Here is a 71,619-nt window from a genome sequence, read left to right as displayed (position 1 = left end):
TGACGCGATAGAATGTGACGTAATAGAATGTTTGTGACGCGACAGAATGTGAGGCGATAGAATTGTGAGGCGATAGAATGTGACCTGATAGAATGTGACGCGATAGACTGTTTGTGACAGCATAGAATGTGACGCGATAGAATGTTTGTCACGCTATAGAATGTCATGCAATAGAATGCTTGTGATGCGATAGAATGTGACGCCAGAGAATGTGACGCGACAGAATGTTTTTGACGTGTTAGAATGTGACGTGATAGAATGTTTGTGACGCAATAGAATGTTACACCATAGAATGTGACACGATAGAATGTTTGTGAGGAAACAGATTGTCACGCGACAGAATGGTTGTGATGCAATAGGATGTGACACGATAGAATGTGACGCGATACAATATGACGTGATAGAATGTTTGTGATGCGATAGAATGTGACGCGATAGAATGTTTGTGACGCGATAGAATGTGATGCGATAGAATGTTTGTGATCGCATACAATGTGACGCCATAGAATGTTACGCGATAGAATGATTCTGACGACAGGGAATGTGACGCGATTGAATCTTTGTGACTCGATAAAATGTGACACGATAGAATGTGTCGCGACAGAATGTGTGTGACGCGATAGAATGTTACGCGCGAGAATGTTCGTGACGCGATAGAATGTGACGCGATAGAATGTTTCTGCTGCATAGATTGTGACGCGATAGAATGTTTGTGGCGCGATAGAATGTGACGCGATGGAATGTGACGCGATAGAATGTTTGTGATGCTCTAAAATGTGATGCGATAGAATGTGAGGGAATAGAATGTGACACGATAGAATATTTATTGACGTGATAGAACGTTTGTGATGCGGTAGAATGTTTGTGATGAGATAGAATGTGACAGGATAGAATGTTCGTGACGCGATAGAATGTGACGCGATAAAATGTTTCTGAGGCAATAGATTGTGACGCGACAGAATGTTTGTGACGCGATAGAATGTGACACGACAGAATGTAAAGCAATAGAATGTGACGCGAGAGAATGTTTGTGACACGATAGAATGTTTGTGACGCGATAGAATGTGACGCGATAGAATGTGACGTGATAGATTTTTGTGACGCGATAGAATGTGACGCGATAGAATGTTTGTGATGCATAGATTATAACGCAATAGAATGTTTGTGACGCGATAGAATGTGACGTGATAGAATGTGATGCGATAGAGTGTTTGTGACGGCATAGATTGTGACGCGATAGAATGTTTGTGACGCGATAGATTGTGATGCATTAGAATGTTTGCGATGCGATAGAATGTAACGTGATAGAATGTTTGTGACACTATAGGATGTGACGCGATAGGATGTGATACGATAGAATATTTATTGACGTAATACAATGTTTGTGACGCGATAGACTGTTTGTGATGCGATGGAATGTGACGGGACAGAATGTTCATGACGCGATAGAATGTGACGCGTTAAAATGTTTGTGAGGCAATACATTGTGACGCGACAGAATGATTGTGACGCGATAGGATGTGACACGATAGAATGTAATGCAATATAATGTGACGTGATAGAATGTGACGCGATAGAGTGTTTGTGGCGGCATAGAATGTGACGCGATAGAATGTTTGTGACGCGATAGAATGTAACACAATAGAATGCTTGGGATGCAATAGAATGTGACGCCAGAGAATGTGACGCGATAGAATGCTTTTGACGTGTTAGAATGAGACATGATAGAATGTTTGTGACGCGATAGAATGTGACGCAATAAAATGTTTTTGAGGCAATAGATGTTGACACGACAGAATGTTTGTGACGCGATAGAATGTGATACGATAGAATGTAACGCAATAGAATGTGACGCGATTCAATGTGACGTAATAGAATGTTTGTGACGCGATAGAATGTGACGTGATAGAATGTTTGTCACGCGATGGAATGTCATGCAATAGAATGCTTGTGATGTGATAGAATGTGACGCCAAAGAATGTGACGCGATAGAATGTTTTTGACGTGTTAGAATGTGACGTGATAGAATGTTTGTGACGCAATAGAATGTTACACCATAGAATGTGACGCGATAGAATATTTATTGACATAATAGAATGTTTGTGACACGATAGAATGTTTGTGATGCGATAGAATGTGATGTGATAGAATGTTTGTGAGGCAATATATTATAACGCAATACAATGTTTGTGACGTGATAGGATGTGACACGATAGAATGTGACGCGATAGAATGTGACGTGATAGAATGTGATGCGATAGAGTGTTTGTGACAGCATAGATTGTGACGCGATAGAATGTTTGTGATGCATAGATTGTGACGTGATAGAATGTTTGTGACGCAATAGAATATGACGCAATAGAACGCTTGTGATGCGAAAGAATGTGACGTCAGAGAATGTGACACGATAGAATGTTTTTGACGTGTTAGAATGTGACACGATAGAATGTTTCTGATGCGATAGAATGTGACACGATACAATGTTTGTGATGCGATAGATTGTGATGCATTAGAATGTTTGCGATGCGATAGAATGTAACGTGATATAATGTTTGTGACGTTATAGAATGTGACACAATAGAATGCTTCTGATGCGATAGAATGTGATGCGATCGATTGTGTCGCGATAGGATGTGACGCCAGAGAATGTGACGCGAAAGAATGTTTTTGACCTGTTAGAATGTTACACGATAGAATGTTTGTGACGCGATACAATGTGTCGCGATAGAATGTTTGTGACGCGATAGAATGTGACGCGATAGAATGTGACGTCATAGAGTGTTTGTGATGCCATAGAATGTGATGCGATAGAATGTTTGTGATGCACAGATTGTGACGCGATAGAATGTTTGTGACGCGATAGAATGTGACGCGGTAGAATGCTTGTGATGCGATAGAATGTGACGCCAGAGAATGTGACGTGATAGAACGTTTGAGACGCAATAGAATGTGACGCCATAGGATGTGACACGATAGAATATTTCTTGACGTAATAGAATGTTTGTGACGTGATAGAATGTTTGTGATGTGATAGAATGTGACGGGATAGAATATTCGTGACGCGATAGAATGTGATGCGATAAAATGTTTGTGAGGCAATAGATTGTGACGCGACAGAATGGTTGTGACGTGATAGGATGTGACACGATAGAATGTAACGCAATAGAATGTGACGCGATAGAATGTGGCGCGATAGAATGTTTGTGACGCCATAGAATGTGACGCGATAGAATGTTTGTGATGCGATAGAATGTGACGCGATAGAATGTTTGTGATGGCATAGAATGTGACGAGATAGAATGTGTCATGATAGAATGTCTGTGACGCCAGAGAATATAACACGATAGAATTTTATGCGATACAATGTTACGCGATAGAATGTTTCTGACGCAATAGAATGTGACGTGATAGAATCTTTGCTATGCATAGATTGTGACGCGATACAATGTTTGTGACGTGATAGAATGTGACGCGATAGAATTTTTGTGATGAAACAGAATGTGACACGATAGAATGTGACACGATAAAATGTTTGTGACGCAATAGAATGTGATTCATCAGAATATTTGTGATGCGATAGAATGTGGTGTGATAGAATGTTTGTGACGCTATAGAATGTGACGCAATAGAATGCTTCTGATGCTATAGAATGTGATGCGATAGAATGTTTCTGACGCAATAGAATGTGACGCGACAGAATGTTTTTTATGCATAGATTGTGACGCGATAGAATGTTTGTGGCGTGATACAATGTGACTCGATGCAATGTAACACGATAGAATGTTTGTGATGCTATTAAATGTGATGCGATAGAATGTGAGGGGATAAAATGTGACGCGATAAAATCTTTGTGATGCAATAGAATGTGATGCAACAGAATGTTTGTGATGCGATAGAATGTGATGTGATAGAATGTTTGTGACGCTATAGAATGTGACGCAATAGAATGCTTGCGATGCGATAAAAGTGACGCCAGAGAATGTGACGCGATAGAATTTTTGTGACGCCATAGAATGTGACGCGATAGAACGTTTGTGACATGATGGAATGTTTCTGTCGCGATAGAATCTGATGCGATAGAATGTGATGCAATAGAATGTTTGTAACGCCATAGAATGTGACGCGAGAGAATATTTGTGACGCAATAGAATGTGACGTGATAGAATGTGACGCGATAGAGTGTTTCTGACGGCATAGATTGTGACGCGATAGAATGTTTGGGACGCAATAGAATGTGACGCAATAGAATGCTTGTGATGCGATAGAATGTGACGCCAGAGAATGTGACGCGATAGAATGTTTTTGACGTGTTAGAATGTGACATGATAGAATATTTGTGAGGCAATAGATTGTGACGCAATAGAATGCTTTTGACGCGATAGAATGTGACACAATAGAATGTAACGCAATAGAATATGACGCTATAGAATGTGACGCGATAGAATGTTTGTGACGCGATAGAATGTGATGCGATAGAATGTGACGTAATAGAATGTTTGTGATGCGATAGAATGTGACGCGATAGAATGTGACGTGATAGAATGTTTTTGACGCAATATAATGCTTGTGATGGCATGGAATGTGACGCCAGAGAATGTGACGCGATAGAATGTTTTTGACCTGTTAGAATGTGACGTGATAGAATGTTTGTGACGCAATAGAATGTGATGCCATAGAATGTGAGGCGATAGAATATTTATTGATGTGATAAAATGTTTGTGACGCGATAGAATGTTTGTGATGCGATAGAATGTGACGGGATAGAATGCTCGTGACGCAATAGAATGTGACGCGATAAAATGTTTGTGAGTCAATAGATTATGACGCGACAGAATGGTTGTGACGCGATACGATGTGACACGATAGAATGTAACGCAATAGAATGTGACGCGATAGAATGTGACGCGATAGAATGTTTGTGACGCCATAGAATGTTACGCGATAGAATGTGATGCGATAGAATGTTTGTGACGCCATAGAATGTGACGCGATAGAATGTTTGTGATGGCATAGAATGTGACGCGATAGAATGTGTCACGATAGAATGTCTGTGACGCCAGAGAATGTGACGCGATAGAATTTTACGTGATAGAATGTTACGCGATAGAATGTTTCTGATGCAATAGAATGTGACGTGATAGAATGTTTGTGATGCGTAGATTGTGACGCGATAGAATGTGACGTAATAGAATGTTTGTGATGCGATAGAATGTGATGCGATAGAATGTGACGCGATAGAATGTTTGTGACGCGATAGAATGTGACGTGATAGAATGTGACGCGATAGAGTGATTGTGACGGCATAGATTGTGACGCAATAGAATGCTTGTGACGCAACAGAATGTGACGCAATAGAGTGTTTGTGATGCGATAGAATGTAACGCTAGAGAATGTGACGCGATAGAATGTTTTTGACGTGTTAGAATGTTACGTGATAGAATGTTTGTGACGCAATAGAATGTGATGCCATAGAATGTGACGCGATAGAATATTATTGACATGATAGAATATTTGCGACGCGATAGAATGTTTGTGATGAGATAGAATGTGACGCCAGAGAATGTTACGCGATAGAATGTTTTTGACGTGTTAGAATGTGACGTGATATAATGTTTGTTATGCGATAAAATGTTATGCGATAGAATGTGAGGCGATAGAATATTGACGTGATAGAATGTTTGTGACGCAGTAGAATATTTGTGATAAGATAGAATGTGACGGGATAGAATGTTTGTGAGGCAATAGATTGTGACGCGACAGAATGGTTGTGACGCGATAGAATTTGACACAATAGAATGTAATGCAATAGAATGTGACGCGATAGAATATGACGCGATAGAATGTTTGTGACGCCACAGAATGTGATGCAATAGAATGTTTGTGACGCGATAGAACGTAATGCGATAGAATGTTTTTGATGGCATAGAATGTGACGTGATAGAATGTGACGAGATAGAATGATTGTGACGCCAGAGAATGTGACGCGATTGAATCTTTGTGACTCGATAGAATGTGACGCGATAGAATGTGTCGCGATAGAATGTCTGTGACGCGATGGAATGTGACCTCCTAGATCTTTTACTCTTGGAGGATCAGGCTTCCCTCCCCAGCCCTCGTTCCTATTGCAAAGCTTTTACCAGTCCTCCAGAGCCCAGGATGGGAGTGGGCTTGGGGGCCACATTCCGCACGCATCTCAATTCCTTTATCTCCCTGTGCTATGGGACCTTGGGAGTTACATCCTACCTGATGGTGTTTGCCACCAGGGAACATTCCTGAATCCTCTTCAGCTTTCTCACCAAGAGCCTCAGGTCCTCTTCTCAAAAGACGATCTCTCATCAGTCAGGCCTGTGCTTACCTTTTGCATAGGGCTACTGGGGTTATTCCACCCCAGGTTCAAGACTCCTTTCCTTGCCTGAATTTCAGGAGGCTCCTGCCAGCCCAAATCTGCAGTGCGTTGAGGTTCCTATGAATAGCAACGAGCCCTCTAGAGTACTGAGCAGCAGACAACAGAGACCAGAGCTCTCAGGTCACTGATGGATGGCAACTGAACAAACCTTCCCAGGACAGACCCGCAGAGGATCAAGCAGTTCATTGATCACAAGGGCACGAAATTATCCAGGGTCTCCTGGAGATATTGCAGGGGGGTTGCGGGATGGTGTAATTTTGGTCTGGCATGTTTTATGGGGATTATGGGAGTGTAGAAAGCTTATGCTGGGATGTTCAAACAGAGAGCCAAAAGCAGGGAAAGGAGGAGGTCCAGGGGAATCAAGAAGAGCAAAAATGGGAAAATGGAGGAGAGGGTAAAAGAAAGAGAGCAGTTCCATGTTGACAAGCTGCTGGTCAGTACGCTTGTCTGGCTGACATTAGGGTTTGATGAATGTGAGAGCATCTGCTTCATGAAGATTATCTGGTCTCAGACCATTTCAGTGCAAAAGGGATAGTAAGTAAAGAGAGAGCACTTAAAAAACCCACATAGACATAAACATGATAGACAAGGAGTAACAGAGATGATGCCGAGACCAACATTCCCCAGTCATTAATTGATGTGCCGTGACGAAAGTACAAGCATAGCTTTGGAGAGGGCTAACCTAGACTTTGTAATAGATAAGAAGTGGGAAACAAGACACTAAGACTTTGGATATTCAAGAGGTGCTTGGGGGGCTGTGCAAAACTGACTAAGGAATGTTTAGGGAAGAGGATCAGGGTGGAACAAGGATCTGAGGTAACATCTTTTCAAAACTGACTTGCTGACCACTGGCAGAAAAAGGAGCCAGACTGATTCACTGGGCTTATTTCTGTGTCTCCCTCAGAAGAAGATGAATCATCTTCCAGATTCTCCCGCTGTCTCTCTGATGACGACAAAGTGAGCCTCGACCACAATCTGAGATGTCCAGTTTATAGCATGATGTGACACTCACCTCCTCCTCTGGAGGATCACTGTACTGTGATGGCAGCACACTGGAGAGTATCCAAAACGCCTTCCAGATGCCTGGATGCACCTGAAGAGTCCTTAGGCATCCTTCAGATGATGTACAATAAAATCCTCCAGAATGTCTTTAATCTCAGTGTACAACTACTGCTTGATAAGTTTGTTGTTGTTTGAAACAGTTCTATTGTCTGCCTGGCTTGCAGTTCCATCACTTTAATTGCTTTTAGCTCTTGGCTCTTAAATGTGTAACGCATCCTTTTGCAGGGGCGAGGGGAGGCACACAGAGGCTGAAAAGGTCTTAATAGGTCATCAAGTTAGATCTATGGATATTAAGGTCCCTATCAGGTATGATCAATGCAAAGAAATGCAATACGGAGTTGATGTTCTCAGCATATTTGTCATGGTCAGGTGGGATGCCCATGGCCTGCTCAATTACACACATAACCTACATAGCATCTGACCTAACTCCTCACACTTCCCTAAGAAAGAAAGAGGAAGAACCAACATTCCTAGGACATGAATCACCCTGCTTTCAGAGAAATGATTAAAAATTACTAGGGAGAAACATTCATTCAGCTCCAGCTCCATACACCCAGTGGGCGTATTGGGAGCCTCCCAAGATAGCCATTGCAGACTGAGGAGGGCAGTTACTGCCTATGGGTGTATGAGAGTCATTCTGGGATGCTGGGATTGTGCAAGACTTACTATGGAGTGTTTGGGGAAGGATCAAAGGTAGGAAAGGGGCAGGATTAAGGTGGTTTGAGGAGCGACAAATACGAGAAAATAGAGGGAAAAGGAGAGAAAAGGAACGGATGTCATGTAAACAGACTGCTGGCCAGTACAACGGTCTGGTCATGCCCTGTTCCTTATCCCCCCAGCCTCTCCCGTCTTCTTAATAAACTCCATTTTCTGGGGTGAGGGGGCTCTCTACTCCGTACTCATGTGTGTGTGAGGAGGTCTCGGGGCCAGACACCGGAGGGGGAACTACACATCCTAGGGGCCCACATGCCCGGGATGCCAGCAGCTGGAGGGACTGGAGTGTGTGCGTTTGCGTGGGCATGTCAGTGCATGTAACTGCCAGCGCACATCAAGCCACACTAGCTAGCAAGTAGGAAAAGAGGTTTGGGAGCAGGTTACCAGAGAGGCCTTAAGTCTGGGCGGAATAATGGAGAGCCCAGAGGGTCTGTGAGTTTGCTGCTGGAGGGACAAGGTGGTCCAAACCGGCTACTGGAGAAACTGTAGATCCTGGGGGTCTGCTACTGAAAGGGCCATAGGTCTGGAACAGGAAGGGAAGTTGCCCTTTATGTGACAGAGCTGTGGGAATGCATGGAGCTCTGCCTTGGGATGCATGATGAGAGTTGATGGGTCAGGATTTAGGGGGCAGACCCACATGGGCGATGTGGTGGGTGTGATAGGTGCCGCAGAGGCAAGCATGGAACTCAGGATGGTGCAGCGCATAGAAGAGGGCTTTGCTCTGGGACACTCCCCAAGAGTTTAGGAGCCTCAGGTGCACCATGACCAGAGCCACCACGCTGTGGGGTTGCTGCAGCCTAGTGGCACATCCTCAAATGACCCCATGACTGTTGAACAAATCTAGTCAGCAGAGGGGAAGTGACACCACAGACTCACAGGGTAGTCACCTAGATGCCATGGATTTCTCCACTGAATGACCTGTTCATGTGCGTACTGTTGTCATCAACTGCGTACTGATGTCTGTTGAACACACGTACTGTAGTCAACTGATCACCGGATTATCTCTTCCTGTGCCTGTTGTTATTGACTGCGGCCATACAGCTGTAGCATAAAGGTGGTCTGGTGTTGTTTGACTGAGTAACGAATTAAGCCCGAAAAGGATAAAAGAGTAAGCCATGTACTGCTGCGTGGACTCAGACTCGCTGCCAGCTAGCCTGCTGACCTGACAACCCGTCCATCAGTGGGGACAACCCTGAGGCCAGCTGTCAGGGAGGACATGAATCATCTCAGCACAGCTTGAGCGTGATGAGAACATGGGGAAAACTGTTACTGGAGCGTAACATCTGTCATATGCATAGGACCACTTAACTCTAATAAACTCCTGTACTTGACACACAATTTCTCTCAAGCTCAGTGTGACTAATCCTGGAATCTGAAAGACTCCCGAATGCCCCTCCATTGGTGCGTCACAGCCATGTGCCTCCTGCTGGCCTAGCAGGTACTGAGGTTGAAGTGATCTCACAAGCACAAACAGCAGCCATGGGCCTGGCACTGACCTACCAGGGCCACAGGCACAAGTGACCTCACCACCTGCATCAAAGCCATGTGACCGCTCCCGGTCCATCAGGGACCGAGGCAGAAATGGCTTTACAAGCGTTAACCGCACCAATATGCCTGTGCTGGCCAGTGAGGGGCTGAGGCAGAAAGGACCCCACAAGAACAAACAGCAGCAAGGTGCCAGCTCCTGGTCTAGCACGTCTTGAGACTCAATGATCTCAGCATCATCACCAAAGCCACGTGCATGCGGCTGCTCTCTCAGGTTCTCAGGCACAACATCCTCACCAAGACAGCCAGCAGTGATGTGCCTGATGCTGGCCTAGCAGGTATGGATTGAAAAGGGGCCTCACATTAAGCCCTGAAGCCGTGTCCTTGCAGCTGCCCTATCAGCTACTGAGTCACCATTGACCTAACAAAATGTCAGCAGCAGCAGTGTGCCTGCTACTGGCCTATCCCACACCGAGGCACCACTGAGCTCACACTAAGCCTCGAAGTCATGTGCCTGCTGCTGGCCAATCATGGACTGAGGCAGAAGCACCTCCCAATCTGCACAAGCAGCAGGTAGGTGCCTCCTCCTGGCCCATGAGGTGCTGAGGCAGAAGTCACCTCACAGTCAGCACCCAAGCCAGGTGCCAGCAGCTCACCTATCAGGTACTGAGGATAAAGGGACCACACAAGCACCCATCCTCCCCATGAGCCTGCTGCTGACCTATCAGGTACTCAGGCAGGAAGGACCTCAAAGTCCACACTGAAGCTATTGATCAGTTTCTTGCTTATTTGGAGAACACAAAGAGGTGAAATCACAGGAACCTGCACCAACCAAGAGCCTGCTGATGGTCGATCAACCCCAGAGAACAAAGTGACCTCACAAGCAGAATCCAAGGAACTTCTGCTGACCTGTTGTTAACATAGTCCCAAGTGACTTTACAGGCACACATATCATACATGGGCCTTTAACTGACCTATCAGGCACACCAGGGGAAAAAAGTCACTCTCAGCATCCAAGCCATGTTCGGCCTGGCAGCTTTCATGGCCTGCCACCTTCTGCTGGTGTATGAAGTACTCAGGGAAGTCAGACATGCTAGAATGGCCAGATGTGACTGTATGTCTTAAACTCTTTATTTGTACTTCAGAGATAACAGTGGGACATCTGTGCTCCCAGCTCTCCTGGGAACCGACTGCTTACAGCTGTGTGTCTTGGGTGGCATGTCTCTCACCACTTCTCCCCAGGTGCAGAAGGTGAGTAGCCCACTGATTGCTCCCATGCGAGACAAGTGAGGCTTTCCCCCACCTGCAGCCATATGGCTGTTGCTGTCTCTCTTCAGAGAGAGCAGGAGAGGGGGGACAGAGAAGCTCCCACAAGCTGCCAGTAACAAACTCTCTCCAGACACAAGAGCCATGGGACAGGTCTATGCAGCAGGAGGGGACTAGCAGTTTCCCAGGGTGTGTCCTCAAGGCAGGAAAAATCAACAGGAACTTAAAGACAACTGGTCATCTGTCAGAAACAGCCACGAGTCTGCCTGTCTGCACAGCTCTTTGGATTACTACGCCAAAGCCACAGGCAGGACAGTTCCCAGAGCCATTCCCTTCAGGATGCAGGACATTCGCCACTTGCACACCCCCCAGGCACTGCTCTGCTCCTGCCTTCCCCTGGCTCCTCAGCCCAGACACACACGGAAGCTCTTGTGGTGACACCAGAAGGTGGCCAAAGCACTCTGGGCTCACAAGGCATGTGGAAAAACCTAAGCACAATACCAGGGCCACAGCTGGCTCCTTGGGCAATGCTGCTGCTTTCAGAGGGAAGGAGGCTGCTCCCTGCAGGCACAGCAGGCTGCTGCCTCATCCCTGGACCCCATCATGCCATGAACAGATGAGGGGCATGCGTGAACACCGGGACAACGGTTAGGGGATTTGTTTTGTAATGCTGAAGTTACAGACACAACTCAGAAATGCTTGGAGGTCCTGCAGGTCTCCTGAGCCCAAAGCAACCTCTGTCCCTTTCCTTTCATCAGTTGGGCAGGGAGGCTCTGTGAAGGGAGAAAGGGTGCAGAGGCTCTGAAACGAGGCTCCAGCAAGGAGACCACCCCAGACTGGAGCTCTGCTGAAATGCCAGCTGCCCTGGGGGCACAGGCTCTGGAGCAGGAGACCTGGCTCTGCACTTGGGTTCATGGGGCACTGGCTGATGCCTTAGTGCCATGTGCTGCCTGGCACTGGGCACATCTTCATCCCTTGCAGGGTGAAAAGCCCAAGCACTGTGAGACTTCCTCAGCTCACACACAGGAGGCTTTCAGGCACTTAGACATGGGCCTTCAAGACATGCTGCACTTCATGAGAAGAGTCTTTAATTCCTCTTAATGGCCATTTTATAGGCCCCAAAGGAAAGAGGGGGCACAACAGCATTCGCTGAGCAGGCCAATAGTAATAGCATTTCTGATGTGAGGAAGCGGAAGTAGAGCAGAGGTACCAGGAGGTGAACTCACACCCTGTCACCCATGGAAGCCAGGTGCATTGAGGGGAGCCTTCGCATCCATATGTAGCCTCACCTCCCTCACTTGCAGCTGCTTTCAGAGGGTCGTGATGTTTGCAAAGATGTTGACAGCTACAGGGATGTACCCTGGCATCCTCCCTCCATCCATGCGGGCACTAGAACTGAACCTGGAGCCTACATGAGTGGAGGAACCTAGAAAGAAAGAATTGGAGGGTTATCATCAGTTCTGCTGACCTAACATAGTCACAGCAGCCCGGGGCAAAAGTCTCCCCTCTGTACTTAACCGAACAATCATCAGAGCACAGACAGTCAGACCCTTGGAGAGACTCAACGCCTGGTTTGGGCAAAACTAAGACTCTTTTATTTTTGCCTGATTTCCTGTGAGGTGGCACCCCGCTATCTGTAAGGGTCTGGGCAGGCCCAAAGAGGAGAAATGGCTCTGACTCATTTGAGTAACTCCCCATCTCTCTGAAGGACTCGAATGGCTTAGTGCCTCCAATGGGAAGATGCAACAAGTGTCCAGATTCAACAGAAAGTCATTAAGGTATCAGCAAACAGTGAGCATCTCTGGGTCATATGGGGATGCTCCAAGGAGGGAACACGGTCACCAACAATCCCCACACCACATCCCCAGGAAGGACACCGTGATGGCACACTGGTCCCTGGGAGTGCAGTCAGGTCCTCACCTTGCAGTGCTCCCTTCTCCCAGCCTGGCAGGGCTCCCATAGCACTGCTCCCTCCAGACACCTCCTCCTGCACGCAGCACCAACACACTGAGGTCTCCATCCCCACCACAGGGCACCCACCACACTGTGACATACTTCCTCCCGACATGCCTCACAGAAGGTGTGGGAGAGCCAAGCTTGTTTTTACCCATTTTTGGTGCAAGACACTGTCCTCTAAACCGGCACGAGGGGGAAGGCTGGAGGAAGGACCATTTCTCTTTCCTCTCTTACAAAGTATTTGACCCTCAGGGCTCCCCTCATGGGCACCCTGACTTCTCAGCACTGCAGGGAGACTATCCCCTCAGGCCTCAGCATGGACGAGACCGAAAACAAGAGTGCTTACACTGCAAAAGCTCTGGGATTCTCCCCTCAAAAAAGGAGGGGCAACTCTAAAAGTACTCAGGCAGAAAACACCAACGGTCAAGGGCTTCAAGCACACAAGGTCCTCAGTGCCTGCCCAAAAGATGGCAGCCTCCTTGGACGATGGCTGTGCTCACCACCACTCCCTTGGCTCCAGCTACTTGCAGCAATGCATCTAGAGCTAAGTGGGGCTCCTCACACCCATCCAAGGCTCAGGAGAAAACACAGCGCCTTGCCCATGTCAGCACTGTCAGCACCTAACAACACTACACCTAGCACACTCCTGCCTGCACGTGGGCTGCTCTCTTGTGTCCCTGCCGCAGCACAGACAGCAGATGATGGGAGAATTCAGAGACTGCAGCTGGGAGGAGGAGAGGTGCAGTCCTCGCAGGGCACTCTTGCTTGGCTCGCCTACTCAAAGGGACTCCTTGCCTAGGGAGATCTGGCACAGCAAGGGAGCAGCACCTTCCAATTCATCTCCTAGGAACATACTTACCCGTATACAAAGACCCTCTCTCTGCAAAGCTTTCACTCCTCCAAGGAGCTTCCAGCACACTAACGCCCAGCCAGCAATGAACAGCACACATAGCCCTCTCCTCCCTCAGCAAGCACTGCTGCAGGGGAAAGCTCTCATGAAGAAAAGCAAGCGAGCAGAAAGGGAAAAAGCAGTCTTGGTTCACACTTCAGAGCAAGCAGAAACACTCCCTGCCCTTTAGGCAGCATCCTGCCTGCACATCCTGGCAAGAGCTGAGGAAACACAAGGCCTGAACCTCATCACACACAAGGCAGCAGGCTGCCACCATCCCTGCCTCACACCACCTGGGCAGCCTGGGCCTTGCAAGCCAAGCCACCTCCTCACCACACAGTGATCCTCACCCCCTCAGCCTACGGCAGTCCTCACAAAGAGCACTGCTCTCTCCAGACACCTCCTCCTGTGATGAGCACCAGGACACCGGGGTATCATCTGTCCCCACCACAAGGTACCCCACCACTCTGACACACCACATGCCTGCTCCTCACCTCACAGAGGGCTGCCAGCCCAACTGCAGCTATACATCAGGGACACAGAGCTCACAACCACCCATGTCAGCAGCTAGGGGACCCTCAGGACACAACCCTCAGAGATATCATCCACATCTTGGAGAAAAAGCTCAGCAGCCCCCTGGGGTTTTGATGGGGCAGAATTTTCTGCAGCACACAGGCACTGGAAATCAGACATTACCAATGTCACTGCTCGCACCTTCTCTTAATCCATTTAGCAGCATAAAAATTCTACCTGTACTCCCTCAGAGACTGGTGCAGGGGTGCAAGCCTATCCTGAGAAAGAAGCCCCAAGTCAGACTCCAGGTCTGTGCTTACAGCCGTGAGGCTGACTCTGGCCCATCAGGGACTCAGGAAGAGATCACAGTCACCACCACAGCCGCGTGCCTGACACAGGAGCTGGGGAAAGGCCTGCAAGTGATTCTGGGGAGCATTTCCTGACAGGAACATCACACGGGAGCAGCGACCACGGGGCTGAAGGCAGCAGGGCCTCACGGCCCAGGCAGAGGGAGAAGCCGCCCCACAGCGCAGGCACCTGGCTCCTTCCGCAGGGCTGAGCCACAGGCTGCGCTCCGATTGGCTGGCAGAGCCGTCAGTCAGGCCCAGCCCTACCCCCTGCCCAGGCAGCCCCAGGGCACTGCCATGGCAACACTGCGCCCCACCCCCCATGTGACCCCCGTGGCAGCCCCGCCCCGCCCCTCCCCTCCCCTCCCCTTCCCTCCCGCCATGGGACGGCGCAATCTTGTGGGCGGCAGCGCGGGGCACGGCGGGGCCTCAGGGCAGCCCGGCACCAGGTGCCCGGGCAGTGTGGGGCCCTGGGGCCCGGCCGCTGCCCCGCAGGGCTGGGCTCTGCCGCAGGGGCCCCATGGGGCTCCTTGCTGCCCTGCGCCCGGGGGCCGTGCCAGGTGTGGGGGGCAGCCCTGGGGCCTGTGCTGGTGCCAGCCCTGGTGCCAGCGTGGGGGGCCTGGTCATGGCCGGGGTGCTGGAGGCCACGGGCAGCATGCTGCTGCCCCCAGGGCAGGGCAGGGCCGTGTCCTCTCGCCCCTTCTGCCCCGGCCCCCTCCCCACAGCAGCCCTGGGGCTTGACAGCGCTTGTGCTGGGCCCATCAGGGCTGGGCCATGGCCAGGCAGGGGCTGCTCTCTGCAGGGCTGGGCTGGGCCCCAGGAGGTCACTCCGAAGGGCTGAGGAGCCCCAGGAGCTCAGGAGCCTTGGAGCTCAGGGCAGCCCCATTCCCAGGACCCAGCAGTCCTGGCTGCCACATTCTGTCCTAAACCAGGCAGCACCCTCAGGCAGGGCTCTTGTGGCAGCCCCCACACTGCGCAGTCACCCCACAGATCAGGGCCCACAGCCATTTTTGCAGTTAACTGTCTCTGTGAGACATGTCAGGAAGGAGCCCCTGCAGCCCTTACTCTTGGTGCAGAGCATAGGAGACTTGGGAATAAACAGCTGGAGTCCAAGCTGATAGTGTCAGTGCAGGAGGTCTCCATCTGCCTTGCTCACTTGCCCTCAGCTCACCTCTCTCTGCAGGGAGGAAGGATGCTCTTCCTGTCTGGTCACCCAAAACTCCCCTCCAACATGTCCCTGCTCTTCTACCTGTTAGCGAGCAGTCCCAACATGCTCCCGCTGCTTCCTGTCCCTCCTGCTTGCCATGAAGCAGCTCTGAAGGACAGCAGTGGGGAGGGTGAGAGCAGTGCCCAGCAGTGCCTGGGCCTTGCAGGGAAGTGAGGACATCACCATGTCACCAGGGAGACCTTCCTGTGATGTGTCACATCTCACTGTGACCTCAGCTCGTATCACTTGGGGGCTCAGTAGGTCATTCCCATGGAGGTGGCACAACCAGGGAGAGAGCAGAGAGATTTCCCATCATGTCCTGGAAAGTAGTCGCCTCCCCTCACCCCAGTTAAGTTCCAAATATTTCTAATAACCCCCTCAGAAACATCTCCAGATGGTTCCAAAGGCTGTGAAACATTTAAAATGAGGCACTAGAGAGGTCATGTCTGTGCCCCTGCACCGACAGGTCTCTGCACGGGGCAGACCTCTGCAGGAAGCTGTGGTTTTGGGGTTGATTTGGAGGTTGACATCCTTCAAAGACAGGATCAGAGTCATATGGCATCCACATGACAGCACAAAGTGTGACCAGGCACTGAGTTGCTTTTAGTGAGCTTCATAACTGCTTTCCCCTGTGGGTTGCTTTGGTGAGCTTCAAAACTGATAGCTACTGTGGGTCACTCTCTTTGTAGAAGTAGGATGTAGAACAGTACAGGACAGGATGTAGTCTTCCTCCCTGAAGCACCAAAACAGATTTTTTAAAAACTGTTCAGCAAGCTTTCTTGGTCTGCAGCGCTTGAGATGGAGATGATACGCCACAAAAGAGCAAATGTGCCCTTAATACACACCATCCAGAGGGCTTTGCCTGGGATGCTGGTCCTTGCCAGTCTCCAAGGCCATGGGGCAGACCAGGTAGTAAATATGAAGAAGTGTTCCCCTTTTTTCATGAATTTTGCCCAGCTTTCCTTCTGTCCGAGCCTGGGGAAAGCAGTTCTCATCTCTGGAGCTCTGTTGGTCCTTAGGCTTTTCCACGTCACCTTGGGGCAGTGCTTCTCCCCGGGTACAGCCCCTGACACCCTGCATAACCCCAGCACCCTGCCTATCTTGGGAAGGCTGTACAGCCCTGGCTCCCTGAATCCCCCACATTTTTGACCCTGGTCTTCGGAGGACATGCCCATGCAGTGCAGTGCTGCTTTCCAGGCTCTGGTGCAGAGCCCGAAAGGCAGTGCTGTGCCTCCAGACCTGCCTTTTGGCTCATTCAGCTGTTTGTGCAGTGACAAGCTCCCAGCTCTGCAGCTGCTGGAGTTTGAGAATGTCCCTGCACCCAGCCTTCCTGATTGTCCTAGCTTTGCACTGTCCTTGGCCGACTCCTGCGGAAGGGAGGCTCCATCCCCCTTGAATACTGTCAGAGATGGGGCTTTCCAAGTCACTGCAAAAGGAAGGACTCCTTTACTTCCTTGGGTTGCTTATTGAGCCCTTGGCACTGCCTAGCTGATGCTGTGAGCCCCAGCCCTGCACCCTTAGCTCTTTACCTTGTCTATTGTATGTCTGCTCAAAGACTCCTCTAGGCACCTGGGGCATGGGAAGTGTTGCTTTAGAGAGCTCACTTGAAGATGTTTCACGTTGTGGAGCTGGAGGCCTGGTGGAGGCTAGTCTAGGACATGGCCATGCCCCTGTATCCTCTCCTGCTGCTGCTGTGAGGGTCCAGGAAGGTCTGTGGGGAGAGCAGTGGGTTTTGTGTGGGTGGGGTGGGTTTCCCTCCACATGCCTGAGTTCTGCAGGAGTGGCTCAGAGTAACCAGGAAAAATCTCTTTTCTCTAGGGCCTCACATCAAGGCTTTTCCAGATGTTTGTACAGAAACACAGCCTGGTCCTAGAGACCCAAGAGCAGCACAGCCCACATGGCCTGGGTCCTGTAGGAGCTGTGTTACTCTCTCTTCTTTTTCCACATGCTCCAATTAAATTGACGTTTTCTATCATCACCTTTACAGCACCCTAGCTGGACATTTTAAGTTTCCCTTTTCTCCATTTTTCCTCCTCTTACTCTTGATTCATAAAGATACTGAGCTGCTGATTTGCCCTTCAGGGAGTTTAAGGCTTATTCCATCTTCCGTAATCTGTCCCTTTAGCCAAGTCTTTAATTCTGTTTCTATCTACAGTTTCCTATCCGTCCTCTAGCGAGGCTGTCTCTTGTGGAAAGTGAACCTCATTGAAGGTAACTTAGTATAGTGTTGAGGAGTGTAATTATTTTAATGAAACTATGTCATATTTTGTTTTTATCTTTTTATCCTCTGTTTATGATTTTGGAAAAAAAAAAAAAAAAAAAAGTCCTTGTCCATTTGCAGCTAGTTTTCTAGGTGAAGCAGGAGGGAATTGGGACCTATGAGCTGTAACACTCAGTTGCAGACTTGAGTGGAATAAGGTTAGCTTTTACCAAGAGTGATGTCAGTCCCAGGTGGCTGAGGAGAGCACTGGCTGTGTTGGGGACATGGGCAGGAAGATTGTCCTCCCAGGGTCTGACCTCCAGGACACTGCTTTTCCTAGATGTCCTGACTTCCCTAGGAGACACTCTGGATGGATCTCAACAGGAGACTGTTGCTGTCACTTCTTCTGAAAGCTCCAAAATAATAATCCTAAAAGAAACCCTCAAAAGTAGGAATTCTTGTATATTATTGAAGTCCCCATCTTTCAGCTACACTCTTGACACCTCTCCAATTAGACTACAGGACCTGAAGAAAATTATAGGGATATGCTTTATCAGGGCATTATGCATCTTAATGAGCACCACAGTACATGTGGTGCTAAGTCCACCAGCCTCAGCTCATGAGAGGAGCCTGAAGAAAGTATTCCAGCAGTAGAAGTCAGAAGCAAAGCCCAAGTTTTATCAAGTGTTATTGGGTCCCACTGAGCACCATTATCCACAAAGACTCCCCAGGGGCTAATTAGAGCAGAAAATTGTACTCACAGATTACAGGCAGGCAAAGGAAATGTGCAGACAGCTCTGATTGACAACCCTTGATATGTTTTATCAATCAAAATGCCTGAGCACAGGCACCGGACACTGAATCCCTAGGAAGGGAGATCCTTTCCCTCTCACGTTGCCCATGCCTGTTTCTGGGGCAGCGTGCAGGTGGGGGTGTGCAGTACCAAGTGCAGGACAACCACATGACTCCTCCCGGGCTCCCTGAGGTGCCAGGAGACGAGGCCCCAGTGTCTCCTGGTGGGGCTCAGTGTCAGAGAGAACAACCATAGCCAAGGAGACACAGACGTCAGTTCTGTCAGGGCCCTTCAGCCTTGCCAGGGCCTTGGCCATTTCCAACTCACGCCGTTCTGTGCTGTCTCATACCTGTGCCTGTGTCCCTGGAGACTGTAGACACACAGTCTGCTTCCCCACCTTGCTCTCACTCCGGGTTCTCCCCTCCCTTGCTGATGTTTTTCTGTCCTCGCTGGCTGTTCCTTGAAACACAGAGCCATGGGCTGATCACAGACTGTTTCTGGTGACCTTTTGCACCACAGCACTACCCTTGGAGTGATATTTCTTCAGCCTACTGTCCAGTCTGGATTTTCCAGGCTGTAGTGTATGGCTCTTTCCACTTCCATGCTGCTTTCCACTACCAAGACCAGCTCCTGAAAACCCCCAAATGGGTCACACTCGAGGTGAGTTGAGGAGGATAATAACTCCCCTTGTCTGGGTAGCCATCGTCGTCCTAATGCAGCCCCGTAGGCTTTTGGCCTTATTCTGAGGGAGGGAGCATGCACCAATGTCTCCTAGGGCATCCCTCATAACACTCAGGCCTTCTCCTGGATGAAACCACTCCTCAGCTGGTCAGGTCCCAAACTATCCTGATGCACAGGTTTTTTGTTTTTTCCTAGGTGCAGCACTTGCCACTTCTCTTTGTAAGACTTGATGAGGTTTCTGCTGGCTGAATCCTTCCGTTCCTAATGTTCCCCCCCCAGACTGAGGCTGTCCTGTGGCAGTGTTAATATGTGTATGTCGATGGCTCCCCCTGACCTATGGTGCCTCCAACAAGACAACAAGATGTGCAATGCATTCCAGTGCATGGACATCCTCTCAGCAGAGAGGTTTTCTGCTTCTCTTCAGCCTGTTTCTCTCTGGCTTCAACCTATAGCTGTTATGTCTCTTTATCCTGCCGCACACCATTATGCAGAACCTATCTTTACCTTCTTGATGACCTCCTTGTACAGGGAGGTCCTTGTTCTGGGGGGCCCAAAATTGGATGCAATATTGCACATTCTGTCTAGAAGGTTCCAAGGAGAAGTAAATAATCACTTCCCTTGACCTCCTGGCCATGCTCCTATTTATACAGCCCAGGCTGCTGTTGGCCTTCTCTGCTGCCTGGGCACACACCTGTCTCATACTTTGCCTTCAGTCTGCCCAAATCCTCAGGTCCTTTTCTGCAGAGCTGCTGCATGGACACTCAGTCCCCAGCCTGTATCTCTGCAGGATTTTCTTCTGTCCCAAGTGCAGAGACATGGCCCTTGTCCTTACTGGATTTCATGAGATTCCTGACCTGGCTTTCCTCCTGCCAATCTAGGGCCCTCTCAGTGGCAGCCCTCAAGCATAAGACTGCTCCCCACTCAGGCTGGGGTCATCTACAAGTGTGGTGAAAGTTACCCTCTCCGGGTCATTCATGAAGGTTTAAAACAGGACAGGTTCCAGGAAGGAGCCTGTGTTACTCCATTACTCTTGAACTCTTCAGGAAGAGTACCGTCCTTTCACCAGTATCTTCTGAGCCTCATCATCCAATTATGTGGCCATTTGGTTGTCTACCCATTCAGACCATGAAATCCTATTTGGTGTGCTAGTCTGCTGTGGGAGAAAGTGTCAGAAGCCTTCCTAAGCTCGAGTTAACTCACATTCACTGCTCTCTGATGGTTCACCAATACAGTTCGTTCAACATAGAAGGCCATGCAGTTGGTGAGGCATTATTTATCCTTGTAAAACTATATGGACTGTTCCCAGTCACCTTCTTCTCCTTCACGGATCCAGAACTGTGATCAGAGAAGACTCACTCCATGACACTCGCCTGATCAGAGTGAATCTGAACAGCCTACACTTCCCCAGGTTGTCCCTGTGGCCTTTTTGGAAGATGGATAACACTGCATTTCTGCAATTTTTGGGACCTCCCTGAGTCTCCACACCTTTCCAAGATGATAGAAAGTGGCCTTGCAAGATAGCAGCCAGCTCTCTCAGCATTCTCAGCTGCAGCCTGTCCAATGCCATAGACTTGTGTTCTTGCAAAGAATTCCTGACTCAACTATCGAACACTCCTGGTCCTTCAGAGGTGCCTCCATTGGGAGCCCTCTACCAGTCTCCCCAGTAGGCCCAAGTCTGCTCTTCTGACCGCCAGAGTCTGGAGTCTGCTTCTCCTCTTTACAAGCCTGACACTGAATATCGCATCCATGATCAGTTCTTCCCTGCTGGAGGTTCCAAAGCAAGGAAAATGGCACCTTTGTTGGTATATCTGGCTTAGCTGTGGTAGAAGGTGGTCCTCCACACCCTCCAGAATCCCCCTGGATAGTTTGAACTCTGCTGCATTGTATTCCCAGTGAGAGTCAGTGAGATTAATATCTCCCCATGAGAATCAGGCTCTGAGATCCATAGGCTTCCTCAGGGTGCTTCAAAATGTGGCAGTTCTGTCACAGGTTGTGCATCTCTACGTCCAGCTCTTTATGTGCCAGTTTGTATGTATTTATGTATATTCGGAATGTGGAACCTCAGCTGTGGCACTAGGGCTGAGCGCAGACTTGTCGCTGTGAAATGTGGTCCCAGAGCCAAGGACACTGTGTATGCAAAGGCCCCACTTTAGAGCAGAAGCATGCTGGTGTAGATGGCAACTGAGGATGTAATGCTGACATGAGGCTTCCGCTAAGAGAGTAAATACTACAGTACCCAAGGCCAGAGAGAGACAGAGCTGGGCCATGCAGTAATGGCAGAACAGTTGTTTTGTAGCCAAGGTGACTGCAGTATCTTGGGGCCTGTGACAGAAGTGACCAGATCTCCAGGAAGGAGAAGGTGCCACTGAGAAAGTCCCTTGACCTGAACAGCCTGCAATGCAGTCACACTGTGGCTGTATCATTAGCACAGTCCCTGTTCTTATCAGTGGGAATCAGAAAAAGTTTGGAGACAGGAGAACAACTGGGTTCTGAGAGTGTAGGCCTAATAGTGGAGAGCTTTTTGTGATATGCTGTCCATCTTTGCAGCACGCTTGGCTGTAAATGGGATAGACTTTGTGTGAAGACAGTGATGGGAACCCACTCTCTGGGGATACGCAGGAAATCCAAGATGCCCTGGAGTGTTTGACAGCAACCACTCCAGAAAGGCATGGAGTTCCTGGAGGTCCTGTGCTGGACCTGCTGGAAACGTGGTGGTTGTGCTGCACACCCCATGCATCTGACATGGCCCTGAAGGTCTCTTGTCATTGCATTAAATCAAGTGTGAGCACTGAATCACAGGAGCTGTTTGCAGTGTTGGATCTGTATGTGTCCTGGCTTTGGAGTGAGTGGAGCTCTTGCAGTTGTCGGTAGCAAGTGTCATTGCAGATGGCCAAGGAGATTCTCCCCTTGGCCCCCAGCTCGTGCTCTAGAAGGATTTGTGTCTCATAGTTAGTCAGAGCAGGCAGGCAGACCCCGGCACATGTCTTAGATGACCTTTGTCTCTTCCAGTGCCGCCAGGTGTTTGTGTGTGAACAGCTTTCTCCCATCCAGTTTCACCTTTGATTCCAATGGGAGCTTCGAGAAGGAGATCCCATGCAGACACTTATTTTGTTTACCCCAAAATGTGGGCAAAGGGAATCCCACATCCTATGAGTTTGTGGGTGCATGGGATGGAACGGAATGTCACTCCACCGCTGGGGCTTCTCAATGGGCGTTAGATGTATTGATGAACTCCATTAAACAGGTCCCTGAAGCACAGGTAAATGAACTCCCGTCTTCTCCCTGTGTCTAGGTGTCCTGTCTTCCTATGAGATGGGAGCAGGGCCTTCTAGAGTGGGACGTTTCCACCTCTCTTAGATAACCATCCTCTGATGAGACCAACTGCAAGGCTGGACTCAGTCTCTCTCCACTCTTTCAGGAAGGACCATTGCTGATTATTTTAGTCTTTTTCAGTGGACTTCATGTGACCCTGCTGCCTTTCAGGAGCTGTCAATCCTGGAGTTCTGAGGACATCTTGAGTGTGCACAGGGGACAGAGACAGTCATGCTTTCAGCTGGGACTCTGCCTCTGAGCTGCACTTGGCTCCTGTAACCATGGTAGCCCTTGGCAACCTGTCAGGTGCTGCAGAAAGACAGCTCTGTCCAGGAGCAGCTCCTCTTAAAAGAGCAGCAAGGCTCAGAGCCAGGTTCTTTCCCTCTCTCTTTAACTGAGAAGTTAAAGACAATTGGGAGTGGGAGGATGGCTGAGACTCCTGCAGGGATAAACCTTCACAGCCCCTGGCACAGTAAGTCTCTGGCTGCAGGGCAATGCTGCTGTGGTTCTTGGCAGGTTCTTCTGCAGCTGGCACCTTCCACAGCTGAAAGGGTCTGTCAGGGTGGCTCTCCCAGCTTCTCCTGTTTGTAGCAGGTGCTGCTTTAGAGCAGGGATTCATGCTATGTGGTCAGAGGGACAGGGCATCATAGAATGTTGCAGGCATATGAAGCCAGGGAGTGCACCCATGTCTGCCCAGGGCTGTAATTCCGAGCAGTGTCCCTGCACCCCGTGGTGCTGTGTGCCTGGGGCAGTGACTGTGCTGTCTGTGAGGGTCAGCACTCGGCCTGCCCAGGGAGGTCTCCACAGCACTGTGGGGGGAATTTCTTGCTGGAAGGAGTGATCCCCGGCAGGGCAAATTCATTCTCAAATTCAAATTTGGTTTAGATGGTGTGGGTAAGAGCTGCTCTCAACTCCAGCTCTCCCCCAGGATAGTTCCAAGAGACCTTTCTTAGAGGACAGTCAGTGCAGGGACAGAGGTCACCTTAAAGATCGGGGGCTCTCCTGAGTCTATGCTTTCATTTTCCTGCTGTTTGCAGAGTGCTGACAGGGAAAAGACATGACAGAGAGAAACAGCTCCCAGGAGGAAAAACTCCGAGCACTGAAGAGATGATCAGTGAAGGAGAGGAAACTAGAACGATAAATGCTGTGGGAGGGGGAATTTGGAGACCTCCCTGTCATCCCCTTCAATGCAGATATCAATCTCTAAGCAAGCGCTGCTGGGTCTCCCCTCCCACCCAGCAGACCCTCCTTACTCAAGGCCAGGGGGTCCAGGGGATGAGCCTCCTCCTTGGCAGCCTGAGCTCCAGCAGAGGAGAGAGGCATCTCTTATTGCAGCATGCCTGTTTCCCAATGTGTGGCAAAGGGGTTGAGAGTGACTGTCCTGCGAAGTTGCCATCTGGGAGGTGGTGTGCACAGGTGGGTGAGGGGAAGGCTTTCCTGAGCACCTCTCTATCTCACACTACTCACTTTCCCTTTGGCAGGAAGATAACAGTATTGTTCCTTGTTTCCTCACCTCTCCTTGCTGCTCTGTTTCTTGCTCTTGTGTTTTGTGGTTTTAAGGAGGGGGTTCAGCTACAGTTAGGTATTGACCCTGTGGGTCCTGTGTCATGTTTGCTTCGTAGCAGTGACATGTCTGATTCTCCTTCCAACCTTCTAGGCAATAGATTTCATCCAGTGGTGGAATGATCTTACTCTCCCTTAAGGAGATGCCCCATCCTTAGCACTCCCGACTGTCTCTCTGGGCTGTCCTGACAGACTGCAAGCTGCCCTCCAGAAGACCACAGCTCTCCTGTAACACACCTGTGGTAGCTGAGAGTCCTTGTGCAGGTCATATGAGTCAGGGAGGTCCTGAAATGCTCTAAAGAGCTCTTCATAGTATACTCTCTGCATATCTGGGCTGAGAGAGATGAATTTGGAAATGTTCTCTTTGAAACTGAACTCTTCCACTCTCAGCTCCACGCCATTTCTTTCTTTGAGCAATATGTGAGTGTGATTGTCCTTTAGCTGGGAGAGGTGAGAACACAGGGCAGCTGGGAGCAAGATTCATGACAGACCAGATCCCCTGACTCCGTACAAAGTTGCTGTGAGCCTTTTTTCCTCTTGGGACGTGCAGGTGCTCATGCTGAGGGCAACTGAATTGCCAGAGATTTCTGCCTCATCAAAAAATACTCCCATGGTATGATATAGGCATCTAAAACCTCAGAAATATTTTAAAAAGCCCCTCCAGTGCAGCCCAATTTCTGGAGAAAACCAGTGTTTAAATGTTCCACAAAGCAGATGGATGTAACCTGCTGCAGGATGTGTACCTCAGAGCTAGACATTTCCCACTGCCAATACGGTGTCTGCAGGAAGAGTGAAGATGGTAAACTGAAATGAGGACAGGGTCTGTCTCACTGGGACAGAGACATCTGGAAAGGATGGGGTCACCCCTGTCTTCACTGCACTGTTTCTCCCCCTTGGCAAAGTCAAAGCTGGTGTGGTTGATTCAGATACAGACCCCACTGTTGAAGAGGGCAAGGCTGTGGGAGGTGAATCCCTCACAAGGATTTTCCCTTTTGGAGTCAGCTGCCGTGAGTGCTGTATTCATCTTGCACCATGACAAAAAGAGAATATTCCCCTGGGTCACCAGACCAAATCCCTTTTCCTAAGGTCAGGGTGCCCATTCCCAAATATCCACAACAAATACACAGGACAGTCTGATACTTCTGTTTGCACTCTCATGCCCCAATTGAGGAAAGGCAAAGGAGAGAGGAACTATGACTGGTACTCTGAGGAGTGGAATGGGTTTTGGTCAGAGGAGCATGTTCTAACTTGCCAATGCCTTTTCCTTCTTGCACAGTGCCCTGAACCAAGGCAGAGCAAATGTCCAATGGCAGCTCCCCCAGTGAGTTCCTCCTCCTGGCATTCGCAGACACCCGGGAGCTGCAGCTTCTGCACTTCTCACTCTTCCTGGGCATCTACCTGGCTGCCCTCCGGGGCAACAGCCTCGTCATCACAGCTGTAGCCTGTGACCAACACCTCTGCACCCCCATGTACTTCTTCCTCCTCAACCTCTCTGTTCTCGACCTTGCCACAGTCTCCACTACTATCCCCAAATCCGTGGCCAATTCCCTGTGGGACACCAGGGCCATTTCCTACTCAGGATGTGCTGCCCAATTATTTTTATTTGCCTTTTTCTTGTCAGCTGAACACTCTCTCCTCACAGTCATGGCCTATGACTGCTACGTTGCCATCTGCAGACCTCTACACTATAGCACACTCATGGACAGCAGAGCCTGTGTCAAAATGGCAGCAGCTGCCTGGGCCAGTGGTTTTCTCCATGCTCTCCTGCACACTGCCAACACATTCTCCATACCCCTCTGACAGGGCAACACAGTGGACCATTTCTTCTGTGAGATCCCTCAGATCCTCAAGCTCTCCTGCTCTGACTCCTACCTCAGGGAAGTTGGGTTTACTGTGGTTAGTGCTTGTTTATTCTTTGGGTGTGTTGTTTGCATTGTGGTGTCCTACGTGCAGATCTTCACTGCTGTGCTGAGGATCCCCTCTGTGCAGGGCCAGCACAAAGCCTTTTCCATGTGCCTCCCGTGCCTGGCTGTGGTCTCCCTGATCATCAGCACTGGCCTGTTTGCCTACCTGAAGCCCCCCACCCTCACTTCCCCAGCTCTGGATCTGGTAGTGGCTGTTCTGTACTCGGTGATGCCTCCAACCGTGAACCCCCTCATCTACAGCATGAGGAACAAGGAGCTCAAGGATGCACTGAGGAAAATGGTTCAGCTAGTACTAGTTCAGCAGCAATAAGCTGCCCATCTCTCCTCACAAGTAGTTCCCAGTTTACCTCTGGCAACTCTTGTCCTTTGGGAGTTCTGTCTATGATAGTCATGTTTCTACACAAATGTTTGACTTCTTCCCTCGTTTCTAGAGGTGCACACCCCATCCATCGGACCCAGAATCATTCTATAAATCTGCTGATCACTGTGTGGGAGCTGACCTCCCAATCAACATCTCTGTAATAAAAGGGGATCTCCTCAGCACAGTGCCTGAATGTTAGGCTCTTCTTCCCAAGCTGGAGCCAGGAATACACTCAGGGAACTGCACCTGAAAAGGCCCTGTTGCCTTGACTGAGTTTTCCATTAGTCATGGAACATCACCTCATTGAATGATGTGTGAGGGAGTGAGGAGTAGATTCAGCTTTCTCTTGTGGGTGCCCAGTGTCCCTGGAAAAGGTGAGTGGTCATGAGGTGTCCGCACCTCCAGGGGCACCATTTCCTTGGACGAGTAGTGAGTGGAGACTCCCAAAACCAAGCAGAGTCAACCAAAGGGAAAGGGCCAAACCAAGGAATGCAGCAAATGAGGGCTCTGCAATCTCAGGAGAGGGAGTGGGCTGTGACACATCTGAGCCACTGGAAATACCCTGTGATTGCTCCAGGCATCTTCCACGAGCCTGGGTAGGGGGTTGTCAGGTGCAATGATGCTGATCCAGCTGTGTCTGTGCTGTCCATCATAGCCAGTACAGACTCACCCCATGGCCACATAGCTTGCTCGCTCTGCAGAGCAGCTCTGCCAGCCTGGGGCCCTGTGGGAAGCACAGGGTGGAGGTGTAGGAACAGATGGTGAGGCCAGCATGGGCATACTGCTGGCCAGCGGGGCTGCAGGCAGCCAGGGTAAAGGATCTCCTGGTCATGAGAGCAGTGCAGACATGGAGTGACTGGCCTCCATTTCCTTGTGCTATTGCTGGCCCCCAGCCATGAGGCTGATGGGGAGGCTGACACTCCTCTCTGCCCCCATCCCCTTGGAGCTGCTGTCTGCTTTAGAGGGACTGGGGCTATGGAGTGAGTGCCCAAAGCTCTGCAGTCCTCTGCAGCAGGCACTGCTGCAAGGCCACCACTAGCCTGGACTGCACTGCTGGGTGGGCTGGGCAGTGGGCAGGGGAGGTGGGGAGAGCCAGAGAGGGGCTGGGCTGGGCTGGAAAGGGCCATGGGAAAGGAAAAATGCCAGGAGGTAGCTACTGCATGTGAACGGGTAGTGTGGGAGCACAGAGCCATGTGCTTGCAGGGCAAATGCAGGTCTCCTGGGGAAGGCACCAGGACGTGGAGGGTACAGGAGAACAGAGTCTGACTGGTCCCTGTGTTGCATGCTGTGACCGCAGTGTGGGAAAGGGAGGGTTAGCAGCATATAGAGACACTCAAGGTGCATAAGGGGTCAGTCAGGATAGATTTAGTAGAAGACTTGCTCTCCAAACTGCACCGGGAGCTCTGGGAACTGCCCAGGAGGGTCGCTGATGGGATGCCGGTGGATGCACAGGTCAGACGCCCAGGCAGGACTCCTATCGTATCCTAAAGGCCCCTTAAATCTCCTACCACTATTTCCTTATCTCAGCTGTGCTGACCTGGAGTAGCTGCTGGCTGCCAAGCAGCTAGGCGTTGTTGACAAAATGGAATACGCACGTCTGATCTTTACAGGAATTGGGTCAGTGTGTAGAGAGCACACGCTGGGGCTGCTCTCATGTATTCTGCCCATCACTGACTCTTCACCAGACCTCCTGCAGATGTTCTCACTGCACAGGCATGCACTGGGAAAGCTGCCCCAGGGCCATCGTCCCAGAGCAGCCCCTCCTACCACCCCTTTCCAGTGCTGGCTGCTCCCCTCAGCTGAGGGCTGGTCCCAGCCACCTCTGTCTTCCTGCAGGTCTCCTTGCAGGCAAACCTCAGAGGATGGCTGTCTGCTGACCCCCATGTGGATTACGGACAGAGTTGAGCAGGGGCCGGGTGCTCAGATCCCCCAGACTCTGCTGAGAGGCTTGGTGAACTTGGGGGTCTCTGGCAGAGCTTACCCAGGAAAGCGGAGGCAGAAAAGCCCTTTCCATATCCTGCACTGGAGAGCAGCTCATAGCCTGGCAACAAAACACAGAGAACATCTCTGTTGCCTGGAGCTGTCCCTGCTGGGAGCTCTTTCTCTCTCCTCTCATCTTTTCCCTCTCAGGGCTCACAGACCTTCCCTCCCTCTGAGTGCTCAGTTCTGCCTTACAGAAGCCTCGACGGACCAGGCATTGTCCAGGGCGATCTCTGTGCATGCAGGTCCGAAGGAGCAGGTCACAGAAACCCTGCTAAGCACATAAAGGTCATGCTAGTGCTGCTGTTGGTGGAGGTGGTGGTGAAGCCCAAATATATGCAAACCTAGGCAGCCTGAGGTGCAGCCAGGAGCAAAAGCAGATGCATAAGCTGTCACAGGAGTGCCACATAGTTAGAATAACTGAGATGTGTTTGAACCACTCACATGACTGGAGTCCTTCAAAGGCAGGGTACAAGTTCCTCAGAAGAGACCACCAGGGAGGATGAAGTGGGGGGATGCCCTATGTGTGAAGTGGTAGCTTGGATGTATGGAACTCTTCCATAGGATGGACCACGTTAGGCAGCTCTGAAGTGCAGAGAAGCTCAGGAAAGCCGACAGGTAATTAAGCACTTGTCAAGCACGAGAACGCTCCATATGAATAGTTTGTAAAGTTAGGAGACTTCTCTGGACCCCAGCTTGGCTAATCAGGGAGCTCCTTCGTGAGCTCCAAGGCAATAAGGCAGCATAGGGAAAGGGGAAGAAGGCAGAGGCTACAAAGGAGACATTTAGAGATATCATCCGGCAAAGTAGGGATGATGTTAGGAAGCCAAAGCTCCGCTGTGACAGAGACACTTGCAGGTGATGTGAAGGACAGGAAGAAGAGCTGCTACTGCTTCAGTAACAGTAGAAAAATAGAAAAGGAAATGCGGCTTGCTTCTGAAAGAGCAAGGGATTTTAGCAAAAAGCAGATGCAGATAGGTCTGGGGAATTCAAGTCCTTCCCATCTTCAGTCTTTGCCAACAAGATCTCCCAGGCTGTTGCGCCTACAGTCAGGAATCCTGAGGAGAAAACCAACCCACAGTGCCTAAGTCTTGAATAAAGGATGACTTGCAAGAAGTCAAACGATAACATGTCTATCACATTGGATGGCTGTCATCCATGGACACTGAGAGAGCTGGCTGCTGTGACAGCAAGGTCTATGATCTTTGAAAGGTGTGGAGATTGGTGTGTGTGTTCAGGGAAGTCCCAGTGAACAAAAGGAGGAATATCTGGAGCTTCTCTTCTAAAAAGGCACCGAAAACAAACCAGGGAGCTGCGGGCACTTTCAGCCTGACTCAGTGTGTCAGGAAGCCAGTGCTCTCAGATCACATTTCTGAATACATGAGGGAGAAGAAGGTGTCTGGGAACAGTCAGCATGGAGTTACTGAAGGTAAAACATTCCTCAGCAACCTGATTGCCTTCTGCGATAGAAGACCAGCACTTGTGGAGCAAGGGAGAACAGTGGATATCACAGTAGACATCCAGATGGGCAAAAAGCTGGTTGGATGATCAAGCTCAGAGGGCTTTCCTGATGGGTCATGCTTTACTGGGAAGCCAGGTAAAAGTGGAGTATGCAGGGGTATACCCCATATGCTGTCCTGTTGGAAAGATTCCTCAGTGACCTGCAGAATGGGAATCCCATCACCCTTGTAGAAGACACCTAGTTGGGAGGAATAGTCATAACCTCGAGGGCCATCATTTAGAAGGAGCTCAGTAGGAAGGAGAAATGGGCTGTCAGGACCACTGTGAAGTTCAACAAGGACAAATGCCAGGTCCTGCCCCTGGAATAGAGCAACACCCTGCTGTGAGAGGAGTTGGGAGTGCCTGTCTGGGCAGCAGCTCAGCAGAAAAGGATGTAGGAGTCTTTGTAGCAGGGAGCTAAACATCAGCCAGCAGCCTGCCCTGGCAGCAAAGGAGGCCGCAGCGTCCCAGACTGCATAGCTAGGAGATCGAAGGTGATCATCCCCCTCTACTCAGCATCGTTAGAGCACATTTAGATACTGCATCCAGTTGGACCCCGTGTAGAGGAACGCTGTTTGTCACTCGGAGTGAGTTCAGTGGCAGGCCCCAAAGAGGACTGGGGCTGGCTCAGCTGCTCTGTGAGGAGGGGCTGGGGGAACAAGCCTTGTTCATAAGGATAAGGAAAGTTGTGGGGGGCTCACAGAATCTTCCCAAGTCAAGGCTACCACCAATACAGAATCAGGTTTGTGCAGCCACACAAGGCAAGTGCTTGAGCATCACTGCTCGCTGCAGTCACTGTGCATCTGGGAGAAGTGGTTTTAAAGGTCTGAAGAAATATTCTGTCTTTTGAAGTTTGTCAGCTTTAAAAGCTGTAGCACTGTATCACTGCCACTTGAAAGAGTACCTCTGAGAGCTCCACTGTGGAAGATCTTTTCCTTTTAAATTTCACATGATCTAAACTGCTCTCTGAGACTTCGTGCTGGATATCAGCCCCTAGATAGCGTTTTTATTATTATTTATCACAGCTCAGGGCACTGTGCAGAGGGCTGCAAGAAGAGCTCAAATCCTCAAGTCTTTCTCCCCCCAGCTATAATTCACTGGATTGAACTGTGGAGGGGAGTAACTAGATGGTTAAGTAAGGTCTAATTGGGGGATACTACTGCATTATAAGCAAAGACTTTCTAGGATCATGCTACATTAGAAGAAAAAAGTGTCTGCACCAACAACGTATACGTGTAGTATTCCTCCTTAGCCTTCGCTAGTAAGAGAGGGAGGCAACTACCATGCTCTTGGCCTAAAAATACTTGTTGCTGGACAGATGGACAGATCTGAGAAGTGTTAAATTCAAGAACTTCTGTTCTAGTTAGATTCCCGGGGGCCAAACATCTGGTTTGGCAAGCCAGCACAAACTCACACACACACACACACACACACACACACACACACACACACACACACACAAACACTGTTCAGTAGCAAGCAGTGTATTAGTAGATACTTACAAACAGACCAACCTGATGGTAATCTCGAGAAGGACCACCTCAATGCTTGTCCCAATCATCTGCATGGTGAGAGACGGAGTCGGCAGGCACAATCTTTTCAGGCATCCCCGAGGAGGCAACATGGTCCTCTGCTGTGTAGCAGCCTCTCTCTCCTTCGGAAAAACTCCGATATTTATGATTCTTTGCAGTAGGCGGGAGTCCCGGCACATGGGGCTAACAAGTACGGGGAGTCTAGCCCAGCTCCACCCCAGTTGCATAACCAGGCTATGATACTGCGCACGTGTGCAGACTTATTTTGGGGGCCACATTTGACTTTGGGGGTGGCTACTTCATTACTCTTCAACTTCTGACCTTCATGTTGATTGCTTCTCATGGTGATTCTGTGGCTGGAAGCCACAGAATCTATATGTAACCAACCGCTGCTCTTTCTCACAGATTTCCAAGACCTTGTTAGTTACTTGTTTGTATCCCGCTTAACACAGCGGTATTGTTCTAGGCACTAAAAAGTTACAACACTAGACCATTCTCACCAAGTATCCGGTAGTACAGATACAAAAAGTTACAACATGGACCATTCCCATCAAGTATCATCTAGTACAGATACAGATGCCAGAAAAGAGCAAACGTTCCCTTAATATACATCATCCAGAGGGCTTTTTTCTGGCACACTGGTCCATGCCAGTCTCCAAAGCCATGGGGGAGACCAGGTAGCAAATCTGGGGAAGTCTTCCCCTTTCCTGTGAATTCTGCCCAACTTTCCTTCTGATTGAGCAGACACACAATAGACAGGGCAGAAAGCTAAGGGTGCAGGCCTGGGGATCGCAGCATCTCTCTTATGAGGATAAACTGTGACAGTTGGGCTTGTTTACCCTGTAGAAGAGAAGACTGAGAGGGGATCTTATCAGTGTGCATAAATACGTTAAGGGAAGGTGTTAAGAGGATGGAGCTGGAATCTTCTCTGTGATGGCAAGTGACAGGACAAGAGGCAATGGGCAAAAACTGAAACACAGGAAGTTCCTCCCGAATATAAGAAAGAACTTCTTTACGGTGAGAGTGACAGAGCACTAGAACAGGTTGCCCAGAGAGGCTGTGGAGTCTGCTTCTCTGGAGATATTCAAAAGGCACCTGGAGAGGAGACAATCCTGTCCAACATGCTCTAGGTGACTGTGCTTGAGCAGGAGGTTGGACTAGAGGATCTCCAAAGGTCCCTTCCAGTGTCAACCATTCTGTGATTTCTCACAGTATTCAAGGGGGATGGAGCCTCCCTTCTGCAAGAGTGTCCTGGGATAGGGCAGAGATGAGGCAGAGCAGGAAGGCTGGTTGTAGGGACATTCTCAAACACCAGCAGCTGCAGAGTGGGAAGTTGATCACTTCACAAACACCTGAATGAGCCAAAATGCAGGTCCTGAGGTGCAGCACTGCCTTTCCAGCTCTGCCCCAGAGTTTGGACAGCAGCACTGCAGTGTGTGGGCATGTCCTCAGAAGCCCAGGGTCAAAAATGTGGGGGATTCAGGGAGCCAGGGCTGCACAGTCTCCCAAGATAGGCAGGTGTGGTGGGAGATGCAGGGCACCAAGGCAGTACAGTACCCCAGGAGAGGCAGGGCACTAGGGGGATACAAGGTGTCAGGAGCCGTACGCAGGGGAGAAGCACTGCCCTGAGGTGATGCTGAAAAGGCCAAGGACAAACTGAGGTCCAAAGATGAGAACTGCTTTCCCCAGGCTCAAACAGAAGGAAAGCTGGGCAGAATTCATTGGAAAGGGGAACACTTCCCTGGATTTTCCACCTGATCTCCCCCATGGCTTTGGAGACTGGCAAGGACCAGGGTCCCAGATAAAGCCCTCTGGATGATGTGTATTAAGGGCATGTTTGCTCTTTTATGGCATCTGTCAGTGCTCACAGACCCCATTCCTCTGTGTGCTCAGTTCTACAGAAACCTCCTGGGACTGTGCTCTGTCCAGAGGCATGTCTGCACATGCAGTTCATTAGGGGCAGGTCATGTAAACCCCAGGGAGGCCACAAGGTTGATGCTGATGCTGGCTGTAGGCTAAGCTGGGGGTCGAAGGGGTTTGCTGAGCTTTCTCACAGAGCTACTGATCTCTGTGTGTGAACTCTTGTGAGTCCCAGTTCCCTGCCAAAACAGAAAACTCACCTTTTTTTCTCCCTGTCAGAATTAGGGAGAAAACCAAAAGCACAGAGACCAGAGTGAAAGTTCCTTCCCTTTCAAATAGCCCTTCTCTTGCTCTTCCTTTTGACAAGACCCCTTGAACATGTCCTATGCATGAATTGGAGCTCTGAGCAGCCTTAACCCATGCAGCACCCTCTCAAAGGGAAAATGAACCTGCCTGGGCCAGAGTTAGTGCTGTCATTCAGAGCTTCTCCCTGCAGTGCCATTGGGAGCTGCCTGGGCAGGCTGAGTTCTGACCCTCACAGGTGGCAGAGTCACCACCCTGAGCACCCAGCACCTTGGGGTGCAGGGATGCTGCTCTGAATCACTGCCCTGTGCAGACCTGGGTGCATGCCCCAGCAGCACACCGCTGCAGTATCCCTGGGAGAAGGAAGAAGGGTGCCGTGTCCCTGTGACAATCTGCAGCCAAACCCCTATTCTGAAGCATCTCCTCCTCCTGCCATATGCCCTGGATTCTCCAGAAAAAAAGATCATTAAAAATCCTATCAGAAGACCCCTCCAGGAACCTCCGTAGCATTGCCCTGCAGCCAGAGACCTACCGTGTCAGGGGCTGGGAAGATTTCTCCCACAAGGAGCTCTCCTCTGTCTTCCCACTCCACACTGCCTTTCACATCTCTCTGCCTTGTCTCATCTCATGTTAGCAGCAGCAGGCAGTGACCGGAGCGCTTCTGCTCTTTGCAGAGGAGCTGCTCCTGCACACAGCTGTCTCTGGGCAGTGCTGCCAGGTTGCCACGAGCTCCCTCTGTCCTTGTAGCCTGGCTCTGCTCTGGAGCAGAGACCCAGCTGAAGGCATGAATTTCTCTGTCCCTTGGGCACCCTCCTCCAGGGACATGTTCCCTGAAGTAGACTAAAATTATCATCAGTGGGTCCCTCTCTAAGCACTGAAGGAAGACAGACTCCATCATTGCAGTTTGTCTCCTCAGAGAATGATTATCTGCAAGAGGTGGAAATGTCCCACTCTGGAAGCCCCTGTTCCCATCTTTCAACTAGACAGGACTAGAAAGGGGCAAAGAAAGGAGTTAATGTACCCATGTTTCAGGTATTGATTTGGATGAGTCAATCTGGGCATCGCATATCCGTTTAGAAGCCCTTGTGCTGGAGTGCCATTCAGATGGCTCCCACGAACTCCACAGATGGATGGGACCTGAGATTCTCCTTGCCTAAACTGAAGTGAGCACAACAGAGATGTCTGCACATGAGCTTCTTGCCTCAGCTCCCGTTGTAATCACTGGAGATGGAGGGTGTGAGTCAGCTGCCCACACACAAACTTCTGGTGACAAAGGTGGTCCAAGGCATGTGCCAGTGTCTGCTTGCTCTGACAGAGTGATGGTGAGACCTGTGTCCTTCTAGAGCATCAGATGGGGATCAGGTGGGGAATTTTCTTGGCCATCTCAAATGACACTAGATGTCTTCTGGTACTACGAGAGCTCCACTCAGTATGAAGCTGAGACAAGGGCAGATCCCTCCTTTCACACTGTTAGTGTAGTTCAGGGAAGACACTTGATTCAGTGACAGAAACGAGGCTGGCAGGGCCATGTCAGATGCCCCTGGTGTCAGGCTTGTTTCTAGCGGATACAGCATGGGACCTAGAGGAAAACCAGGCTCTTTTGGAATGCTTGCTGAACAACTGCCCCAGGGCATCTTAGGTTTCCTGCTGATGCCCAGACAAATGAATCCCACCACTGCCTTTAGGGAAATTCCATCCCGTCTGCATCCAAGTGTGCTGCATAAATGGGAGGCACATCACACCAAGGACTCTGCTCTAGTCTCTGCACTCTCCAACCCTACTTGCTCTCCTCCCCCTCAACCTCATCTCACCCCAGGATGATATGAACCGGAACTGGGATAATGATGACCTCAAAGTGGCTGGATCAGAGGCTGCCTAATTAAAAGTATTTCTACTTTTAAGGTTTTTTTTATAGGTTTGTTATTTTTCCATTTTCAGAATAAGTGACAGTAACATTCTATATTTGAGATCCATCCAGACTGTCTCCTAATGAAGTCAGGACATGTAGGAAAAGCAGTGTCCTGGGGGGTCAGATCCAGTGAGGACAATCTTCCTCCCCATCTGCCCAACCCAACCATTGCTCCCATCAGCCACCTGGGACTGACATCACTCTTGTGAAAAGCTAACCTTATTCCACTGAAGCCTGCAACTGAATAGTACAGCTCATATGCCCCAGTTTCCTCCTGCTTTATCTAGATAACTAGCTACAAATCAACTCAAAATGTTCTTCCCCCCCAAATAAATTTAAAAATTATTTTAATTTATCATTAAAATTTTAATTATCATTGAAAATAATCACACTCCTGGACAGTATACTAAGGACAAGCTGCCTCACATGAGGTCCACTTTCCACAGGGGAGAGCCTCACTAGAAATCTTTTGGACAGATAGGAAGCAATACATTGAAACAAGATTAAAGATTTGGCTAAAGGGACAGACTACTGAAAGATGGAGCAAGCCTTAAACTCCCTGAAATACACAGCAGCATCTTGGTATCTGAATACACTAGGAGTATGGAAAGGAGGAAACCTGGGAAAAATGGAAAGTTGCAATGTCCAGCTGGTGAGCAGGAAAGGCAGTGTTAAAAATTGTCTATTTAATCAGGGTGTGTGGTAAATAGAAGAGTAACACAGCTCCTGGGGCTCCCGGGCCTTGCTGTGGGCCGTGCTGCTCTTAGGGCATCTTGGCTGTGTTTCTGTACAAAAGTCTGAAAAAGTTTTGATGTGAGGCCATAGAGAAGAGAGATTTTCTTGGGTGCTTAGAGGAACCTCTGCAGGACTCAGGCACGTGGAAGGAAACCCATCCCACCCACATCAAACCCATTGCTCGCCCCAGAGGCCTTCCTGGACCCTCACACCAGGAGCAGGATGGAAGGGGGGGCATGGCCACATCCTAGACTAGCCTCCAGCAGGCCTTCAGCTCCACCATGTGAAACAGCATAAGTAAGCTCTCTAAAGCAACACTTCCCATGCTCCTGGTGCCTACAGAAGATTTTGCATAGGCACAAAATAGACAGGGCAAAGGCCTAATGGTTCAGGGCTGGGGCTCACAGCATCAGCTAGGCAGTGTCAAGGGCTGAATAAGCAATCCAAAGAAGTAAACGAGTCCTTTCTTTTGCAGTGACTTGGAAAGCCTCATCTCTATGAGCCAGCAATGTGCCCTCCTGGCCAGAAGACCAATGGAATCCTGAGGTGCATTAAGAAGAGTGTTGGCAGCAGGTCAAGGGAGGTGATCCTGCCCCTCTACTCAGCTCTGGTGAGGCCTCATCTCGAGTACTGCATCCAGTTCTGGATTCTCCAGTACAAGAGAGACATGGAGGTACTGGAGAGAGTCCAGCATAGGGCTACAAAGACGATCAGAGGACTGGAGCATTTCTCCTATGAGGAAAGGCTGCAATAGTTGGGCCTGTTTAGCCTGGAGAAGAGAAGACTGAGAGGGGATCTTACCAGTGTCTATAAATACCTTAAGGGGTGTGTGAAGGGGGTGGGGCTGGAATCTTCTCAGTGATGCCAACAGACAGGACAAGCGGCAATGTGCACAAAATGAAACACAGGAAGTTCCACCTGAAAATGAGGAACAATCTCTTTGCTGTGAGGGTGACAGAGCACTGGAAGAGGTTGCCTAGAGAGGCTGTGGAGCCTCCTTCTGTGGAGATATTCAAAGCCCGCCTGGAGACAATCCTATCTAGCATGCTCTGGGTGACCCCTCTTGAGCAGGGGGGTTGGACTAGGTGATCTCTGGAGGTCCCTTTGAAGCTCAGCCACTCTGTGAATTTGTGATTATGTGATCACTTGAGGTATTCAAGGGGGATGGAGCCTCCCTTCTGTAAGATTTGCCCTGGGACAATGCAAAGATGAGGAAGAGCAAGAAGGCTGGTTGTAGAGATGTTCTTAAATTCCAGCAGCTGCAGAGCTGGGAGCTGGTCACTGCACAAACACCTGAATGAGCCAAAATGCAGGTCTGGAGGTGCAGCACTGCCTTTCCAGCTCTGCACCAGAGTCTGGACAGCAGCACTGCAGTGTGTGGGCATGTCCACAGAAGCCCAGGGTCAAAAATGTAGAGGATTCAGGGAGCCGGTTCTGCACAGTCTCCCAAGAGAACCAGGGTGTTGTGAGAGATCCAGGGTGCCAAGGCAGTACAGGCTGTCAGGAGAAGCAGGACACCGTGGGGATGCCGGGTGTCAGGTACTGTACCCAGGGGAGAAGCACTGCTCCAGGGTGACATGGAAAAGCCCAAGGAACAACCGAGGTCCAGAGATGAAAACTGCTTTCCCCAGGCTCAATCAGAAGCAAAACTGGGCAAAATTAAAGAAGAATGGGAAAACTTCCCTAGATTTGCTACCTGTTTTCCCCTACTTCTTTGGAAACTGGCAAGAACCAGCACCCCAGATAAAGCCCTATGGATGATGTGTATTAAGAGCGCGTTTGCTCTTTTCTGACATTTTGTCTCCATCTTAAGTACTGCAGACCAAGAAAACTTACTGAGGAGTTTTAGAAACAAAGCCTGCTTTGGTGCCTCAAGGAGGAAGGCTGCCTCCTGTCCCCTATTGTCCTGTATTCTACTGCTACAAAAACAGCCACCCATAGGAGAAGCCAGTTTTGAGGCTCACAAAAAGCATCTCAGCACCTGGTCATGCTTTGTGCTGTCATGTGAGGTGCCACATGACTTTGATCTTGTCTTTGAGACTTGACCTCTCTAATGCCTCATTTAAAATATTTCACAGCATTTGGCACCATCTGGAGATGTTCCTGCAGCTTTGGAAAGTAACTGGGGAGAGTGGAGGTGATTACTCTCCAGAACATGAGGGGAAATCCCTCTGTTCTTTCTCTGGCTGTGCCATCTCCACGGTGATGACCCACTGAGCCCCCAGATGACATGAGCTGAGGTCACAGTGGGATGTGACACATCACAGGAAGGTCTTCCTGGTGCCACAGGGATGTCCTCATTTCCCTGCAAGCCACAGGCACTGCTGTCATGCTCCCCACCACTGCCCTTCAGAGGTGCTCCATGACAAGGAGTGGGAACAGGAGGCAGCAGGGCCACACTGGGGTCCCTCACTGACTGGCACAGGAGCAGAGACACATTGGAGAGGAGTTCTGGGTTACGAGACTGGAAGAGCATCCTTTCCCTCCAGCTAGAGAGATCTGCTGAGGGCAAGAGGGCTAGCAAGACGAGGGACTGCTGGACTGAGACCATCAGCCCACATCTCAGTTCCTTGTTCCCAGTGTGCCTGGGGCTGAGGCTGCCCTGAGCCCCAAGGCTCGTGTGTGCTGGCTCTGTCACCTCTTCGCAGGGGGCAATCCAAGGGCAGCTTTCCCTGGGAATGGGTCCACCTTTCAGATCTGGCTCTGACAGGAAATTGGTCCTCTATCTTGCAGGCTCGGATGTCCTGCAGATGCTGTAGGCTCTGAAGAGCCTGCTAGAAGTGCCGATATAGGAAATGGATGCACCTTGTAATAACCCCAAGTCATCTACTTCTGAGGGAGAACCTTTCTTCTTTCTGAATCCTTTGATGCTTCCAACTTGACAGTGCATGTTTTGGGCTCAGAGATGTTCTCTTCAGAGGGCCACAGCCTCTGTCCTCCTGCAAAAAGGAGTCAAACCTCTGCACCCAAAGGACAGTCTGTATTGGAGAGCAGCTTGGAAGCAGGTGGAGGTGCCAACTCCACCCCACAAGTCCCTGCTGACCTCAACCATTTTTCTCTGAGCCGTGATGTGCAGTGCTGGTAGGAGTCCAACAGGGACATCTCCCCCAGCCCCCTTCTGGCCCCACACCTCCACTGCCCAGCACTGGCAGGCCCCGACCTGCTCTCCCCCTGGCTGCCCCGTATCCCTGAGGCTCCTCAGTTCTTTGGAGCAACATGCTGGGGCCGAGCCCAGTCTAGCCCTGGGGAGAGCACCCTGGAGGGGGAGAGACTGACTATGAGCAGAGGAGGCAGGGCTATGGATGCATCCAGATGCCAGTGGGTGCCTTGATGCTGGGGCAGGGACAGAGATAGCGTTGCTGCCACAGGGCTGCTTTCCTTCAGGAGCTCCAGCTCCATGGTGGAGCCATGACCATGGGACACAGTGACCTGGGACAGAGGGGAGCTGCCCTTCAAGCCAGATGTGCCAGGCTGCCCCCAACAAGCTTGGTCAGGGTGGCTGTTAGGGTTTGGGGCAGGAAGCTTTGCCTCTGTTGGGTACTGGAGACCCATTTTCAAGCCTTTCACAGAGCTGTTGTGGCCACCACAATCCCCACATGCTGCTCAGTGCTGCATTTGCAAGCTCCTGGCCAGCATCTGACCAGACTGCTTGTGTCCTCACCAGGGTCTTTCCCCATGTTCACTGTTGTCCTGAAAACTCCATTTACGATGTGCTCTGAGAGTGGCTGTCCCCATGTGTCCTGCCATGCCCCAACTGTTGCTGTTGCTCCAGACCTCTTGCTTGGCCCTGAGACCCTCCTGGCAGCAGCCTGGAGGGTATTTCCAGAGTAGGTCTGTCCCTGGGAGATGCTTGGCTTTTCCAGGGCCTTGGAAGCTGATGGGCAAGTAGTCCTCCACTCGCCATTAGCCCTGCTCACAGGTCAGGGTGAAGAGCTGCTGAATCCTGGCTCTGCTGGTTTCCCCAGCTGAGATGCCCTGGCCTGAGTCCTTCCCTGCATTTCTCAAATTGTCAGTGCACAAAGTAGAAGAGTACTTGCTGTCCTTAGTGTGTGGAGGATTTGCTGGGTCTGTTCAGCATTGAGGAAGGGAGCAGACCTCTGAGTTGTGGGAAGGCTTCTCTCTCTGCCTGGAACATGAGGCCCTGCCATCTTCAGCTCCGTGATCGCTGCTCCCATGTAATCCTCCTGTTAGGAGATATTACCAAGAATTACTTGCAGACTTTTCCTCAATTCCTGTGACAGGCACATGGCTGTTGTGGTGACTGTGAGGACGTCTCTTTGTGAGACCCTGATAAGGCAGCATCAGGCATATGGCTTGGAAATTCCTTGTGATGCCACTAGAGACAGAGCAACTGCAAGGCCAGCATCTTAACCAGGACTGGGAATTGACTCAGAAGTTCCGCCTGTCCCAGCAGCATATAGACCTGCAGCAGGCAGTTGGCTGTAGATGTAGTCACGGAGTTTGACTTTGTACTGCTTCCTAAGTATAGGCTTGTACCCTCCACCAGCTGCTGAGGGAGTCCAACCAGAATTTTTATCCTGCTAAATGAATTAAGAGCAGGTATGAGCAGTGACATTGGGAATCTCTGATTTCCAGTGTGTATGCAAAATTCTGAAAAGCAAGATTTTTTTTCCATTCTTGCAAAGAGCTATTTTTTTCAATACACTTCAACCAATGATGAGAACTTTGCACAAAGGCCCTTACAGACACAGAGAGGCCATCACTGCCTGAGGTGCCCTGTGGAGCTGTATTGCCATGTGGTGCTGAGAAATGTGAGACAGGAACTATGGGAACCTTTCTGGAATATCACTTGGTCACCAAGAGAAGCCTCTCAAAACCTCTCTGTGGGACAACATTTCTCTTTCCACTGAGTAGAAAGGGAAGTCCAGACAGCTGGGTTAGTCAGAGACATCCGCACTGAAAGGGTCTGGCACTGAGTCAGATAATTTCCATCCCTGTCATCCACCCTGTCAAATGGAGCTGCACTTCACGACCATGCAAGGAATGGAAAGGGAGAGTGGCTAGATGTTTAGACATCACTACAACTGAGGAACACTGAGATTGGTGCAAATTAGGCCATTTATAAATACAGTATTTTAGTGAAGCTGATCAGCTTGCATCAGACTCTCTGGGCATATGCACTTCCCATAGTTTCCCAGTTTTACTCTTCTGGTTGCTCTTTATCCATTCTGATGCCTCTCAACTCTCCTGTTGCTGCTCCGAGCTTCTGGGAGTCTGTAGATTGTGTCATTTTTCAGGAGTCTCATTGTCTCTTTAGCCAGCTCCTTTGTTGTGTTTCAGTTCATCCTTTCCTACCCCTCAGTTGAAAACATTTCAAGGATCATTATGTCTTGTGGGCAGTGGACCTCACTGGAGGCAGCTTGGGCTTGCCATACAATTGAGGAGTGCCTTTCAGCTTTTATTAAACTGTTTCAAATTGTATTTTTGTTGGGTTGGTTTTAAGAAAATCCCTTCTGTGTCTGCTTGCAACTAATTCTCTAAGGAAAGCAGGTGGGAATTGGTGCACATGAGCTGTAGCATTCAGCTACAGAGTTATGTGGAGAAAAGTCAGATTTTAACAAGAGTGATGAATGTCCCCAGTGGCAGATGAGAGAAATGGCAGGTCTGGGGAGGTGGGGAGGAAGGTTGTCCATACCTGCCTCTTATCAAAAATACTGCTTTTTCTACATATCCGGACTTCATTAGGAGGCATTGTGGGTCAGTGGGAATTGGAGAAGGTGGGTATCCCTTAATCTGAAAACCAGAAAAAGCTTAAGAAGCAGACATCTTTCTCTTCCAGATGCTCAGTGAAACCTCCCCAATTAGCCACAGAAGAACTGAGAAGCTGATGAAAATTATGGAAAGAGGCATGGCTCCTTAAGGGATTTTGCATTTTAATGACCCCTCAGGTCTTTAGCCCATGAACCTCAGGTGCTGATAGCAGACTGAAGAAACTTCTCAAGAAGTTAAAGTCAGAAGCAAATCCCAAGTTTCTTGGAGCATTAGCAGGTCCCACTGAGGGTCGTTACCAGCCAAGCCTCCCCAGGGGCTGATTAGAGCAGAAAGTTGGAGGCACTGATAGCAGTTTGGCAAAGGCAATGTGCAGGTGCCTCTGATGCCTAGTCAACCTTGATGTGTGCTCTCAAGCAGAGTGACCAGGCACTGACACCACTCCCCTGGGAAGGCTGATCCTTCCATCATGCTTTGCTTAGGGCTTTTCCTGGGGCCAGTTTCTGGGTGGGGGTGCACAGTGCGGAGTGCAGGACCATGATATGGCAGCTCCTGGGCTCACAGGGGACAAGGAGGCATCAAGGCCACAGTGCTTTATGGAAACAGTGCCTTCCCATGGGCCTTGGTGACAGAGACACCAGCCACATCCAAGGGGACAGAGACCTGAATTCTGTTGGAGGCTTTCAGCCACGGCAGTGCCCTCAGCCATCTCCACCACAGCCTGTCCTATGCTTTCCCATGCCTGCGCCTGCTTCCCTGCAGCCTGTACACACCCAGCCTGCTTCCCCACTTGCTCTCACCCGGGGCTCTCCCTACCTCTCCTGATGTCTTCCTGTCCTCACTTGCTTTTCCTTGAAACACAAAGCCATGCATTCACCACAGACTCCCTCTGGTTGACCTGTAGAACCACAACACCAGCCTTCAAGAGATTTTTTTTCCAAAAGTGACATCTAAACCCCACAAGCTGCTGTTTGTGTCTTTTTCTGCTTCTCATACTGTTTCCCACTATGAAGAAACGCTCCCTCATCTCTGAAAGCACCCTTCAAGCAGTCACAGGCTACTGTTCTACTGCCCTTGGCCTCAACTTCACCAGGCTAAAGATGCCCAGGTCCCTCAGTCTCTCCTCATGGATGGAATTATTCCCACCTAGGCACAGCACCTGACACTTCTCTTTTAAATCTTCATGAGGTATCTGTTGTCCGAATCACCCAAGTTTCTCAAGATCCTTTAGGACTGAAGCTCTTCTGTGTAGATTCAGGGAATCTATCTGTATGTTCTCTACATAAGAGAACAAAACCACTCCACCACCACCACCAACACCATAGACAATAGATGGAGGGTAAGCAGGGGTGGACTGTATGGGAAGGGACAAGAGTGGTAGAGGAGACAAACATGAAAGAAGAGAAAGAAAAAAAGATGAGGAAATTAAAAGCGAAGCAAAGGATTGATCAGGGCTTTTGGGGGATTCCTGCCAAGAAGCCCTGCATTTGAATATTTCTGACTGGAGGAGGACAGGAAAGTTGGCCTTCTTCCACTGTCACAGGGTACCTAGCTACTTTCCCTGATATCAATAAGGGAAGATCAAGAATGGGAAGATTCATGGACTCCTTCAGGCTAGAAGGGACCTCAGCAGGTCCCTAGCCCAATCGCCTTGCTCACAGCAGGATCAGTTCTGAGGTTAGACCATATTGCTCTGGTCTTCATCCAGTCTGGTCTTGGAAACCTCCAAGGGAGGACACTGCACAGCCTCTCTGGCAATCAGTTCCAATGCTTCTCCACAGAGCAAGTGCCCCAGCTGCCAGACTATTTTGAAGGCCCTCAGCCAAATTTGCTGCCAGTTACCAATCTCTTTCTTTTCCTGGGAAACCAAAAGTGGATGCAGTGTTCTAGATGTGGCCTAATGAATCCTAACTAGAAGGCAATCATCATTCACCTCGACCTCCTGGCTGTGCTCCTGGTCATACAGCCCACAATGCTTTTGGCCTTCTTTGCTGCCAGGGAATGCTACTAGCTCCTGTTTTGCCTCTGTTCACCAGAACCTTCAGGTCCTTTCCCACGGAGCTGCTCTCCAGGCACTTTGGCCCCAGTCTGTAACACTACCGGATGTCAGTTTATCACACGTGCAAGACCTGGCATTTGGCCTCGTTGAATTCCCTGAGGTGCCTGAATTCCCTGAGATGCCTGACAGCCCATTCCTCCTGCCTGCCCAGGTCCCTCTGAATGGCTGCCTTCAAGAATATGGCTGCCCCCCCACCACATCCCCAGTCTGAGATCACCTACAAGCATGACGAGTGTTGCCTGCTTTGTGTCATTAATAAACAGGACAAGTTCCTGGAGAGACCCTGTGGTGCTCCTCCTCTCCATGGCCTCCAGGAAGAGTACTACCCATTCACCACTGCCTTCTGAGCCTGACCAACCAAGCAGCTTTTTACCCATCCAGTTGTCTGCTCTTTTAGACTGAAACATTCTGATGTGCATGCAAGAATACTGTGGGAGACAATGTCAAACACCTTGCTAAAGTTTTGGGAAAACACATTTATTCTTCTCCATCCACAAATACAGCTCTTTATTCATAGCAGATAGTCAGACTGGTGAGGTACAATTTCCTGTGGGTAAATGCATGCTAACAGTTCCCAGGCATCTTCTCCATCATATTCCCGGAAATGTGATCTGAGAAGATTCATTCCATGATTCACGCCTCACCAAAGTGAGGGTGAACTGCCTGCAGCTCCACAGGTTGTTCCTGTGGCCGTTATTGAAGATGGCTGTAACATTTCCCTTTCTCCAGACATTGAGACCTCACCCATCTCCACGATCTTCCAAAGATGATAGCCAGTGGCCTTGCAGTGACAGCAGTCGGCTCTCACAGTGTCCTTGTATGCAGCCCATCCAACCCCATTGACTTGTATAGTCTGAGTTCTCCCAAGTAAATCCCTCACTAACCTCATCCATTGTTGCCTGTTTTTCTCCTCTGCAGTCCTGACTCAAGGCACAACAGCTCAGGAGCCCTTGCTTGTGGAAACAGGAGCTAACAAGGGGCTGTGTTCTTAGACCTGTCTGCATCTGCTGCTACAAGATTCCCTGTCCCATTTAGCAGTGAGGCCACATTTCTCCTTTTTATTCTTTATTCTCACTGAAGCAGTAGTAGCTCATCTTTATGCCCTTGGCATCCCCTGCAAGTGTCAGTCCTACAGGAGTTTTTCTTCCCTAACATCATTCCTATTGGGCAATATTTCTAAATTCTTCCATTACAGCTTCTCCTTCCTTTTGCTTCTGGTATGCTGCCTTAGTGGCCTCGGGAGCTGAAGAGCTGCATCTCATGGGTCCTCCCATCAGTCCCAGGTACTGGCCAGTGTCTGCTCCTCTGAAGTCCAGGGTCTGTACTCTGCTACTGTCCTTCCTCACCTCCCTGAAGATCTAGGAATGCACATTTTCATGGTCACAGTAGACAAGGCTGACACTTACTATCCCATTTCTGATCCATTCTTCACTGTTTCAAATTTCCAGATACAAGAAAGCATCACTCTTAGCAGCCCCTCTGGCAGCTGTATGAAAGAGTTGTCCTTGATGCCCTTCAGAAACCTCCTGGACTGCTTGCGCTCTGCTCTTTGCCCTTCCATTGAATGTCAGGAGGCTTAAAGTCCCCCCAGGAAGAACCAGGGTCTCTGATGGACAGACTTTATCACTTGGCTAACAGGAGATGTCATCCACCTCCTCACCCTGACTGGGTAGTCTGTAGTACCCATCATGATGTCACCCTCACGGTGTCGCTCACCCACAAGCTCTCACCCAAACCCTTTCCATCCCATGCAAAAGCTCCACATATCTGAGCTTCCCCTTCACATAAAGGAAATCGCCCCTTCTCATCTTCCTTGACAGTCTCTCCTGAAGTGCTTGAACTCTGCAAGCACAGCCCTCCACTCCCATGAGTGATCTCACCACATCTCAGTCATTCCAATGATGTTTCAGGCCCGTGAGAGCTTGTGCATCTCCATATGCTCCTAACTGTGTCCCAAGATGCATGCATTTGTGCGTATTTGGGTTGCAGAGCCTCAGGTGTGGCACTGAGAGCAGATCGATCATGGTAAAAACCTGTTTCCAAGAGCCAAGGGCACTGTGTGTGCAACGGTCCCACTTCAGAGCAGAGCCATGCTGGCATAGATAGCAGGTAGCAATGGAATGATTAAAGAAGGTTCCCACTAAAAGAAAAAAAATGCAGTGCCCAAGGCCAGGGAGAAACAGAGTCAAGTTGTGTCTAAACATCAGGAGAGGGGTTTGATGCCTGAGCTGACTCTGCAGCAATATGAGGCCTGTGACAGAACGGAATCCATCTCCAGGCAAGACAAGGTGGCACTGAAGAAGTCCCTGGGCCTGGGCAGCCTGTGACCCAGCCATCCTGAGGTCATCTTTAGCCCAGTCCTGGTTCAAACCCTCCAGGGGTGAGATGACGTTGAGGGGGAGGAAGGCAAGCAGGGTTTGAGAGTGCAGAGACTAGAGTGGAGACCTTGTTGTGATGTGCCTCCCATTTATGCAGCATGCTTGGAGGCAGACGGGATGGACTTTCCCTAAAGGCAGTGGTGGGATTCATTGGTCTGGGCACAGGTAGAAAAGCCTTAGATAACCGGGAGTGTTTGCCCAGAAACCACTCTGAAAGGGATAGCTGTCCTGTAGGTCCGAGATGGTTGTGCTACAAACCCCAGGCATCTGACGTGGACCTGTCTGACTGTTTTATCTTATTAAATCAAGGGTCTACACTGAATTACATTAGCAGTTTGCACTGTGGGCATCTCCGTGTGTCTCTGTGTCGTAGTGGGTGGTGCTCTAACAGTAGTGGGAAATAGTGTCATTTCAGATGTCCAAGGAAATTCCCCACCTGGCCCCCACCTCATGCTCTAGAAGGATGCAGGTCTCTGCCTTGCTCCATCAGAGCAGACAGACACTGGCACATGCCTTGGACCACCTTCGTCTCTGTAACTGTCACCAGGTGTTACCAGGTAACTGACTCCCACACTCCACCTTCACTGATTACAACAGCTTAGGCAAGGAGTTTGCACACAGACACTTATGTTGTGCACACTTCAGCTTCAGCAAGCAGAATCCCACCTCCTGTGTGTTGTAGAGTTCATGGGAGGGAGCTGAATCCCATTCCAGCCTGGGGGTTTCTACACTGCCATGAGATGCCTCAGCTGACTCTTCTGAATCAACACCTGAACCATGGGTAAATGAACTCCCTTCCTGACCCCATCAAGGAGTCCTGCCTAGTTAAGAGATAGGAATAGGGGCTTCCAGTGTGGGACATTTCCACCTCTTGCAGGTTACCATCCTCTGATGAGACAATTTGCAATGCCGGAATCAGCTTTTCCTCAGTGCTTAGAGAGGAAGTATTGGTGATTATTTTGTCTCTTTCAGAGAACATTTCCCAGGAGGAGGGAGCCCAAGGGACAGGGAAATTCATGCCTACAGCTGGGCCCCTGCTCCTTAGCAGGGCCAGGATCCTGAGACTGAGGGAGCTCATGGCAATCTGACAGCATTGCCCAGAGAGAGCTCTGTCCAGGAGCAGCTCCTCTGCTAGGAGCAGCAAGGCTCCAGGCACTGCCTGCTGCTGCTGCTATGAGATGAGACGAGGCAGAGAGAAGTGAAAAGCAGCTTTGAGTGGGAGGACAGAGGAGAGCTCCTTGAGGGAGAAATCTTCCCAGCCCCTGATACGGTAGGTCTCTGCCTGCAGGCAATGCTACGGAGGATCCTGGAGGGGTCTCCTGAACCCAGCCCAAATGAGGCTATCTTGGCTGACAGACTTTTTAAGGATCACCCTTGTGGTTCCTTCAGGGCATAAGAAGTCATATAAGATGCTTCAGAGCATGGATTCAGCTACACACAGTCAGAGGGACAGGGAATGCTGCTCCCTTCTTCTAGGGATGGATGCAGGGGTGTGAAGCTGGGGGTGTGCAAACAGGTCTGCCCAGGTTTGTGATTCAGAGCAGTGTCCTTGAGCCCCTGGGTGCTGTGTGCCTGGGAATCTCCTGCCTGCAAGAGCTAGCGCTCAGCCTGCCTGAAGAGCTCACTGTGCTACTTTGGGACAAAGCTCTAGATGAGAGGAGTGATCCAAAGTGGGTCAGATTTGTTCTTCTGTTGAGAGGTGACACATGGGTCAAGGTTGCTCACAGCTCTAGCTCAGGCACTGGACATGTCCAAGGGATCTTTTCAAGAGGCAGATCAGGAGAAGGGCTACTTGAAAGGGAAGGAGCTTTTCTTCTGGTCTCTGTGCTTCCAGTTTTCTCCCTAATTCTGTCAGGGAGAAAAAAAAATGAAAGTGTTTTCTGTTTTGGCAAGCAACTGGGACTCCAAAGCCTTCACTACGAGAGATTGATAGGTCTATGAGAAATCTCTCCAAGCTGCTTCATCCTCACCTTAGCCTCCAGACAGCATCAACATCACAATTTTGACCTCCCCAGGGTTTATGTGACCTGTTCCTTAGGATCTGCATACAGAGAGATGCCCCTGGAAAGTGCCCTGATCCAGGAGATTTCTGTAGGGCAGAGCTGAGCACCCAGAGGGTGGGTTGAGGTCTGTTAGAATTGACTGGGAAAAGACCGTAAGACAGAGAGAGAGCTCCCAGGCACCTTCCTCTGAGCACCTTCCTCCCCTGTGTCTCCTCTCTCACCCTGCAAAGCCTCTGTCCTGACAGCCATGGAGTCCAGGCCATGAGCCTCCTCCCCTGCAGCCAGATCTCCAGCAGAGGAGAAGGGCATATCTCCTACCTCAGGCCCATTTCATGCTGCCCAGCAAAGGGGCTGAGAAAAACTGCCCTGCAATGACACCATCTGCCGGGCTGCATGCCCAGCTGGGTAAGGTGAAGGCTTTCCCAAGTCTGGCCCCTCTATCTCTCTCTCCTTGCCTCCCTTGGCAGCAGGATCACACTGTTAATCCTTGTTTCCCCTCCATGCTTCTCCGGTTCTTGTCCTTGGGCTCTCTGGGGTTGGATGTTGACATGTGGAGCCCCAGGAAATGCAGTCCATGGGGTTGGGAAATGAGCTGACTCTCCCTTAAGGAGAGTTTCCCTGTGGTGTCCTGCCAGGCTGCGAGCTGCCCTCTAGAAAGGCTCCGCTGTCTCAGAGCACCTCTGTGATATCTGAGAGACCCATGAAGAAGCTGCAGAGGTGCTTGGCTACAAGGGGAGTGTGGAGACCTCCCTCTGGTGCCTGCAGAAAGGGAGGGAATTTTGGAGATCTGCACTTGGACACTGGATCCGTCTGCTCTCAGCAGGGGCTGGTTTCTTTTTAGAGTAACATCATCCTCCAGCTCAAAGAGGTGTTAGCACAGGAGAGCTGGGAATGAGACTAACAGGCAGGTGAGATGTTCCCACTCCAAGTGACAGTGGATGTTTTCCTCTCACGACTCAGAGTAGAAATGCCGAGGATTTCTGCTCTAAAGAGCACTCCCAGGGGTGACAGGGGCATCTCAAAGAAAATAATATGAAAAAGATCCTCAAAAAACATTTCTGCAATTCTTATTGTTTAGAATTGGGAGTGAAGTTGCTGCAAAGCCCTTCCACAAGAGGAATGGATTTCACTTAACAGAAATTGTTAATGTCAGAGTGAGTCACCAGAATTCTCACATACCACCCAAAAGGTACAGTAGAACAGACACTTGGGACCATGGGCAGAGGTCTTTGCTCTTCATGACACACTCAGCCAGCATAAATGAGAGCTGGAGGAAGGGAACTGCACAAAGGGCATCCCAATAAAGAGAGAAGCAATATGGGATTGTTAAGAAGAAAATTATTTATTTATATATTTATTTATTTATTGTTCTATAAAAGTCTCTCCTAACTTCTTAATGTCTTTTCTCCTTTCAACAGCCCTTGTGATTAATGTGAACAAATGTCCAACAGGAGCTCCCTCAGTGAGTTCCTCCTCCTGGCATTTGCAGACACACAGGACCTGCAGCTCTTGCACTTCTCGCTCTTCCTGGGCATCTACCTGGCTGCCCTCCTGGGCAACAGCCTCATCATCACAGCTGTAGCCTGTGACCACCGCCTCCACACCCCCATGTACTTCTTCCTCCTGAACCTCTCCCTCCTCGACCTTGGCACCATCTCCACCACTGTCCCCAAATCCATGGCGAATTCCCTGTGGGACACCAGGGCCATTTCCTACACAGGATGTGTTGCACAAATGTTTCTATTTCTCTTCTTGTTAGGAGGAGAGTATTGTCTTCTCACAGTCATGGCTTATGAGTGCTACGTTGCCATCTGCACACCCCTACACTATAGCACACTCATGGACAGCAGAGCCTGTGTCAAAATGGCAGCAGCTGCCTGGGCCAGTGGTTTTCTCCATGCTCTCCTGCACACTGCCAACACATTTTCCATACCCCTCTGCCAAGGCAACACAGTGGACCAGGTCTTCTGTGAGATTCCCCACATCCTCAAGCTCTCCTGCTCAGATTCCTACTTCAGGGAAATTTGGCTTCTTATGGTTAGTGCTTTTTTATTCTTTGGGTGTTTCATTTTCATTGTGGTGTCCTACGTGCAGATCTTCACTGTTGTGCTGAAGATCCCCTCTGAGCAGGGCCGGCATAAAGCCTTTTCCATGTGCCTCCCTCATCTGACCGTGGTCTCCCTATTTGTCAGCACAGCATTTTTTGCCTACCTGAAGCCCCCCTCCCTCTCTTCCCCAGCTCTGGACCTGGTGGTGGCTGTTCTGTATTCGGTGCTGCCTCCAACACTGAATCCCCTCATTTACAGCATGAGGAACAAGGAGCTCAAAGATGTCCTGAGGAAACTGATTCAGCGCATCCTAGGTCAGCAGCAATAAGCTGCCCATGCCTCCTCTTGTGAGGTCCCCTCTCTGTGAGCAGCTGACAGGTCAGGAGAAGCCTCATGGCCTGGATGGTGGTGGGGAGCTGACTCCTGGGTTTGTTGCGTGTGCCCAGAGGAGAGATTGACCCCTGCAGAGCTCTACAGCAGCAGAGAAAGGCAACAAATTAATCAAGCAGAAGTAGATGTCCCCCATCATCTAACACAAATTCTAGTCTACTCTGTCATCCTGCGTTAGTACTGCTACGTTTCAAATGTGGATGATGTTCTCTGGTGAACATGGACATGGAGCTTGACTTTGTTGAGTTCCTAAGTAGAAGCTTGCAGCCTACTCCTGGTCATCATGGGAGTCCAACTAGATCTTTTAAACTACTGAATAAATCTAGTGCTGGTGTACGCAGTGGTGCTAATAATCTCTTCTTCCCAAAGTGTGTGTTAGGCATGGGCGTTGAGTGTGAGGTCTCTTTTGTCTGAGTACCTGCTCAGGCAGCAGTGGTTCATGGCGGGGGAAGTTATTTTGAGGAAATGTGTATCTCTGAAGCCCGTAGCAGCTGTAGGCGTGTGTTGGGGGTTTGCCCTTGTGAGGTCACTTCTCTGAGCAGGTGGTAGATCAGGAGAAGACACGCAGCCTGGATGGTGGTCGTGAGGTGACTTCTGGGTTTGTTGTGTGTGCCCAGAGGAGGGACTGACCACTGCAGAGCTCTACAGCAGTATGTAAATGTAACTATTCAGTCAAGCAGATGTTCCACATCGTCTGACAGAAATTCTGTTCCAGTCTGTCATCCTGTGTCAGTACTACTACATGAAAAATGTGGGTGTTGTTCTCTGGTGAATATGGACATGGAGTTTGACTTTGCACTTGTTGATAAGTAGAAGCTTGCAGGCTGCTCCCGGTCAGCTAGGGAGTCCATACAGAGTTTTGAGGCTGCTAAATCAATCTGATGCTGATGTAAGCAGTGGTGTTAGTAATCTCTTCTCCCCATTGTCTGTGTGTGCTTTAGAAATTCCCCCTGTGGAAACAGCAAGGAGCTTGTGAGATGTTCCTGCAAGGTCTAAATGCTGTGTCTGTCTTTCAGGTGTCCAGCTCCTTTTATGACACATTTGGAACTGTAATACATTAGAGGTTGGTGATTTTCTGTCCAAGTGTGCAGCCAGTGGAGAATGGGTGCCAAGTCTGTTGGAGGAGACAGAAGGAATGTCACCCCCAAACAGGTACCGGCCACATTTTGAAAGAGATGTTCTTTTCAGGGAAGTTGAGGCACAAATGAGTGGCAAGAAGTGGCCCGATCAGGGCTTGTGAGAGCACTCCTCTGCTTCCTGGAGAAGGGAAGTAACTGTGTATAGGACTGTGAGTGGATGCTGAGAGGCAGTGATTGTTGCAAAGCCTTGGAGGACTAGAAGGGAACTGCAGAGTTGGAGAGCTGGGCTTTCTGTGTTGTGGGGCACTTGGGGTGCCCTCTGTGTTGCTGATGCAGAGGTGCACATTTGCTGGCCCCCGTCTGTGAGGCGAGCAGTGGTGTGGGCAGGGTGTCACAGTGCAGGGGTGCCGGGTGGTGGGTCCGGGTGGTGGTCCCAGTGTTTTGGTGCTCATCATGGGAGGAGATAGCTGGAGAGGGCGGTGCTGTGTGTGGGCAGTGGTACCAGAGTGTGGAGCTGGGGAGCACTGCAAGGTGGGGGTGTAAATATGCTGGCTGGGCCTAGGCTGCCCTGGTGTCATGGGCCAGAGTTGCTGGCAGCCTGCTGCCTTTGATGCACTGAGGTTCAGGCCTTGGGGTTGCCAAGCGCTTGCCAGCACCTACAGCATGGATTTTTCCTGAAGGCCAGGGAGTGTTTCTCCTTGCTCCCGGATGCGAACCAAGCCTGCATTTTCCCTCCTTTCCTCTCATTTCCTCTTGCTCATAAGAGCTTTGGTCTGCAGCAGTGTGTGCTGAGAGGAGCGGACGTTGTGGGAGATGTGCTTTTCTGGGTGGGCCTTTGCTGGAAGCTGGAATCCCTTTGAAGGAGTGAAGGCCTTGTGGTGTGGTGGTCTTTGGAGAAAGGCAGGTGAGTTCTTGGGAGCTGACTGTCAAGGGGTGGAATCCTTCCTGTACCATATTTCTTTGGAGGAGTGCCTTTGGATGGGAGCAGCAAGGCAAAAGTGCCCTGCAAGGGATGTGCAGCCCAGGTCTCTCTTCCTTCCAGGTGCAGTCTCTGCAATTTACCCCACCATCCCGCTGTAGTGTGAGCTTTCTGTGCTGCAGCGGGGAAATAAGAAAGCAGCCACGTGTAGCCATCAGTGTGCTAAGTGTGGTGTGGTTAGGTGCTGACCCTGCTGACCCTGGCAAGGGACTGGATTTTGCCTGTGCTTTGGGTGGTGGTGGTGAGGAGCCCCACTTAGCTCTAGCTGCATTGCTCGGAGTAGCTGGAGTCAAGGCAGTGGTGGTGAGCACATACATCTGACTGCTAGCCTCCCAGCTGTTTGGCGTGCATTATGTCCCCTCTGTTCTTGAAGCCTTTTACTGCTGGCTACGTTGTGGGAAGGCCTAAGCTCAGGAGCTGTGTCATGTCAGGTACTGCTCTGGAGATGGCTCAGCACCACGCTTTGTCCTCTGGCATCACTCCCTGGATTCTCTGAGGATGATCGATGGCAAATGGCAGGTCATCAAGGCCAGGGCCCAGGTCTGTGTGCTCCCTAACTGAGTTTCAGTGCCAACCTCAGCTGTCGCGTGTTGTGGAGTGGCCTGTGAATGGGACAGTCAAGTCCTTCTGCTCCTGTCAGGCATGGTGGGTCATGCTTCCTGATGTACTTAAGACATGGAGCACCATCTTTGACCCTTTCTTGCCCAAAGCATCCCTCTGGCAGCATGCGATGCCCAAGAAGCCTTGCATTTATTTCAGAGATTCGCAAAGCTGCCATGAGCTCCAGCAGTCTCTGAGGCCACTGCATTTCCCGTGGTGCTGAAGCCTGCCCCCAGCCAGTCATCTCTGGGTACCTTGTGGGCTGTCAGAGGCAGCTCTCATCTGCATGTGGAGAATGAGCCTGTGGATCTGTCCTTCTTTTTTGTTCAAGTGAAGCTGCCTTATGCCATTTCAGAAGAAAGTGTTTGTCCTGCCTCCAAGCTGTAGGGAAGAGAAGGCGTGAGGATGGGCTTCCCTTTGAAGGCTCTAGGGGCCTGTCAGTAGGGAGGCCCCTTTGGGTGAGTGCCTTGAGGGCATGTGAGGCAAAAGTGAGCAGCAAGAGCTGGCCTGATCAGCAGCTGTGAGAGCGCTTGCTCTCTGCTTCCTGGAGATGGGAAGTGACCATGTCAGGGCTGTGAGTGGATGTTCAGAGGAAGCACTGTTTCCAAGGCGTTGGAGGCCTAGAAGGGACTGGAAGGGCTGGAGACTTGGGCTTTCTGTGTTGTGGGGCCCTTGGGGGTGTCCTGTGTACTGCCATGTGTGGTGCTGTGCCCTGTGCACCACTGATGCACAGGCACATGTTGGCTCAGTGTTGTGCTGCTCAGCATGGGAGGAGATGTGTGGGGAGAGCAGTGCTCTGCTCCCAGAGGCCAGCCTGCCATCCCAGTGTCCTTGTGGGAGGCCCTGGGTGAGCACTGGTGCTGACTGTGCTCCCTGCTTGGAGCATCCTGGTGTGAGCGAGGGACGCTTGCAGTTAGTTGTTTTCTGTCAGCTGAGGTCCAGGCTTGCAGTTTCTGAAGGTCTTGATGCTTCCTGAGTCTTCTGGGTTTTACGGACTCTGCTGGAGAATGTGGTCTGCTCATTCCTTCAAGGCTTTCTGTGGAATCTGGACCCTCCTTGCATCTTCCCATCTCAGACCATACTGCATCCTAATCGATTCTGTCTTTCTTTCTTTCTAGGTTGCTCCAGTTGTGTAGGTTCCCCGTGCAATCCTCGAGCCACTGAGGATGGAGGCAGGATGCCAGGGTGTGTCCCTGTAGCTCTCAGCATCTTTGCCACCATTGTGAGCCCTCTGTGAAAGTGGCTGCAAGTGAATGAGATGAGGCTATGCGTGGATGTGAAGGCTTCCATGAATGCGCCCATCTTCCATGGGTGACCTGGGGCGTGTGGGTTCACCTCCTGGTACCTCTGCTGAGCTGCACGTCCCACATTATACAGATGCTGTTACTGCCAGCACACTCAGGAAATGAGATTGTGCCCCTTGCTTTTCCTAGAAGGTTGTGGTGCCCTGTAGGATGAGTGAAAGACCCTTATAATGAAAGCCAGCATCTGTCGAGTGCCTTTGTGTGAGTGCCCGAAATCCTTGGTAGCTTGAACGGAGGTCTCAGAGCTGTTGGGCTCCTGGCTCTGCGAGGCCTGAAGATGTGCCCAGGGCCAGGCTGCTCGTGGCACTCAACCCTCAGTGCTGTGTGAACCCAGCTGTGGAGCCTGGACTCCTGCTGCAGAGGCCACGCAGCCAGGAGAGCTGGCATTTCAGCAGCCCTCCAGCCTGGGGCTGTCTCCTTGCTAGGGCCTCATTTCAAAACCTCTGCATCTTTGCAGAGTTCCCTCCATACTTAGGTGGAGATTCTTGAGCAGATTGGGGATGGAAAGCAGCAGCCTGCTCTGCCCAAAGAGAGCAGGATCCTGCCCAGTGTAAAGAACCGCATCATGCCAGGAGCCAGCTCTGTGCCTGATCATTTGCACGTGCCTTGTGAGCCTGGAGTGCCTTGGCCACCTTTGGTGTTAGTGCAAGAGGTTCCCTGCGTGCCTGGGTTTTGGAGTCAAGGGAAGGCAGTGAGGAGAGCAGTGCCTGGGGCGTGTGCAAGTGGGGAGTGCCCTGCATGCCTGTCTTCTTGCTGGCACTTGGTTGTATGTAGTAGACAAGGCAGCTGCGTGGGGCAGAGACGGTGGCACAGCTGGCACAGCAGAGGTCTGGCATTCTGTGGAGGGCTGTTGCAGTGCTGAGTTGCTCTGTCAGTGTCAGACAGCGTTTCCAGTGCAGCTGCTGCCTGGGCTGATCTCTCAACGTTGGCCCTAGAAATGGAAGTGGCATCCTGCTGTCAATTTGTAGGTGCTTGTATCCATACTACGTGAAACTTGGTGGGAATGGTCTGTGTTGTAACTTTTTAGTGCCTAGAACAATACCGCTGTGTTAAGCGGCATACAAATACGTAACTAACAAGGTCTTGGAAATCTGCGAGGAAGAACAGCAGTTGGTTACATATGGATTGTGTGGCTTCCAGCCACAGAATAACCATGAGAAGCAGTTAACATGAAGGTCAGAAGTTGAAGAGTAATGAAGTAGCAACCCCCAAAGTCAAGTGTAGCGCCCGAAATAAGTCTGCACACACGTGCAGTATGATAGCCCGGTTATGCGACTGGGGCGGAGTTGGGCTAGACTCCCTGCATTTGATGGCCCCATGTGCCAGGACTCCAGCCTACCACAAATAATCATGAATACCTGATTTTTCCCGAAGGAGAGACAGGCTGCTACACAACAGAGGACCACTTTGCCTCCTCGGGGACGCCCGCAAAGATTGTGCCTGCCGACTCTCTCTCTCACCATGCAGACGATCGGGACAAGCATTGGAGTGGTCCTTGTCGAGATTACCATCGGGTCGGTCTGTTTGTAAGTATCTCCTAATAAACAGCTTGCTACTGAAGAGTGTTTGTGTGTGTGTGTGTGTGTGTGTGTGTGTGTGTGTGTGTTTGCACTGGCTTGCCATACGAGATGTTTGCCCACGGGAATCTAACTAGAACATAAATTGGTGATGAGAATGAGATTCCTGGGGTTTGCAGCATAGTGAGATTCGTGAAGTGAACAATTGTACGGATGCTGAGCCGCCTGCATTGGTGGGACTCAGTCAGTGGGGTGCACAGCTTTACTGAGGTCGCACCACCTGCAGTGGTGGACTCCATCAGTGGGGTGCACAGGTACACCGAGGCTTTGCCACCTGCATTGGTCGTTCTCGTTCAGTGGGGTGCACAGCTGTACCGAGGCCTCGCCACCTGCATTGGTGGGACACGGTCAGTGGGGTGAAAAGATGCGCCGATGCGAGCCACCTGCATTGGTGGTTCTCGTTCAGTGGGTTGCATAGCTCTACCAAGTCCTCGCTACCTACATTGGTGGGCCTCGGTCAGTGGTGTGCACAGCTGTACCGAGGCTGCACCACCAGCATTGGTGGGACTTGGTCAGTGGGGTGCACAGCTGTACCGAGACTGCACCACCTGCATTGGTGGAACTCGATCAGTGTGGTGCACAGCTGTACTGAGGCCGCACGACCTTTTTTGGTGGGACTCGGTCAGTGGGGGACAGAGCTATACTGAGGCCGAACCACCTGCATTAGTGGGACTCGGTCAGTGGTTTGCACAGCTGTACTGAGGCCGAGCCATCTGTATTAGTTGGAATTGGTCAGTGCGGTACACAGCTGTATTGAGGCCACACAACCTGCATTGGTGGGACTCCATCAGTGGGGTGTACAGCTGTACCAAGCCCGAGCCACCTCCATTGGTTGGACTCGGTCTGTGGGGTGCACAGCTCCACTGAGGCCGAATCACGTGCATTAGTGGGAATCGGTCAGTGGGGTGCAAAGCTGTAATGAGGCTGCTCCACCTGCATTTGTGGGACTCAGTAAGTGGGGTGCACTCCTGTACTCAGGCTTAGCCACCTGCATTCCATCGATCAGTGGGTTGCACAGTTGTACGGAGGCTGCACCACCAGCATTGGTGGGACTTGATCAGTGAGCTGCACAGCTGTACCGAGGCCTAGCGACCTGCATTGGTGGGACTCGGTCAGTGGGGTGCACAACTGTACTGAGGCTGAGCCACCAGCATTGTTGGGACTCGGTCAGTGGGTTGCACAGCTGTACTGAGGCCGCAAGACCTTTTGTGTGACTCAGTCAGTGTGGTGCAGAGCTGTACCGAGGCCTTGCCATCTGCATTGGTGGCACTCAGTCAGTAGGGTGCACAGCTGTACGGAGTACTTGCCACCTGCATTGGTGGGACTCGTTCAGTGGGGTACACAGCTGTAACGAGTCTGCTCCACCTGCATTGGTGGGACTTGCCCAGTGGGATGTACAAACTCACTGAGGCCCGGCTACCTGCATTGGTGGCACTTGGTCAGTGGGTTGCACCGTTGTACCGAGGCTGCACTAACTGCGTTCGTGGGACTAGGTCAGTGGTGTGCACAGCTGTACCGAGGTGAGCCAAGTGCATTGGTGGGACTCTTTCAGTGGTGTGCACAGCTGTACCGAGGCCGAGCCACCTGCATTGGTGGGACACGGTCAGTGGGGTGTACAGCTGTACCGAGGCGAGCCACCTGCATTGGTGGTACTCGGTCAGTAGGTTGCACCGTTGTACATAGTCTGCACCACCTGCCTTGGTGGGACTCGGTCATTGGGGTGCACAGCTGTACTCAGGCCGAGCAACCTGCATTGGTGGGACTCGGTCAGTGGGGTGCACAGCTGCACCGAGGCCGAGCCAGCTGCATTGGTGGGACTCGGTGAGTGGTGTGCAAAGCTGTAATGAGGCCTCGCAACCTCCATTGCTGGTACTCGGTCAGTGGGGTGCACAGCTGTACCTAGGCCGAGCCACCTGCATTGGTTGGACTCGGTCAGTGGGGTACAGAGCTGTACCGAGGCTACACCACTTCCATTGGTGGTACTCGGTCAGTGGGTGTAAAGCTGTACCTGAGGCTGTGCAACCTGTATTGGTGGGACTCGGTCAGTGGGTTGCACAGCTGTGCTCAGTACTTGCTACGTGCATTGGTGGAACTCGGTCAGTGGGGTGCACAGCTGCACCGAGGCCTTTGCGACCTGAATTGGTGGTTCGCGGTCAGTGGGGTGCACAGCTGTACCAATGCGAGCCACGTGCATTGGTGGGACTCGGTCAGTGGGGTGCACCGTTGTACCGAGGCTGCACCACCAGCATTGGTGGGACTCGGTCAGTGGGGTGCACAGCTGTACTGAGGCCGAGCCACCTGCATTGGTGGGACTCGGTCAGTGGTGTGCACAGCTGTACCAAGGCCGAGCCACCTGCATTGGTGGGAGTCGGTCAGTGGGTTGCACCGTTCTACCGAGGCTCCACTACCTGCATTGTTGGGACTCGGTCAGTGGGGTGCACAGCTGTACTGAGGCCGAGCCACCTGCATTAGTGGGACTCGGTCAGTGGGGTGCACAGCTGTACTGAGGCCGAGCCACCTGCATTGATGGTACTCGGTCAGTGGCGTGCACAGCTGCATCGAGGCCGAGCCACCTGCACTGGTGGGACTCGGTAAGTGGGTTACACAGCTGTACCGAGGCTACACCACCTGCATTGGTGGTACTCGGTCACTGCGGTGCAAAGCTGTTCTTAGTCTGAGCCACCTGCATTGGTGGGACTTGGTCAGTGGGGTGCACAGCTACACCGAGGCAGCACCAGCTGCATTTGTGGGACTCTGTCAAGGCATTGCACAGCAGCACTGAGGCTGCTCCACCTGCACTGGGGGGACTTGGTCAGTGGGATGGATAACTCCACTGAGATCACGCCACCTGCATTGGTGGGACTTGGTCAGTGAGGTGCACAGCTGTGCGGAGGCGAGCCAGCTGCATTGGTGCAACTCGGTAAGTGGGGTGTACAGCTGTACCGAGGCTTTGCCACCTGCATTGGTGGGACTCAGTCAGTGGGTTGCACCGTTGAACCGAGTCTGCACCACCTGCATTGGTGGGACTCGGTCCGTCGGGTGCACAGCTGTACCGAGGTGAGGCACATGCATTGGTGGGACTTGGTGATTGGGGTGCACAGCTGCACCGAGGACGAACCACCTGCATTGGTGGGACTCAGTCAGTGGGTTGCACACCTGTACCGAGGCCGAACCACATGCATTGGTGGGACTCGGTCAGTGGGGTGCAGAGCTGTACCGAGGCTGCACCAGCTGCATTTGTGGAAATCGGTGAAGTCGGTGCACAGCTGCACCGAGGCTGCACCACCTGCACTGGGGGGACTTGGTAAGTTGGATCGACAACTGCACTGAGGTCGCGCTACGTGCATTGGTGGGACTCGGTCAGTGTGGTGCACAGCTGCACCGAGGCCGAACTACGTGCATAGGTGTGATTCAGTCAGTGGCGTCACAGCTGTACCAAGGTGAGCCACCTGCATTGGTGGGACTCGGTGAGTGGAGTTCACAGCTGTACCGAGGCTACACCACCTGCACTGGGGGGACTTGGTCCGTGGGATGGACAACTGCACTGAAACCGCGCTACCTGCATTGGTGGGACTTGGTCAGTGGGGTGCACAGCTGTACCGAGGCCGAGCCACCTGCACTGGTGCGACTCGGTCAGTGGGATGCACAGCTGTACAAAGGCTTTGTAACCTGCATTGGTGGGACTCGGTCAGTGGAGTGCACAGCTGTACCGAGTCTGCTCCACCTGCATTGGTGGGACTTGGTCAGTGGGATGCAGAAACACACTGAAGCCCCGTTACCTGCATTGGTGGGACTCAGTCAGCGGGGTGCACAGCTGTACCAAGCCCGAGCCACCTCCATTTGTGGGAATCAGACTGTGGGGTGCACAGGTGTAATGAGGCCGCGCCGCCTGCATTTGTGGGACTCGGTCAGTGGGGTGCACAGTTGTACCAAGGCTGCGCCACCTACATTGGTCGGACTTGGTCAGTGGGATGAACAGATGTTCGGAGGCTGCGCCACCTGCATTGGTGGGACTTGGTCAGTGGGGTGCACAGCTGTAATCAGGCTGCGCCACCTGCATTGGTGGGAGTCGGTCAGTGGGGTGTACAGCTGTAATGATCCTGCGACACCTGCATTTTTGGGACTCAGTCAGTGGGGTTCACAGCAGTAATGAGGCTGCGCCACCTGCATTGGTGGGACTCGGTGAGTGGGGTGCACAGCTGTACTGAGGCTGCGCCACCTGCATTGGTGGGACTCGGTGAGTGGGGTGCACAGCTGTACCGAGCCCTCGCACCTTGCATTGGTGGGACTCGGTCAGTGGGGTGCACAGCTGTACCGAGTCCTCGCCACCTGAATTGGTGGGACTTGGTCAGTGGGGTGCACAGCTGTACCGAGACTGCACCACCTGCATTGGTGGGACTCGGTGAGTCGGGTGCACAGCTGCACTGAGGCCTCGCCACCTGAATTGGTGGGACTTGGTCAGTGGGGTGCACAGCTGTACCATGTCTCAACCACCTGCATTGGTGGGACTGGGTCAGTGGGGGGCACAGCTGTACCATGTCTCAACCACCTGCATTGGTGGGACTCGGTCAGTGGGGTGCACAGCGGTACTGAGGCTGCGCCACCTGCATTGGTGGGACTCGGTCAGTGGGGTGCACAGCTGTACTGAGGCCGAGCCACCTGCATTGGTGGGACTCGGTCAGTGGTGTGCATGGCTGCACTGAGTTCGAGCCACTGGCATTGGTGGGACTCGGTCAGTGGGATCCACAGAGAAATACTGTTAGAGAAATACTGTGAGAAAAGCCTTGCAAATAGGTAACAAGACTCTAGGACAAGAGAGGTAGAAAAGCCGTACTGCAAAGTATAACCAGCTCCGGCCAAATTAGCCTTCATAAAACCGCAGTGCTTCTAAGAATGCGATGGCTAGGTAAGACAAAAACAGCAGAGTAACCCAGAAGTGACCTTAGGTTCATTAAGGCTTATTAACATATTAAACTTCACAACCCTAAATGAATAATGAGATGTAAATGACATGATAATGATGTTACCGCCTCTTCTTCACTTCCTATGCTAATTAACAAGAGCGTTAAAACGCAAGTGCAGAGCAATTACCTGCTGTAATGAAACTGTAACCAATAGAAATATTTGTATAAAATACTCCCTGAAAAGTGTGTATAAATGAAGGATGAGAGGGGGAGAAGGTGTGCTAGCTTTGTGGATTTACCACCTCGCACCCATCTCTGCGCAGAAATGAAATAAACAAATATCTTGACCCTGTGTGTCTATTGGTTGCTTACAAGCTGGGTAACAGAACCCAGATTTTGGACAACAGCAGGACAAACACTTTCTTCTGAAATGGCAAAAGGCAGTGAGAGCTACATGGGGCTCCTCACCACCACCACCCAAAGCACAGGAAAAAATCCAGTCCCTTGCCAGGGTCAGTAGGGTCAGCACCTAACCACACCACACTTAGCACACTGATGGCTACACATGGCTGCTTTCTTATTTCCCCGCTGCAGCACAGAAAGCTCACACTACAGCACGATGGTGGGGTAACTTGCAGAGACTGCACCTGGAAGGAAGAGAGACCTGGGCTGCGCATCCCTTGCAGGGCACTTTTGCCTTGCTGCTCCCATTCAAAGGCACTCCTCCAAACAGATCTCCTACAGGAAGGACTCAGACCCTTGACAGTCAGCTCCCAAGAACTCACCTGCCTTTCTCCAAAGACCACCACACCACAAGGCCTTCACTCCTTCAAAGGGATTCCAGCAGGCTAAGGCCCAGCCAGAAAAGCTCATCTCCCACAAAGTCTTTCCCTCTCAGCAAACACTGCTGCAGACCAAAGCTCTTATGAGCAAGAGGAAATGAGAGGAAAGGAGGGAAAACGCAGGCTTGGTTCGCATCCCGGAGCAAGGAGAAACACTCCCTGGCCTTCAGGAAAAATCCATTCTGCAGGTGCTGGCAAGCGCTTGGCATCCCCAAGGCCTGAACCTCAGTGCATCAAAGGCAGCAGGCTGCCAGCAACTCTGGCCCATGACACCAGGGCAGCCTAGGCCCAGCCAGCATATTCACACCCTCACCTTGCAGTGCTCCCCAGCTCCCCACTCTGGCACCACTGCCCACACACAGCACCGCCCTCTCCAGCTATCTCCTCCCATGCTGAGCACCAAAATACTGGGACCACCACCTGGCTCCCCAACAGGGAACCCCTGCAGTGCAACACCCTGCCCACACCACTGCTCGCCTGACAGACGGGGGCCAGCAAACGTGCACCTCTGCATCAGCAACACAGAGGGCACCACAAGTGCCCCACAACACAGCCCAGCTCTCCAACTCTGCAGTTCCCTTCTAGTCCTCCAAGGCTTTGCAACACGCACTGCCTCTCAGCATCCACTCACAGTCCTACACATGGTTACTTCCCTTCTCCAGGAAGCAGACGAGTGCTCTCACAAGCCCTGATCAGGCCACCTCTTGCCATTCGTTTGTGCCTCAACTTCCCTGAACAAGAAATCTCTTTCAAAATGTGGCCGGTACCTGTTTGGGGGTGACATTCCTTCTGTCTCCTCCAACAGACTTTGCACCCATTCTCCACTGGCTGCATACTCGGACAAAAATCATCAATTTCCAAGGTGTTACAGATCCAAATGTGTCATAAAAGCATGTGGACACCTGAAAGACAGGCACAGCATTTAGACCTTGCAGGAACATCTCACAAGCTCCCTCCTGTTTCCACAGGGGGAATTTCCAAAGCACACACACATGCTGGCAATCAGAGATAACTAATGCTGCTTACACTAGCATTAGATTGATTTAGCAGTTTAAAAACCCCAGCTGGACTCCCTAGCTGTCTGGCAGCAGGCCGCAAGCTTCTACTTAGCAACAAGGGGGAAAAACAAACTCCATGTCCATATTCACTGGAGAACATCATCCACATTTTAAATGTAGTAGTACTAACTCAGGATCATGGAGTGAAATAGAATTTGTGTCAGACGATGGGGAACATCTTCTTGATTAATTAGTAGACTTTCTCTACTGCTGTAGAGCTCTGCAGCGGTCAATCCCTCCTCTGGGCACATGCAACAAACCCAGGAGTCAGCTCACCACCACCATCCAGGCCATGTGGCTTCTCCTGACCTGTCAGCTGCTCACAGAGAGGGGACCTCACAAGTACAAACCCCCAACACATGCCTCCTGATGGCCTATTGGCTTCAGAGACACTAGTTGCCTCAACGTAACTTCCCCAACCACGAGCCACTGCTGCCCTAGCAGGTACTTGGAAAGGAGACCTCACACTCAACGCCCACGACTAACTGCCTGCTGCCGGTCTATCAGGGACTCAGAAAGACGGGACCTCGCAGTCACCTGCACAACCAGGTCTCAGTCACTGGCCAAAAAGCCCCCAAGGCAGGAATTACCTCACTAGAACTTCCCCAGCCAGCAGACAAATCCTGGCTGATCCGCTGCTCAGGCAGAAACCATCTCAAAAACGCACCCCAGTGCGGACCTGCTGCTGCCCTATCCACTGCTCTGTGGGAAGTGACATCACAAGCAACAGCCACGCCTTCTCCCTCCAGCCGGCCTATCAGGGACTCACGCAGAACTGACCTCACCATCAACAGCTGAGCCATGGGCCTCCTCCAGCCCCACCAGCTACCTACAAACACTTGATGGGACACAGGGCATTTTCTCATACAGCCCTTTTAAACACTAGGGACCTCACTGCCCACCCTGCTGCTGCCTGCAGCTCCCCCTGCCCTTTCCCACGGCTGAGCCACCTCCCAAATGGCCTCCCTGATTCACTTCCTGGCTTCACAATGCTCACAGTGCAGCAAAGCACCCATTACGTAGCAGTTGCAACCCCCCAAAAAAAGATTCTCTTCTGCCTAGGTAGTCTCTATATGTAGCAAGAGAACACGGCCTCATGTCCCAGTCAGAGGCAGAAGCCTTCCCACAGCTCACAAGTCTACTTCCTTCCCAAATACTGAACAAGCACAGACAATCCTCTACACATCAAGCACGACAAGAACTCTCCTATTTTACGCACTGACAATTTGAGACATGGTAACAGACTCCGTCCACGACATTTCAATTGTTGAAACCAGCAGAGCCAGAATTCAGCAACTCTTCCTCCTCATCTAGGATTATGGGAATAACAACGGTGAGTGTGAAAATGGCCTTTCATCAGTTTCCAAGGCCCCTGAAAAGCAAAACACTTCACACTTAACAGAGCTCTTCTGCAAACACCCTTCAGGCTGCTCCCAGGGTCACAGGTCCTGGAGCACACCAAGAACTATGGAGCAAGCACAACGACTTGGGCACGACACCTTGCGAGGACACCAGCAACCTGCTCTCAGTTCTGACCAGCAGATCCCAAACATAGCTCTGAGCAGCACCTGGGGGCTGCAGGGGCAGCAGCAGCTGAGGGAAAAATTCAAAAATGCATCTCAGACCCACAACACACGCAAAGCTTCCTGCACCCAAACCCCACCAAGCCGCCAGGGCCCAGCTGCTCGGCGCAGGCCGGCACGCCTGGCTCGCAGGTCAGTTCCCCTCGGTGACAGGGCGCTGGGTCCCCTGCTCACAGCCCCAACAGCCCCTTCGGGAGCCCCCGCAGGGAAGCAGCCCCCTCGCCAGCACCGCTGCCCCTGCTGCAGCGAGAGGGCACCCGCCGGCATTTGAACGCACCCGCAGCCCCCACCAGCCCCACTCGCACCCGCTCTCACTCCCGCTCCCGTCTCGCCTGCTTCGCTCCCTCCCTTCTCGCACCTCTCTCTTCTCTTGGACTTTTCCCACTCTGGACTACGATTGGCTGACACAGCCGTCATTCCAATCCATCCCCACCCTCCTCCTCAGGACAGCCAATAGGAGGGCCGCACTCAGGCGATGTCATGGCAACACTGCGCCCTCCTGCCCTGGCAGCCAGCTCTGCCCCCTCATCTCCCACCGCGGGACGGCGCCATCTTGTGGGCGGCAGCGCAGGGCACGGTGGGGACTCGGGGCAGCCCGGCGCCGGGTGCCCGGGCAGTGCAGGGCCCCAGGCCCGGCCGCTCTGCCGTAGGGGCCCCGTGGGGCTTCTTGCTGCCCTGCGCCCTGGGGGCCGTGCTGGGCTTGGAGGGCAGCCCTGGGGCCTGTGCTCGTGCCAGCCCTGGTGCCGGCGCTGGGGCCCTTGGAATGGCCGGGCGCTGGAGCCTGTGGGCAACATGCTGCTGCCGCCAGGGCAGGGCAGTGTCCTCTCGGCCCTCCTGCCCCGGCCCCTTCCCCAGGGTAGCCCCAGGGCTTGGCAGCCCTCCCGCTGCGCCTGGCAGGGCTGGGCCACGACCAAGCAGGGGCTGCTCTGTGTGGGGCCAGGCTGTGCCCCGAGGGGTCACTCCAGAGGGCTGAGGAGCCCCATGGGGGCACAGGGCAGTGAGAGGAGGGACCAACTCTGAGCCTGCTGGTGCCAGGCAGTGGAGGTGTGGGGTCGTGAAGGGACTTGGGGAGATGGCTCTTTTGGGCTTACTGCAGCACTGCACCCCATAGCTCAGAGAAAAATCCTTGGGTCAATCAGGACTTGGCAGTGGGCACCGTGCCTCCACCTGTTTCCAAGGTGCTCTCCCAAATAGGCTTTCTTTTGCATGCAGATGTTTTGAGTCCAACCTGCGCAAGGACACAGGCTATGACCATCTCGAGATGGCTTCTCTGAGCCCAAAACATGCTGTACCAACTTGTACCAAGCATGAAAGAAACAGAGGTCCTCTCAAACAGACATGTCAGCGACGGATCCCAGCACAGCCCCCATTAACTCCTGTCTCCAGTCTTGCCATGGAGCCACTACAAGGGCAGCGGCAGGGAGGGCGTGAGCAGTGCCCAGCAGTGCCTAGGTCTCGGAGGGAACTGAGGGCCCTCACCCAGGACACCATGGAGACCTCCCTGGGATGCAGCACATCCCGCTGTGACCTCAGCTTGTGTCATCTGGGGGCACAGCAGGTCAGTGCCATGGAGATGGCACCGCCAGGGAGAGAGCAAAGAGATTTCCTCTCCCCTCCTGGAAAGCAGGCATCTCCCTTCCCACAGTTATTTTCCCAAACTTTCTGATAAATCCTTCAAGAATGTCTCCAGGTGGTGCCAAAGTCAGGGAAACATCTGAAGTGGGGACCTAGAGAGGTCACTGCTGTGCTCCTGCACTCCTTGGCTGCTGCACTAGGCAACAGGATTCTGTGCAGGAATCTAGGGTTTGGGGTTTGGATTGGGGTTTGGCATTTTTACAGGATCAAAGTCCGGTGGGATGAAAAAGCACAAAGGGTGGCCACAGGCTGAGATGCTTAGGTGAGCCTCCAAACGGTGGATCACTCTTTTATTTGAAGTAGGGTATAGGAGAATAAGGGACAGGACGTAACCTTCCTCCTTTAGGCACCAAAGCAGGCTCTTTGATTTGAGAAGCCTTCAGCAAGGTTTCTCGGTCTGCGGTGCTTAAGATAGAGATGATATGCCAGAAAAGAGCAAACACACAACATCTGGAGGGCTTTGCCTAGGAGACTCGTCCCTGCCAGATTACAAAGCCATGGGTCAGGCCACGTAGCCAATTGGAGGAAGTTTTCCCATTTCCCATGAACTTAGACCACCTTTCCTTCTGTGTGAGCCTGAGGAAAGCCAGGTCTCAACTCTGGGCTTCAGATGGTCCTTGGGCTTTTCAGTGTCACTTTGGGGCTCTGCTTCTCCCCTGGGTACGCTCCTCAGCCCCCTGCCCTTCCCCACACCAGCACCCTGGCTCCTCCAGGGATCTGTGCAGCCCAGGCACCCTGGATCCACACTGGCACCCTTGCTCTCCCACGATCTGTACAGCTCTGGCACCCTGGATCTCCCACATTTGAGGATTCAAGGCTTCTCAGGACATCCCTCACACTGCAGTGCTGCTCTCTGGGCTCTGGTGCAGAGCCTACGAGTCACTGCAATGCCTCAGGGCCTGCATTCAGAAGTTTGTAAGGGCACCTCCCTGCTCTGCAGCTGCTAAAGCTTGCAAGCGTCCCTACAGCCAACCTTCCTGCTCTTCCTAGTCTCTGCAGAGTGCTGGGGCAAGTCTTGCAGGAGGGAGACTCCACCCCCCTTAAATACTGTCCGAGATGTGCCTTTCCAAGTCCCTACAGGAGTTAGTTTGCTTAGTCAGCCTCTAGTCATCTGTGACGCAGGGAGCCCAACTCTACCCGCTGGCATCTCTGCCCTTTCTCTCCCCTGTCTCCTGTGTGCCTACCCAGTCTTCTCCATGCACCAGAGGCATGGGAAGTGTTGCCTGAGAGAACTCAGCTGAACCTATGACACATTGTGGAGCTGAGGGCCTGATGGAAGCAAGTCTGGGATGACTGTTCCCCCATCTCCTCTCCTACTCCCAGCCCGAATGTTAAGAAAGTCCTCTGGAGAGAGTGGTTGGTTTGGTATGGCTGGGATGGGTTTCCCTCAACATCGCTGGGTCCTGCCTGTGTTGCTCTAAGTGCCCAGAAAATTTCTCTTCTCTGGGGGCTTGCATCAATGTTTTCCAGACTTTTGTACAGAAAGATAGCTTGCTCCAAGAGCCCCCAAATCCCTCCCCACACACACACACCCCCGCAGGACAGCACAATCTTGTAGAGATTTGTTTTGCTTCTCTGTCGTGACAGACATCTTTTGAGCTACTGTCCAGATTACAGCAGGGAAAAAAAAATGTTTGTTTAAAAAAATCTTATCCCTGGCAGCAAATACAAACTGACTCCTTACCCCTGCACCTCCACCATTCAGTAGAGCAGCAGCTCATGCCTCTCTACTTTCCCCACCAGTTTCACCACCCACCCAGAGTGTTTCAGCTTTCCATTACGAGGGAACATCAAGCAGTAGAAGTGGCAAAGAAAGTGGCTTCTCTCTTCTTTTCACTCTTCACCTGCTGCCTTAGGTTTCACTAGTGATGGAGCTCTCACAGCTCAGGGCTTCTCTGCACCTCTCAGGCTGCCGTGCTGCGACAAGAATTTCTGCTCTAAAGCAGGATTCAGGAAATGTGGAGGTTGCTGCGAGTTCTTATGCAGGCACAAAGCTGAGTGTATCAGCTAGTTACAGATTAATAATCTACAAGTAGAATCACGAAGAAAGGAATAGTTTCCCAGCAGATACAGAAGTATTCCTAATGGCACTTGAGGGATAGCATATGACGTACTATGAGTAATTCTGGTTTCCTTGGAGAAAAAGGAACTGAGACTGCAACAAAAAGCAACAAAGGCAGGCTATGCAAATGCCCCAGAAGTGAAGTGCCAATCACACGGAAGCACACTCGGAGAAATCAGTTTGACATAGCCAAACTAAGACAGAGGAAACAGGATTGTTCCGTACAGGAGAAGTTGCTCTATGGAGAGAGAATCAGTTACCCTCACAAGCAAATGCTGCCACAAGGAGCAATACCCATAAAGTTGCCATCAGGAAATGCCACTTGGATTTGAAAAGACTTCAAATTCCTGAAAAGGAAATTCTGCATGTGGCTCTCAATCAAGGAAATATCTCACAAGGGAACTTAAGTCTATCTATAAAATCGATTCTGCGATAGATTTGCCTGGAGCAGGTGACTGAACTCCAGGACCCAGGAGATTCTTTGGGAGGGGATGAGATGTCAAGGAAAAACAGGCAAATAGAGACCCAAACCTGAGTCACAGCAACAGGCACAGGAAGCTAAGCAGTGCCCCTTTAGCCTCTAGGCTAACCCCACTGCCCAAGCACACAGCGTTCCTCTGTGCATAAGGAATAAGACAACTTAGTAACTGAGGAGCAAACCACAACAAATTAAAAACTGCTTGTGCCTATGCGATGGAAGGCATCAGGCAGTCTTCTTGCCTCTTTCAACCCCAGCCATCGCTTGGATAAGTTTTAGAGTGGAAAAAAAAGGAGCATGAAGTGTATATGCCAACTTCTCACTGTTCCTTCAGTTTTTCTGAGGAAGAAGATAGGTCCTCCCTGATTAGAGGATACCTCTAGTATGGCCATACTTATCAATTTGTAAGTTATAATGAGACAGGGATAATAAAAGTTCTCTCGGACTGTGACACTCTGAGAGCGTGTGAGAGACTGTGTCACTCTGAGAAATTGAGACAGGTACATAAAACCATAGAAAAGAGGAAAAAAAAAGAAGGAAATGGTCCCTTTGGAGACATCATTAAGAACAAGCATTTGAGAACTTGCAATTACATGCTGCACTTAGATTCCATTTTCCCTCCTGCTGAGTGCAGTGAAAGAAAAGCAAAGAATTTGAAAAGAAACTTCACATACACAGTCAAGAGGTATGAGAACATGACTACACGGCAGCAGACATTACCTCATCCTTGAACTAGCAAAGGTTCCTTAGTCTATGGATATCCTCAGGGGTGGCAGTGAGGTCGAAAGCACTACTCCTGATCTCCTCTGGCTTGCCTTCCTCCGATGCAGCAGTGAGCTCTCTCACAGTGGCCTGAAAAAACACAGTGAAAGCGCAAAGGGCTCACTGAGCGCACGAACCGGGATGGAGCAGTCGCCTGAAAAAAGGCCCATCAAAAAGCCGGTCAAGTTAGACCTTGGAAACTGTCACAGTGTTTCAGAGCAGAGGATCACAGGCTTCCTCAGCTTGCTGCTCAGGTAGCAACAGCAGCCGGGTTCTTTGTTTCACACTCCTCGCTTGGAAGGGCACAGTTGTTTCAGGCTGTTCTCACTTCAGCAGTAACAGGGGAAAGAGAGGAAGCTGACAGAAAACAGGAGGACTAGCACAGGAGGACTAGCACTAGCACTTAAAACAGGAGGGCTACACAAGAAAGCAGCTCAGGAATGAACACGAGAACAGCAAAGGCCTCTTGTGCCACATGACGCTGTAGCCCTCCCAACACTGAGGTTTCAGACAACCACAGCAGGCGTTCTCCAGACCAAGGCACCAAAGACAGGAGTCTGGAAGAACTGGAGGCAGGTGAGCTCCAAAGGGAGCTGAGCTGACAACCAAAGGGGAACAGACAACAACACTGGAGTCAGGCAGTAAAGACACCACAGGGTGCATTAGACTGGCTGCAACACGGCTGTTGGCATCCAAGTGTGCTTAAGGAAGGCAAACCACCCATGGGCCTGTTAGGATAAAATACCTGGATCTGCAATAGGGCTGGGTTCACAAACAACAACAACAAAAAAAAAAAAATAAAGAAAAAATATCCCTTTTTCCTCAGGCTGTAGCATGACTCTGCAGGCCCTTGTTTTCCTAGCCCTCTGAAAGCCAAGTGCTAGCAAACAAGGACAGACCGTCTGACTAGCAGACAGTGCAAAGAGTCTTCCTCATGCATAAAACAGCGAGAAGGATACTTTTGCACACAAAAGCACCCAACCAACCAGCACATTCCTCCCTTTCCAAACTCCCAAGGTCCTTCTTTGGGATGGCTGCTTTCAAACTATCCCACTGTGTACTACTGTTTCTGTGCTCAGAATGGCACGGAAACAAAGTAAGTGACAGCAGGCAACCTCTGGGAAAGTGTCATTTGCAGAAGGATGCTCTCCTCTCCCCTGGGGAAAAAATAAGGCAGCAGAGCATTCTTTACAACATACAAAGAGTGCAATGGCTGAATACACTCAATCATCATTCCCTAAAAATGAAATGATAAGGAACACTAGCTTACCTCTGCACTGGCTTGCTTCACTGCTTTGCCCTTGTCACAAGCATTTTCTGCTGGTCTGTAATGCCTGAGAGAAGCAGAGAAAGACAGCAACGAGTTGTTTCAATGCCATCACCTCCAGTGCTGATGAATCCACCTCAGGGTTAGGAGGTGCCCTTTTTGCAGTGCTCAGTCTGGCTACAACCTCCATTGCATAAATGGACAAGGGAAAACATCACATCAGCTTCCAGCACTATTCTTTCTGAGCAGCAAGAGAAAAAAAGAGAAAAGAGAAAGAAGAGCTCACGTGCTTTCCCACTGTCTTCTCTCAAGGCATGGCAGGAGCCTTTCTCTTTTGCTGTGTCACCTTCACCCATTGGAAAAGGGGGAAGCCACCAGCACC

The 71,619-nt window shown here is 51.0% G+C and overlaps 1 protein-coding gene across 1 annotated transcript; it reads left to right on the top strand.

Moving 5' to 3' along the window:
• Positions 1-50,109: 50,109 nt before the first annotated feature.
• Positions 50,110-51,045, top strand: LOC134154794 (olfactory receptor 14A16-like). The gene has a single exon (XM_062601451.1). The coding sequence runs from the start codon at positions 50,110-50,112 to the stop codon at positions 51,043-51,045; it is 936 nt and encodes a 311-aa protein (XP_062457435.1).
• The last annotated feature ends 20,574 nt before the right edge of the window (positions 51,046-71,619 follow it).

This window comes from Rhea pennata, unplaced genomic scaffold (assembly GCF_028389875.1).
Source record: "Rhea pennata isolate bPtePen1 unplaced genomic scaffold, bPtePen1.pri scaffold_44, whole genome shotgun sequence".
NCBI classification, from domain to species: Eukaryota; Metazoa; Chordata; class Aves; order Rheiformes; family Rheidae; genus Rhea; species Rhea pennata.
The sequence above is the reverse complement of the archived record's forward strand: the minus strand, read 5'-3'. Positions and strand labels throughout refer to the sequence as shown.

Bases quoted from the DNA above. Each gene is read 5' to 3' on its own strand.
- LOC134154794 (XM_062601451.1), top strand. From the start codon at position 50,110: ATGTCCAACAGGAGCTCCCTCAGTGAGTTCCTCCTCCTGGCATTTGCA.